Raw genomic sequence first — 72,089 nt, forward strand, 5'->3', positions numbered from 1 at the left:
GATTTTAAGCTGAAGCACAATGTGTATGAGCTTTTTTTTACATTGCTGGTTTTTTGTTTGTTTGTTTGTTTTTTTACATTGCTACACCTCCATACTGTTCCCTTCACCTGTAGAGGGTTAAACTGTGTCTAGTTATCTGTCTAATATGCACCATTGGCTTTCTCTGAGCTGGATATATCTGTAGAAAGATTTTGGTGTATACATTTCTGATGTATAATAGTGGTGAATTCATTTTGAGCCTTAATAAGTTATACCAAATATTATTATTGCCAATTATCTGTCCTGGAAAGAGAGAAGGAAGGGAGAGAAAGAGGGAAGCAAGAAGGAAAGGAATGAAGTAGGAAGGAAAGAAGGAAGGAAGGAAGAAAGGAACCATTTTATACTGAGTTTAAATCTGTTTACCTTGAGTTTTCAGACGCTTAGTACTTTTATGTCAAATAAAATAAATCATTATGAAAGCTGTGCCTATATTTAGATTGTTGTCTAGCTGATACATCCTTTCACTCTGACAAAATAAATTGATTGTCTTGCACTATATAGTTTGATTTACCATCTTTAAATGTTTGTAATTGGTCTTTTCTTGAATATTTCTAATTTCAGTGTCTTTCATGGACATTGAGAACTGGACACAAAATGCCAGAAGCAATCATGCTAATGCCAAATGCAGAGGTTATATAATGCTCCTATTTATATATCCAAAACTAGTGTGTTATCTCTTTAGCTTGCTCTCCTGTGCTGAGAAGTCATATTCTCTTGATTATTGATCACAGTCCATCCTATGGCACACTAAATAAATACGACCTATATTACCTTTATTTTAAGTGTATACCTTATGTTTGTTTATATTGAAATATGCATTATTTCTTTGGAGCAACTCAGTTGAGCTGTCAAGCTGCCAAGAATTATACTCTTCATAGTCTACTACTTATTGTACCTTCATTTCCTTTGCAGATTTTAGTGGTGATTTTTTGTTTTCTTCTAAATGGATGATAAAAATAGCATGGAGCCAAGCGCTGACATCTTCACAATGCTATAATAATATACTTCATCCTTTATGGCATGCCTCAAGGTCTGTCTGCTTTCTGAAGTGAGTTGGTGGTCAACAACAACATCTTGCGCTCTATACGATAAAACAGGTTGGCTAATCATTCATTGTGTTTTTTTGTTTTTGTTTTTGTTTTCAATATTTTGAAAAGAGTCATTGCTTTTTCCTTTTTTTCTTGGCGTATTTTAGCATTTCACTATAGCAATATGAATCTGTATTCAAAATAAGTAATCAAAAGACACTGGGGAATTTGGACTTTTTTTCCTCTCTCTCATCGTGTCTCCTGATACTTGTAGAGAATAGCAGTAGCATCTCCACTCCAAAACATCTGAGTGCATTAGTCTGCATATTAGTAAATATCAACTCAGAATTGCCTTCAGAATTGGTTAAAAAGCATGGAACAACCTCACAAGCTGTCACAGAAGAGACAGAGTAAATGACAGCCCATGTTGGATCTGGATACTAGGATATTTTTATTGAAAAATCTGTGGAATTAAGACTTTTATTCGTGCACTCACTCCCCTCCACGGCAAGATTATCACTGCTGGTCTAGGGAGGTTGAGCAGAAAGTCGTGTTGGTTCCTGCTGCGCCACACCCTGGTATGACCCATCTTGGGCACCACCACTTGAATTCCTGAAACATTGCCTGGTAATCATCTCCACACAGCTGCTTGATCTCCAGGTCTTCCCCCTCTTCCAGGATGGAAGGACCTTCCCACTAAGACCTTCATCTTCTTTCTTCAGGACTCTCAAATGCCGAGCTTTTCCAATCTCAGTAGTCTACATAAGAAGCATAGCACATAGTCAGCCTCCTACGTGGTGGTTCTCTATGTGTTTATTAAACCAAAAATCCAGGACAACAGAGACCACTTTTGTTTAATGAAGGTGTTATCAAAATTTACAGCCAGCTTGTAGTGGTTGAAGCTAGCAAAGAACAGGCATCTGCTTAAGAGTGTAGGAGTTCAGTTTCAGACATCTATCCTTACACTGAGTTATGTACTGCCTGATAGCATTCACAATTTAAGCTATTTTTTTATCCATTACACTAACAAGGGTGTTTTTGTGATTCAGAAGTATTGATGTGACTCATAGGCCCTTTTGATATAGAAGTACAGAGCTCTAAATAGCAAGACAGGAAGACAGAACAGGAAAAGTGGCTTGTTTTCTTTCAGAATCTTGTTCCCTGATAATCCACACTCTTTTACACATCAGGTGTTAAAATTCTGTGTTTTTGTAGCTTTTCTACCCGAAACAGACCATTAACAGTGGAAAAAAATCTAAACCTTTACAATAGGCAATTAGGTTTTGCAAGTGGAATGATTCTCCTTCCTCCAGATAGTCTGAATTAAAGAAACACAGCACAGGCACCTTCATGGATTTGCTGCAGGTTCTTCATCATTCAGAGGAAGAATAGTTTTATCTTATTGCCTTGGCTGTGCGAGAGAAATGGATCTCTGCAATAGCAGGGAAGTACCAATGAAAAAAATGCATTTTTTACACTGGCTGTGTCATTTGAGAAGGAGGACTCGATGCTACACTGCTTTTGATGTTTCCTTGTTCTACAGCTCCCAAGGCAGACCTTGTGTGTAGCAGAGTGATGTCCTGGCTTGAAGAAGAAGAAAGACAACCCCGTGAATTCCCATCATGTGTTCTATAACTCCCATGATATCAGGACAAATTTCTATTTCTGGTCCCAAAATGAATGCTAGAGAAAATGCGTAACTCTGCTGTTTGTTTTTTATCATCTGGTTTATTTTCAAGAGGTTTAGGTAAAACACTACCTGCTAAAAAGCTGAAGAGCCAGGCAAACATCTCGCAGCCATTCATGTACCAATTATATGCCATCCAAGGCTGATAAATGAGAAGTCCTGTAGGTACCAGGAACTTTACTGGAGGCTCTAGAAGAATTACAGGATAAATTTGGGGAAATTTTGAAAATGTAGTACAACTAGACTCCAGTATTGCAGCAATGATTCATGAAACTGAGGGCCAGCTTTAGCATGCAAAAGTGGGAAATAGTGCATGGGAAATGGCCCTCTCAGGTGGCTACTGATTAGCTAGTTGATGGTCAAGGATCAAGAATTCTGTGTTAAATCACAATTCCCAGTTTGTTCTGTACGAGTAATGAGCCAGAGGACTTGGAAGAATTTAGAAGCGCCTGGACTACTCCACAGCCAAACTTTCTGCTTGGAGAGTTTTATGAACTCTCAGTTATTCCTATATTTCAAGCAAGTGGTGGTTCTCTCCACGCTGGTTCAGTCGTAAAAAGTAAGTTGTAAAAGTATGTTTGGGCACCCTGAAGGTTGGTGAACATGACTGAACTAAAATAACAAGTAGCCACTTTGAATAGATTATTATAATACCTTCTGATTTTACCTTATCTTTGTAACCTCAAGGGTCTGTTTAACAAAATAACATCTTACAGTGAATGCTGGCCTGTCCAGGGAGTTTAACTCACATGAGATATTTCATCTCAAAAGTCAGATTTGATCTGAAAGAGCCAGGCTACACGGTCACAAAAAACTGCAAAAGGAAAGAAAATGCTGAATTTTAGTGTACTAATTTAATGATCACTATGTACATGTTAATGTTTTTAATCATAAAAAGAAACTTAAAAATGTTCCTGATAATCCTAATAACTCCTGGTACACTGTTGGCATGGATAGTAGTGTATCTAGCATAGAGATATGAGATTATATGGATGTTAAATCTACCTGCTACTATTCATAGAAAACCATTTATTTCTTCAGGAAAAAGACTCATGATGAATGTTTATGCCATGAAATGTTTGTCTATAGCGTTGCAGCTAAGCTAAAGAGCCAAATTGTATTTCACTTGCTAAGTAGGACAACTGAATTAGTTAAAGATTTGGCAAATGTAATTTTAACAATCAGTAGTGGTTAAAGAGGAGCATGGATGAGCAAGGAGCTTGTGGCAATGCTCAAGTAGAAGAAGGCAGTATACAGAATGCAGAAAAAAGGACAGGACCCCTGGGAGAAATACAGGAATGTAGTCAGGGAATGCAGAGATGTGACAAGGAAAGCTAAGGCATGGTTGGAACACAATCTGGCAAGGGATGTTAAAAATAACAAGAAAAACTTCTTCAAATATATTAACAGCAAAAGGAAGATCAGGGAAAACGTGGGTCCACTGGTGAACAGGATGGGGACCCTGGTTACGAATAACACAGAAAAAGCAGAGTTGCTGAACGCGTTCTTTGCTTCGGTGTTTACCAAGGGCAGCCATTTAGAGTCCCAGGCCCTAGAGACAAGAGAAGGAGCCTGGAGAGAGGAAGACTTGCCCTGGGTAGAGGAAGATTGGGTCAGAGAGCACCTAAGGAACCTCGATACCCACAAATCCATGGGCCCTGATGGGATGCACCCCAGAGTGCTGCGCGAGCTGGCAGAGGTCATAGCTAAGCCACTCTCCATCATCTTTGAAAGATCCTGGAGAACGGGGGAGGTGCTGGAGGACTGGAAGAAAGCCAATGTCACGCCAGTCTTCAAAAAAGGCAAGAAGGAGGACCCAGGCAACTACAGGCCAGTGAGCCTCACCTCCGTCCCCGGAAAAGTGATGAAACGGCTCATACTGGCCCTTGTCTCCAGGCACATGGAGGACAAGAAGGTGCTCAAGAGTAGTCAGCATGGATTCACCAAGGGGAAATGCTTCTTGACTAACCTGATAGCCTTCTATGATGGAATGACCAGCTGGATAGATGAGGGGAGAGAGGTGGATGTCGTCTATCTCAACTTCACCAAGGCTTTTGACATCGTCCCTCACAACATCCTCCTGGGCAAGCTCCGGAAGTGTGGGATAGATGAGTGGACAGTGAGATGGATTAGGAACTGGCTGGATGGCAGGGCCCCGAGAGTGGTGATCAGTGGTGAAGAGTCTAGCTGGAGGCCTGTAGCTAGCGGGGTCCCCCAGGGGTCAGTTCTTGGTCTAGTCCCGTTCAATTTATTCATCAATGACCTGGATGAAGGCACAGAGTGCTCCCTCAGCAAGTTTGCTGATGATACCAAACTGTGAGGAGTAGCCGATACCCCAGAGGGCTGTGCTGCCATCCAGAGGGACTTGGACAGACTGGACAACTGGGCGGTGAAAAACCTCATGCAATTCAACAAGGCCAAGTGCAAGGTCCTGCACCAGGGGAGGAATAACCCCAGACACCAGTACAGGCTGGGGACCGACCTTCTGGAGAGCAGCTCTGCAGAGAAAGACCTGGGTGTCACAGTGTCATTGTATCTCATTGAATATTCCAATTGAGTGTATTCTACGTGCTTTTTAAATTGGACAGTGCAGCTGGTTGGTCTATTAAATGTTGAAAGCAGGTTTGTTTTTTTTTTCCTATGAAGATTGAGTTTGATCCACAATGATATTTATGTTGCAAACGGCAATCCTGTGAAGAGTATAGGCCATAAATAACTGTATATTGAAAAAATACTATTACCTGCAGCACGTGAAAATCAGGCAAGTCATGTTTTGGAAAGAGATGCAATACTTCTTTTTAGACCAAATTAGATATGCTGATGATACAAAAATCTTCATTTTGGACTGGGTGGTAGGAAGCTTTATGAAGTTCAACAAGGCCAAGTGCCAGGTCCTGCACCTGGGAAGGAATAACCCGAGACACCAGCACAGGCTGGGGACCGACCTTCTGGAGAGCAGCTCTGCAGAGAGGGACCTGGGTGTCATGGTGGATGATAAGTTGACCATGAGGCAGCAGTGTGCTCTTGTGGCCAAGAAGGCCAATGGGATCCTGGGGTGCATTAAGAAGAGCGTCTCCAGCAGGTCGAGGGAGGTGATCCTGCCCCTCTACTCAGCCCTGGTGAGGCCACATCTGGAGTATTGTGTCCAGTTCTGGGCTCCACAGTACAAGAGGGATGTGGAGCTGCTGGAGAGAGTCCAGCGCAGGGCCACAAGGATGATCAGGGGCCTGGAACATCTGCCCTATGAGGAGAGGCTGAGAGAGCTGGGCCTGTTCAGCCTGGAGAAGAGAAGGCTGAGAGGGGATCTAATCAGTGTCTATAAGTACCTCAAGGGAGGCAGTGAGGAGGATGGTGCTGGCCTCTTTTCACTGGTGGCCACCGATAGGACAAGACAAAAAGGCCACAAACTGAAACACCAAAATTTCCACAAGAACTTAAGGAAAAATTTCTTGACAGTGAGGGTGACAGAGCACTGGAACAGGCTGCCCAGAGAGGTTGTGGAGTCTCCTTCTCTGGAGATCTTCCAAACCCACTTGGACGCAGTCCTGTGCCACGTGCTCTAGGTGACCCTGCGTGTGCAGGGGGATTGGACTAGATGACCTCTAGAGGTCCCTTCCAACATTAAGCGTTCTATGATTCTATGATCAAGAAACTCAGCAGCTGAGTATTGTATTAACAGTGAAGACAATCTCAGTTCACCTGCATTAACAAACAAGAACTAAACACACAAGTATGTTTTCCTCCAAATACTTTCAATCACTTCCCACATGTAGCCACCCACTTAGTTCACAACTTCCTTTAAGTCACACTCAGATGCATCAACTTAAATACAGTCTTGAGTTCTTTCAAAGAGTCATAATGCATTATACTTTTACAGTGGAAGTTTGTCTGCTAGTGAAATATCTAATTTCACAGAAGGTGTTGCAAAACTTGTAAATTCAAGCTTAATTAGTAATTTCAGAGATCCCTTTTCTTTTTTTTTTCTCTTTTTTTTTTCCTCTCTCTTTTTTTTTTTTTTTTGCAGTTTGAACTCCTAAACTTAGATGTTACACTTAGCAACAGTGTACTGGGTAATTTCTTTCACCCCTTCTAAAAAAAAAAAGAAAGAGAGAAAGAGAAAGAAGTAGTTTAAATAGCTCTTTTTAATAGCTCTGATTCCCAACAGAGGTATAAGTGGTTAATCTACAGAAAGATATTTTGGTGTGAATGTTGGAAAATAGTTTTAGTACTATCAGTGTGACTTCTGCCTCTGCAGTATTTTTTAAAGGATTTATGAGTTTTTTGCTCATGAATTTGAAAGTCCAGCTTTACCTCAGCAAGAAAGTTTACGGACTATGAAGGGTGACGAATCTGAGGTCACTCTATCCTTTCAAAATGAGCAGCCTTCCAAATTAGTTGTTCTTTCCACTAAGGATAATCACTATGTTCCCTTGGACTCAAAAGTGACAGTAATTTCTGCCATGTGAAGATCTGGCTTCAGATATGTGTGTTTCCAAGTCATTGTTCATTACAAGATCATAATTACAACAGTCTGGAGTTCGAAGAACATATATTAAGCTCCTGTGCTCTGTATATGTATATATACACATCATATATCTACAGTCTTAGCAATAAGAATCATTTGCTTAAGACTATATTTAAAGCATTTGCGAAAAGTACAGTGCCCTCAAACAAATGAAAAGAAAGCTATATATATTCATGCATTTCTCTTCTTTCTGTCCTGGAATGATTCATGATAAGGCTTGTTTTTTTTTTCTTTCCCATCTGTCATCTATACAGACACAGATACTTGAGCAACTTGAGCAATTTTTATTTGAAATCTAGTGCTTGAAATTTTAATGCTTGCTTTCTGCGATATGGAATCTCCTACAGCTGTTGACTATATAATACTTTTTTTCTATAACATCCTTGTATTTCATTGTGACTTAAATTTTAGTTGTGTGTTATTTATCTAGGCATTTGGGAAGAGTGATTAAATTGTGATTTCAGTTTTTAATAATGGAGAAGGTTAATCCTTCTCTTATGAATTATAAATATGAATATGAATTATGAATAAATATGAATTATTATTTATTATTATCTATAAAAAGGGATCATCTCAATTTCCCATTAAGAGACTGTCAGAATTGCATTTAACACTTAGTGTTGCATATATACTACACTGACATTCAAATGCTGCCTTAGATTTCACATTGGTACTTAAAGGATCTGAGCCGACTAACTACCATTTGAGCACTAGCCCTTTTTTTTCAATCATTCATCTCAAAGATTCCCTGGATGCTGAAGAACACATATATATTCAAGAATCTGAAATACCATTACGTTTCTTTCCTTTTGGATCTTTGTCTTGCATAACAAACTAATGCGTTTTATTGATTCATGAGTTCTCAGCTCTTATTCATTATGAAGAAAGAATGCAAAAGCTCTTTGCTTCTTGCTGTCTGTAACTATATGGAAATGAGAATGGTTAGTCTTCCTGGGATGGTACATATTGACTATTCCATAGAATGATCATTCATTGTATCCAGGGAAACTTGTGTAGAAAGTAGGAAAGGACACATTCTGCATAACATGCACCCTAAGCATTCAGAGATTATGCAAGTATTTCAGCAGCCCACACAGCACAGCCTCCATACAAAAGAATAAAAAGCAGCAAATGTGAAAGAATACTTCCATTGAATAAGAAGTGAGTCAGGTAATCTTCCATCTAGTTTTCAGAGTTACAGAAAAATTGGCATTGGCTTCTGCTTTCCATCTATCCATTAAAAAGTGGTTCAAAGTATATGTAAATGTTATATATCTCAATAGACATTTACTTCAGTAGAGTCCCTTATCTATTTATGCACAAGATAAATTAAGATAAATTCCTTGAATTAAGGGTTTCATTGAGGTGCCTTTTCCTCCAGCAACAAGTATAAGGTGAGTTATAAGTCACTAAAAGTGTTTAAGGCTGGCATCAAAATATCTCAAGGGAGTGTTTACCTGTGCTCACATATTGGCATCTCAATAGAGCCATGCCTAGCTAATACAAACAGTTTACTCTTCTTTCCCTTCTTAATAACACAGCTTTTTTTTGAATCAAAGAACACACTTGCTCCATATTTTTTTTTCCCTTTAGTGACTCCAGAAACTTGGAGGAGAAGAAGGCAGAAAGAAGGCAGATCATTGACACTTCACCAAATGAACGGCATTTCTTGTACCAGAGCCCATAGCAACTAGCCTATTCTATGGCACTGTTTTGACCTATTCACTCCTTTATAAGGTAGAGCTAAGCTCTGCTGTGTGTGCAAGGCTTAGACATGCCTTGATAATTCTTTAGGCCAGAAGGACTTGAATTGTGAAAGTTATCATCCCGTTTAAGTCAATATTGCCATCAAGACACATTTCAATTGTTGCTATACATTTGAAATAGCACAGTTCTTGTCATTATTAATGAACAGAGAGTGATTTATTCATAAAGTAAATGTGTAAATGTTGTCATAGTACAGAGTAGAAGAAACCTTAGACAGATATTAAAGAAGAGTACTTGCCATGGTTTGTTACATCAAACAGTAAGCTTATTCCTAATTTATCTACAGATAATATTATCCCAGATTGAGTTCTTTAATTGTGTGAAGAGTGATTGTCTTTAGGTAACACATGTGAAGGAACGACAGCCTTGGTCGTTGAGATGAGATAGCTAATACCAGTTAATAAAGTCCCGTAAATCTATGCAATATCAATTTCCATCTTAAAGCTAGCTGTGCTTTCTGTCCTATCTCCTGGGAAGTGGCAGCTGTTCCAGAGTCTCATTTCACTCATTTACAGACATCTCATGGATTGAATGAGTAAGGTATCTTAACTTACAGCTGAAGATATAGACATTCTTCAAATTCACTAGTAGGTTTGAAAACCAACTGATTTCTGTTAGCAGTTACTTATAAATGAGTTTATTGATTTTTTTTACAGTACTTAAATTTTAAATAGGTGTCTCTGCTTGCTTTTTATTGGTTTCCAGATTATAAACTCACTTTTGTTTTTTGCTTCAATTGTTATAAAGGAAGGATTAACAGAAGTCTAAAAGCTTCCTAAACATGATGCCAAGATACAGAGTCTATACAATTCAGTATAAGTTTCTTAATAGCCTTTATGACTCCCTGAAAGAAACCGTGTGGTGTGGGAAGAGAATTTTTGGCCTCAGTCCTTCATAATTGTAGCTGCTGTCTATTGTCAACACTTGAGAGTCTAAAGTAAAGGACAGAGCAGGGGAGCTCTCATTGCTACTACTCCTATGGTCAGCAAATATTAGGAGATTTGTGAAATAGTAGTGGCAGCTCAACATTGCCTACATACATGATGTATTAAATCATCTTAGTTTTCATTCATAGGACATGCATATTTTCTTAAAATGCAATTTTCCCTCACAATAATTTTCTGTGAAACAAACAACTAAATTTCTTGTTATTATCTTAGCTAAATTTGTCTAGAAAATAAATCTGTGCTTCACAGTTTCTTGGGAGTTTTACATGATATAGCAGTTAGATAATACTAATTTACTAGAATGGAATAAAAGATATGTTGAACATAGATAATTCACCAACTTGACATTTCTGACATTATCCTCCTTCATTCTGTTTTTAGCACAAAAGAGGGCTGCATTTTCCATTTTAATTCTGAATATTTAAATCTAAAACATAATGTTTGATCCACTTGGCTATTTTCATTTGTTTATTTGAGTGTGCATTACAGGAGTTGTCCTATCACATGGAGCTCACTAGCCCTGTAAGAGTGGAAAGAAAAAGACATATGAAAAGGGGTATTTTGCTGAAATGTGTCTGACTAGATGACTTAAGAAATAAAGGCGAACCTCCATGACTCATGAGAGACAACATCAGAACATGATTTCAGCCTTTTACATTTTGGCGGCGGGGGCGGGGGGGGAAGTGAAAATTATCCCAAATTAAGACATTTTCATTTTTGCTCTACAAGGCTGAGCTATAGGTGTATTATTATTTAGAATAAGCTACGGTTTACTGAGGTCAACAGCATAAGATTTTATTAACTTGCTCAGGATGCTTAGAGTGGTTATGAGCACTTTTGATATCAGTATTTTAGCAAACCATTTGCAAGGTTAAATTGTAATAATGATGTAACAATGGCAATAATGATAATGCTAATGTGTATATTCTGTTGATTCTGTAAAAGCTGTGAAGATTAGTGTGCTAAACTGAAAATAAATATACAGAGTACATAGATAAACTGCAAAGGACTTTGTTTGCAGGAGGAAGGTTTATTCCTCAGATCTTTCCCTGAAGAGATGTTTATCTCAGCTCCCTAAGGTATCACAGCTTAAAGAGGGTTGTATGGACATATAGAGCAGCCTGAAAGAGTGGCTCGTCAGCTGTTGTGTAATTTATATTTTGGTGGTGTTGCAACTGTTACTGTTAGGTGCCTGAGGACTGCTGTAGTGTCAATATTCTGGGAAACTGCCATGGAGTCAAACGTCAGCACTTCTAATGTATATATTATATACACATATAAGTAATATATAATACATATATGTAATACATATGTATCATGTATATGTGTGTATACATGTATATGTGTATATAAATACATATATGTATATCTATATGTATAACATATATAATGTAATATATAAATATATATTATAATGTAATGTAATACAATATAGTGCTGTATGTTCAGCTAATAGGCAATCTGTTAGCAAGTAGAAATCAAATGTTAATCAGATATATTCATGAGAGCCTGAATATAGCATAACACATATCTGTTGTTCTTTTTCTGGCTTTGGTGCCCTCAATTTTCAATGGCACTCTGGGGTCAGCATGGCTAGACTCAAGATCTCTTTGATGAAAAAATGGAAACAAAGTCGGCCAGTTTCTTCTTTCTGTAAAACAAAACCATTCCATTTTTGCTCCTTCAAATACATTTGTTATTGGTTAGTTCAGAATTATGTTCCCTAATAAATGGCAATTACCTGATTCCTTCTAATAGTTGTAGACTAAGGTATTATTATCTATCTTAGCTGTACTATTTTTATGCAGCTCCACCAAACCAACAAACATTGCAAAATCTATCACTTTTTATCCTGTATCAATTGCCTTTGAGGTATGTCTGGCCGCAAGGCAAGCAGAACACAACCAAAGGAAAGTCTTGATGCTACAGTGTGAGGGTAATGTTTGAATTTCTTTAAGAAGGCACATTAAACCATGGATGCTAAACTAAATCTGTGAGTTAAAAGAATTTCAAAACTATTTTGGAAATATTAAAGTTCTATCTATTTCGAAACTTATTTGATGGTCAAGATATTTCACAAAAAGTAAAAGAAAGGGATCCTTGGTCTCCCCCACTCCTCCTCTCTCAAAACTTCTCAAGGACTAAATTTAGAAGACTCTGATTAAACATTGAGTGTAATAAAAATGTAAATAGTGTGTTCAGAATCTAACACATATTTTCTTTGTTCCCATTTTTTTTCTCTTACTCATCCTTTTAAGCCTCTTTTCCTTAAACAGCCATACACGTTCATTTGAGAATAAAATAGCCTCACTAATTCAAAGACAAGTTTAAATTTTTGGGGATATCAATTTTTTCTCTTTGTAGCTCATGGAGTATGATGAAAACTAAAGTTTCAACTTCTTAGAAAAGGTATTATTCCACTTCTCAAAAACAAATTCAAAAAGACTCGAGACAAACATGTATTTCTTTTCTGCCTTAAAGGACTAGAACACCAACTGAAGATTTTATTAATGTTAAAGGCTAAAGCATTTAAATCTACTAACAGCTAAAGGATTTAAAATGTTAAGTACTTTAACATCTTTTTAAATTATGGGAAATGTCTTGGATGTCTCTTGAAGATGCTACAGAAGTGCTAAATGACATGTAGTTATTTGTTACCGTGCATTTGAGAAATGCCAGGAATAAAACTTTGCCATCCCTAAAACAGTCCTTGCATTAACAAACTAAACAAAGTTTCCAAACATGTGACCTTCTCGACTGGCATTTGCTAGTTTGTTAACACTCAACACAAGTGCTTTAGAGGAGGACATCAAGAAACAAACCCGCATCAGCGGGTTTTGGGGGGAGGCTACAGGCAGGTGGGGTTTGTCACACACCTAGAGGAATGAGGACTGAAATTTTATCTGACCTCATCAGATATCTTCAGTTAAACCCAGCAGAGGGGAGGAGATTTTGTGACCCAGGGAGAGCAGGCCCTGCAGCTGGCTTCTATGCTTGTCCCCACTTTGCCAGCACTACATTTGCAGGGGAGCAGCAAGAAGCCCTAACCCTAAGAGCCTCCCTGTGCCCCCAAAACCACATCGACCTCCCCAATGCCTTCTTCCATTGCTTCTTGCACTGTTGACCCATTGACCAACAATGAATGAAAGGTAATTTTCAAGAGAAGACAACTTATTGTGTCCGTTTTACTAGGAATGGCAAAGTGGAATTTTACTGACAATGCTGAGAATCTCTGCAACTTTGCAAGTGTTACACGTGGCTCTTCCAGAAAAACCTACACGGGTCTTATAGCAGGTAGCATTTCTCCTCGGTGCCACTGGACTGCTGAGCCAGTAGCATGGCACTCTGTCCAGCTGTGATGCTAATCCCCATCACAATCTTGCACTGATAGTGTTTCAGGGCTTGTAATAAATCTGTATTACAATAACAGGAAGCCTTGATTTCCATTTTTCCATAAATACCTTAAAGGAGGGAGTGAGGAGGATGAGGCCAGCCTCTTTTCAGTGGTGGCCAGTGATAGGACAAGAGGAAATGGCCACAAACTGAAACACCAAAAGTCCCACAGGAACTTAAGGAAAAGTTTCTTAACAGTGAGGGTGACAGAGCACTGGAACAGACCGCCCAGAGAGGTTGTGGAGTCTCCTTCTCTGGAGATCTTCCAAACCCGCTTGGATGCAGTCCTGTGCCACGTGCTCTAGGTGACCCTGCGTGTGCAGGGGGGTTGGACTAGATGACCTCTAGAGGTCCCTTCCAACCTTAACCATTCTATGATTTTGCACTCACAGTTCAGTAAATATTTAAAATGCAAGGTTCCCTCTTATCTGAGATTTTGGTCAATTAAGTTTAGCACAGAGTGATTTTTTTTCTCTTTCTTTGAAAAGGGTGTACAGAAATTACTTCAGAAAAGGTATTACATACCAAAATTTGGGGACTTTTTCCTGTTCCAAGACTTTTTGTCTTTCAGAAATATAGCCTAGCTCAGGTTACCAAAGACCTTGGAGGTTTCTTTAAAAAAAAAAGAAAAAGATTTTGGAAAATGATGGGATCATGGCTGTTCTGTTTCCTCCTCCTGACAAAACATTTTAAGGCCAGAGAAATTTCGAGATTAGTCAACTGAACAAAAAAGAACAAAAACAGAAATAAAGAGAGACAATATTTTGGATGTTAAATATAAAAGCAGCTTATCCAATTTTAAGTCATTCTTCACATTTCCAAGAATTATAGAAGCAATGAGAAAAAAAAAAGAGAAGATATTTTCCCATCAGTGTATTTCAGTCATCACAGTGATGTTAGACCAGCTAACTAGATAAATCAATTGTTGCACAAATTTTACAGTACTGAGCCACATAATTGAATATATCTGGGTGTGCATTCTGTAATCAGAGCCATTAGTAGAGCCATTAGTAGCCCTCTCATTATTGCAAGGACTATTTATGGTGATTTGCATTAGAAGCTAAAAAGGTATTCCAGATATAAGATATCCCACTCTTTATATGCTTGCTTAGAGACAAAAATATAAAGATACATCCAGGACCTTTTAAGGAGTGTATATTCACAGTTCATGTAAGTTGTGGGCAGAAAGGTTATGTGATATGATAATCTAAGTATAGGAAGCACCTGAAAAATGCATTTTGTCATTAATCATCAGTGCTAGGACTAGCTGTGATTCCTCACTGGACTGGAAATATCCGGATGTGTGTCCAAATAATGTGAGCAGATGTCCCTCTTGGGGACGAGGTTGCTGAGTGCCTTGGGAGAGAGGCTCCTGGCAGCTCTCCTGCTGCACTACCACTCAATGGAGAAGATCTGACTCAGAGCGGGATGGGCTCCAGCCCCATGGGAACATCCCTTGGAGCCCCTTTCCCTTTTCTTGAATGGGCCTTGCCATGCTTTGTTGTCACTCCAAACACTCTTCATTTCAGGTGCAGACCCGCTGGACACCACTACCTCCCAGGTGCAGGGTGCACTGGCCAGTTTTGAAGAGTATATCAACAAGGCTTCATATGCTGAGTATCCATATCACCCTGGAGAAGAAGCATGAGCTCCATCATCATACACATACTTTGGAAAATCTTACCTTGCCTTTTCACTTGTTTGGTCAGCTTTTATTCCAGTTAGCCAGCAGAATTACCTAGTGGACAGAAGATTACAGGCAATCTGTAGCACAATGCAATAACTGCAGTTAAAAGTGAGGATAAATTGTAATAAGATCTTCTATTAGCATCACATTATGAAGCAGTCAGCATTATTTTGGCAAGATAATTCTTTTGGGGCTAAAGAAAGGAGTAAGTCTGTGAGAGATGACAATCCTGGAGTCTGTATAGAAGTTAAGCATTCACAGGCACCATGGCTACTTATTTCTACGTGTGAAATAGGAAGGGAATGTATCTTCCATCTTTTGTAATAGGTCTGTCCCACGAACACTATATTACTTTTGGTCTTGACCCCGCTTGGGTCAGCTCTTGAAATACACGGGCGTGTTTTAGATATGAAAAAAAACCACAGAAATTAGTTAGCATGTTCGTGCATTTGCAAACAGAAATAATAGAAAAAGGTACCGATAACAAGAACAAAAGAAAGTAAACTAACCAAGACTTTTTTTTCTTTTTCCCCTAAATGGCACAAAAGTAGATTTTTTTTTCAGAAGGTGAAATTCAGTTCCAATAGATTTCCTGAACAAGGACAAGAGGGCTACAGAAGTTTTTAATGTAAGTGCTGCATAAAGTGCTTTCAGTCCTTCTGAATTGATTAAACTCTCCTCCTATAGGGGCATTCTGTAGTAGACAAAAAGTTGCAAGTAAAGAAGTTGATGATGATTAAGAGAGTATTCAGGAAATGAGTATTTATCCAGCAGCCCAATAAAGGACTTTATTTCTCTGCTCTCTCCATTTGTTTAAATTCTTACTGATTCACACTTCAACAGAAAGGAGAAGTGGTAAATCTAGGAAAGAAGCTTCTTAATAGGCTTGAACTTTGGAAATTCTTCGATAACTGCTTAACTGACTGGGAAATACCTATTTAAAATTGCTTCTACACAAAAAGTTTCATCCAACACCTGACAGCAGCAATAATTCTATATTGCACTTCCACCATCTGCCTACCTACATGTCATTTTGACAACCTCTCTTTGTAAAAGTCCAACAGTTCTTAGTGCTAAACAACATTATCATCTTGCTATGTATTTTCTTACTTAATCAAGAGATAATTTAAAGATGATGAAACATTTTTTTCCATTACTTCCTATCTGAAGCCATGTCAGACAACTTATTTGCTGTTAGAGCACAACAGCAATATGCATTATCTGGCTTCACAAAGTAATGCAGGACTGAAGATATGAGTCTATGTCACTAGATATATGCATATTATCTTTTATTAGATAAAAAGGAACATTTGGAAATTGAATATTACAAGAGTCTGCCATTGGATAAGCAAAAGTAGTTCTTCTGTTATATGTTATTTTATCTAAACCGGGAAGAATTTGCAGAAGGAAAATATTTTCTGATGCTGAAGAATTAGAGAACACTGGATGATTAAGATTGTAAGGGACCTTTCGACATCATCTAATCCAACCCTCCTGCACAAGCAAGGTCACTCAGAGCACGTGGCACAAGGTAACATCCAGGTGACATTTGAACATCCCCAGAGAGGGAGACTCCACTACTTCTCCGGGCAGCCTGTTCCAGTGCTCTGTCACTCTTATGGGCAAGAGGTTTTTTCTCAAATTCAGGTGTAACTTCCAGTGCCTCAGTTTGTGACCCTAGCCTCTTGTCTGCTGCTGACCACCACTGAAAATAGCCTGGTCCCATCCTCTTACACACCCTCCCTTAAGGTATTTATATGCGTTGATAAGATCTCTTCTCACCCTTCTCTCCTTTACGGTGAACAGGCCCAGCTCTCTCAGTATCTCCCCACAGGAGAGACGCTACAGGCCTCCGATCATCTCTGTAGCTCTACACTGGAATCTCCAGTAGCTCCATGTCCCTCTTGTACTGCGGAGCCCAGGACTGGACTCCACTCCAGATGTACCTCACAAGGCCTGGGTAGAGGGAGAGGATCACCTCTCTTGACCTGCTGGGAATGCTCTTCCTAATGCACACTGGCCTTCCTAGGAGACCATTGGCCTTCTTGGTCACAAGGGCATATTCCTGGCTCATGACAGGAACTTTCCTTAAGTTCCTGTGGAACTTTTGGTGTTTCAGTTTCCAGTCGTTTACTCTTGTCCTATTGGTGGCCACCACTGAAAAGAGGCCAGCACCATCCTCCTCACTCCCTCCCTTGAGGTACTTATATACACTGATCAGATCCCCTCTCAGCCTTCTCTTCTCCAGGCTGAACAGGCCCAGCTCCCTCAGCCTCTCCTCATAGGGCAGATGTTCCAGGCCCCTGATCATCCTTGTAGCCCTGTGCTGGGCTCTCTCCAGCAGCTCCACATTCCTCTTGTACTGTGGAGCCCAGAACTGGACACAATACTCCAGATGCGGCCTCACCAGGGCTGAGTAGAGGGGCAGGATCACCTCCCCTGACCTGCTGGAGACGCTCTTCTTAATGCAGCCCAGGATCCCATTGGCCTTCTTGGTCACAAGGGCACACTGCTGCCTCATGGTCAACTTATCATCCACCATGACACCCAGGTCCCTCTCTGCAGAGCTGCTCTCCAGAAGGTCAGTCCCCAGCCTGTACTGGTGTCTTGGGTTATTCCTTCCCAGGTGCAGGACCTGGCACTTGGCCTTGTTGAACTTCATAAGGCTTCCTACCACCCAGTCCAAAATGAAGATTTTTGTATCATCAGCATATCTAATTTGGTCTAAAAAGAAGTATTGCATCTCTTTCCAAAACATGACTTGCCTGATTTTCATGTGCTGCAGGTAATAGTATTTTTTCAATATACAGTTATTTATGGCCTATACTCTTCACAGGAGTGCCGATTGCAACATAAATATCATTGTGGATCAAACTCAATCTTCATAGGAAAAAAAAAAACAAACCTGCTTTCAACATTTAATAGACCAATCAGCTGCACTGTCCAATTTAAAAAGCACTTAGAATACACTCAATTAGAATATCCAATGAGATACAACTGGATTTATGATGTGTTAGCAAATATCTATTTTACTTCATTTTAATACTGAGAATTTTATTTGTATATCTGTTATTCTTTTAGGACCTAAAACATAACTGTGTTCTAAAAGCTGTAGTTTCATATGCATTTTCATTTCATGCTTTTGATTTGTACTTTAATTATTGATGTTGGCTTGCATTATAATTCATGACACAAACATAGCGACATCATGAGGTATGACTGGACCAGACATTTGCTTTTGACACTGTTGTGCTTTCCGTTTTGTCAAGGAAGAGTTCTCGACAGCTGAATCATTGCTAGTGCAGCTAATCCAGTCACCACATTTACTGCAATCATGGCAAGTGATTCATGAGCTAAACTGTGAACAAAATGAACTTTTTGTCTGCTCTATCTTCCATGCCAAATAATAAAAAAGTACCATTTTTAGAGCAACTCTCTTAGACATTATCTATAATGGTTCATTTGCAAACACCTTTTAACAGAGCAATGTGATGCCCAGCCCCCAGTGCAATGTTACAAATATAGAAACACCATTCTTGTGTTACCATAGAAATGGTTCAGGATCACAACAACAACTTACCGGGGTATTTAGGGAAGATCTAACTGATGCCATTAACCTTCAGCTGTTTTCGTTCAGTGCATGAAATACAGTCAATGACAAACTGGAGTGCATTAAAACTGCCCGAACTAGGGAAATGGAGGTCGACCTGACACGGAAAGGTTGTGACAACTGTGGGTGCTGGGTAGCCTGAGGGAGCTACATCCACCTGCTCCACAACCTCTCTTTGGGGCTGCCACCTGCCAAGGAAGGTCTGGAAGTCCAGACACGTGGCTTGTAGCCATCTCATCATCTCTGCCCGCTTGCATTGTGCCGGCAGAAAATGTACCTTCTAGCTCAAACAACTCAGATTTGGCTCTGAGGAGCTACTTCAGGAGTATATTGACTCCTGCTGTATCAGTTTCATGGGAGGGAAAGAATTTTGCCCCCCAAAAATGTATTGATCAAGAGCTGACACCTCCTCTGCAACAACAGCAACAACAACAAAAAACACAAGAAAACTGCACATCTAATTTATTATTTACCTTCTCTGGAATATGTACCAGTGTAAGAGTCTTTCAAAGCAATTTCTGTACGGGCATTTTGCACAAACCAGGCTGTTCCTGGCTCTGAGGAAATACCATTGTGAATTACAACATTTCGGTGAGACTCCACATGCCCATTAGAGCTTCTCAGTGGAAGCAACATTTGCTCTAAACATGTACAAATATACAAGGTTTCATAATAAAAAATAATAACACATTTTACATTTAAATTGTCAGTTCCAAAGCCCATTAGATTTAGTAGAAAACTCCCATCGATTTTTATACAGCGTGGACTTGGCACAAGATAAATGTACAAATCTGTAATTCTCAGAAAACCCTTTGGCACTTCCCAGAACAAAAAGCCTGTGCTGTGCTACTCTGTACTCAGACCTTTAGACAATAGTTAGAAAAACACACCAATGTGAATCTGAACAGTAGTATGTATATGGCAAAATGTCAGAGATCACAGATCAGAGTATAACAGGAACAAATTATCTTAGTTTTTCAGGAGTGGCCTGTAAATCATTTCCAGATTTCTGTTCCCAAACACTTGTGATTGCAGCTTCTCCTGCTTGTGTAGAAATGACTACCTTCATATTCAGTTTTACCCAGAACATACACATCAGAAATTACTGAAAGATAAAACCTGAGCCAGCCCACCCCAACTCAAACATTATCATTTTTGACTCCAAATGTTTAAATTTAATAACCAGGCACATTATAGATATATTTTACACTACTAAGTCTTCACATACTTAACTAATGAAGAAGACTTTTTTTTTAATATAGGTATTTTTGTTTATTATGCATTTTTCCTAGCAATGAACAGCATAACTGACTCAGTGAGGGACAACCACTTCATTTGATTGATGCATGTGGATCCCTATGTGTTTGCTCACAAATTTTCTTATGAACTTGCTCAGTGTGTGCCCAGAAAGATCCCTACTGACAGTGTTATGATAACTTCTATGCCTGACACTCAAAAACAAGCATTAAGACAGTTTGGAAAGCAAAGATGGTGCTAAATAATTGGATGTCTATTAAGATTAGATTCTGCATGACAAATAGAACTTGTTCACCTGCTGATCAGTTCTTGTCAAACTGATGAGAAAGGTTCGAACTGTGTTGGGTCTACAGCAAAAATTTACCTATTTTTCACTGTCCTTAATAGTTCATCTGCTCACGCTTAGATGGCCACAGAGTTGCTCCACAGAAGCTGTTGGTGAAAAGCTATTTCTGGTAAAAGGTCATTTGGCGGCAACATTTTTCATTTTCTGCGCTCTTCCTCTCTCTCAGTCTTTCTATCCCAGTTTTCTCAGGCTAATGAGGAAAATCATGAGCTGAGGTATATAATCCTTATTAGTGTCATTTGTACGTGGGCTTTCTCTTTTCAGAATTTTTTAATTAAAATGGCAGAAGACCAGAGTACAGAATAAACATGAACCACGTGCTTCTAAAAATTCACTGCTTGAATATGCCCAATATTCTGCTGCAGGGTGCAGGCCTTTTTAGCCTTTCCTGCAGCCATCCTCCAAATCAAAAGCTGAACTCCCAGCTCAGGTGTCTGCAGTTGACTCCAGCTCCTCCCCTGGGCCCTGTATCGACTCACTGCACATGCAGAAAATCAGGAGCAGAGAGAGCGATATCTGAAACAAATTCCAAACAAAAGACACCCCCGCCATTTGATAACAAAGCCTGAGCCCTGAGGTGACAAGGGATTTCAAAAGCCATTTTCTAAACCGTTTTTTTTTTTTTTCTAAACCATTCTAGGCCCACTTTTTCACTTTGTTATAGTGACACCTGGTGTTGTAAGGGAGTTTCTTGGAAACAGAAAAGTTCCCTCGTTCAGCAATTTACCACACAGTACTGTTGATCAAATATGAACACATGTGGAGGTCTGAATGCAAAATCTTTTGCATTTTCTTTGTTCTGTATTTATTAAGGAGGAAAAAAGAAGAATTAACTTCCTTTTTTTTTTTTTTAGATTCTTGGACTATACAATTTTCTACTTAAAAGATGTGTATAGAAATAACATGAAAGACAGCAAAATCAAAGGGACAGTTTTGGTTTCTATTTGCTGGTCTCTTGCTTAGTTTTCTCATGTGACACCTCGTAGCTCAAGTGACCCTTCATGCACCTGCCCTAACTCACCGGAGCAGCAATTGCCAAACAGAACTGAGGAACTTCTCTTAAATGGAGCATCAAAACACTCTGAAATTCAACAGACAGACAGGAAGAAAGAGAAAGAAAGGGAGAAGGAGAAAAAGAGAGAAGAAAGAGAAAAAGTTGGAATAAATTAAATGTGAAGACTGGTAGACCAGTTCGATGTTAGGACTATTAGGAAAGATATATTTAACCACCAATATAGGTGCTCAAGACCAATAAATCAAACACTCTTGTAACACAAGTTACCTTTGGGAAGAGGCAAAGTTCCAGTGGTAGAATAACATGACTCAGTAGTTTTGTCCTTAAAGTAGCAGCTTTTTACGGACAAGAACTTTGCTCTTATTGACGTAACCAATGTTAAACTTAGCTTTATAATATGAAGAAGAAAAAAAACAGCAACAACATTCAAGCTACAGAAAGAAAGCAGTGATAACACTAAATCTAGACTTTGGGAGAGACCTGATTTTATTTCCAAAAATTGAGCTCTTAATCTGAATTATCATTTTTGGTTCATTGCCACTTTTGCCCAAGAGAATAAATACATTACAGAATAGTTATGACTCATTACAAAATTCTGTTTCAGTTGCTAGTTTTCCCTTAAAATGAAGAGTGCTTCAGCATCAGCGGTGTATTTCATTTCTTGGAGTCTGCTTGCAAATCTCATTAAACATGCTAGGGGGCAATAAACACTAACTTGTTGTCAGGCCAATTATGGTAAAGCAGCAGATTTATTATTAGGATTAATTACCATGCACATTGCAGTGACAGCTGGGCCTGTGAAGATGAAGGGAGGTGGTTGCAGGCTGTGTGAACCTCTATATTTCTTTACTCACAAGTACGGCACTATGTTTATTCCAGTGAGAAGCTTTTTCTTCTTTCCTGGCGTCTAACTGGTGTTTTGGACAGACCTGGCGTGGGCAGCCTGCCTGACACCCTCAGCCGTTTGGCAGAGGCCCTTCTCTCCATTTAAAAACAAGAGGCATTTACATTATCCCTCCTGTCATGCCACACACTGCATCCTCATTAATGGCAAGTGGGACTTTTCTGCGCGGCGGCTCAACAATACGCGCTTTTAAGGGTAATTTCTATAGCAGAGAGCGGCCTGTCACAGACTGAGGGTGGCCAGAAACAAAATGCCCAACAGGACACATTTCTGATGTGCTCTGGGTGAACACTGCAGGCCGTTTTGCCCCAGGCAGCCAGCTGCTAATGTGATTTTTAGAAGTAACCTCCGCGGACAGCCATCATCCTCATTTGGCTTCCTCGGGCCTCTGAGAAAAGTTGAAGGGTGATGATGTGAATGGAGCAGCCAGCTGCGCACAGTGATCCAAAATATAATGCTCTCTTGATGCAGGGAGATCACAGTGCCAGTGCTATTTATACGTAAATGCAACCCAAGCTCTTATACAAACTGGGGAGCGTAGAAAGCTCCGCACTGACACACTGTGAAAGAAACAGACCTGAAGTTCCAATCACTGCATACTTTGTAGATGGCTTAATCCTCAATGTTATACTTTCCTAAAACATGAAAATTCTAGACATCAAAAGTTTCTAGACATTTATGCCATTGGCATCAATCTTTTCAGCTTGCAAAAAATAGATTTGTAACATAACCAGCACACCACACTCTGTTCTGTTTTTTTTGTTGTTTTTTTTTTTGTTCTCCAAATAGTGCAGGGACAAGTTCATTTCATTTGAAATCACTGATTTCAAATGGTCAGTCACAGGTCTTGTAACTAATTTATAGTGAGAAAGACAGCTATTACCAAGCAGTTACTATACTTACAGCAGGAGATGTTAGCCATGCTTAGAGAAAGATGTTTTGTAAACTTTGTAATGTCATGTAAGAAATTGCAAGAAGAATAGGTTTAGTCTTATTTTATGGATTCTGTTTTCTATGGAGTTGGAAGTTTTGGGGTTTCTTCACACTACACAACCAACAAAAAAACATTTAGAGGCCTTTTTTTTTTACTTTCCTGTTGACCTGCAGCCTCATTTTATTTCACACATATATCACAAGTATCACTGCTTCAGAGCAAGCAATTTTCTTTATGGTTCTGGTGGCAAGTCTGATGCTGTTACTGGGAATAACCCAGAGTAATCTCTTGGTGCTGTCAGTCAGAGGTGGCATCAGCTTTCATTCAAGGCAGCAACCTCCACAGTGTAGAACCAGACCCTGGGACAAAGATAGAAAAATGAAAGATCAAAATACCAAGGAGATAGACAAAGGTTTAGAAGAAAAAAAATCCCAGACTGTCACAGATGTAGCTTGCAATTCTTTATGCAATAAATGTTACAAGTTTTGCTCACATAAGATTTAGGAAATAGCAACTCAAGTGCTAGGCACAGGTTTGTGACAATCTTGAGACTCAGAAATTCAAGCTGTCCTAAAAAGAGTTTTCAAGTGAGTGCTACCATTCAGGAACACATAAAATCCATATATTTTTGTACAAAAGCATAATCTCACATGCTATAGCTACAAGAAAAACACAGAAACGTATTTTATCAAATATGCAATCAAATCACATTGTTATGTGATTTTGCCAGACCATTCTAATATGAGTTTCTCATCTGTATCAAATGAAATAAAGATGGGACATATGTCTGAAAATTAGGCTCCTTAATGTGAAGGTCATAGCCTGCAGCTTTTTAGGTCTTCACATTCAAGCCGTTTTCTAACACTAAATTATGGATCCTCTCGCTATTACTATTAAAACTCCAAAGAATGTTTTCTCATGGACTTCAGTAAGAAAGAAAACAACTTCCTCTGTGATTTGATCTAAACTTTTTTACAACAAGAAATTCTGCTACCTGAAATAATATATTAAGTATGTCATTTCTAATCTATGTCAAATCTCATTTGTCCAAGGAATTTTACCTATCTCTACACAGAATTACTTTGCTTCAAATACTAGTTTATGCAACCATCCTGAGGCCAGGAACCCATCTTTTCATATTAGCTATGTACGATAAGTCATGAAACTTTATTTTATGTATATACCTCTTTAATCCTTTTAATGGCTATCAGATAAAAGGTGGGCAGAAGAACGAAGCAAAACAGATGAGAGTGTGAGACCAGCCCATTAAGCACCTGGATATTAAGAATGTCTCTCCATGCTACATATGAACCTTTCCTCATTTACTCATTTTCCTCGTTAATGGATTGATTTGCATCTCAGCATCCAAGCACATGCCCAGTATACAGAGAAAACAAATCATCCTTTTCTAATTAACCAGTAACCCTACAAATCTTCAGAGGCTTCTGTTGCATTAGTAGTTTAGAAGAGTTAATCAGGAATCAGGACAAAAATAGAGGAGCTCAGGCCCATGCAAAGCTACAAGTAAATCAACTAGCAATGCTTTTTCTATGGCCTGATATTTCAGAAACATTTGATGATAGGCTGATAGCGCTGTGAAATTTTAATGAAGAAAGTCATTATGCTAGGACTCAGCACTGTATCCATATCTGACTCTACTCATGCTGCGGTGAATCTGGGCTCTCTTAGGAAAACCTCTTGTGAGAATTTGTTTTGCAGAAATGTTAATTTGCTCAAGTTAGCAATGACAAGTTCTGACAGCACAAGACTATGATAAGCATTTCCCCCATGAAGTGTGAATGATATTTCCACCTGCTGACGGTCGGTCCATTATCTAATTAATTATTGTCAGTGCTGAGTCACACTAAATGAGAACTGATAGCACTGGAAGCACAATCAGTTAACAGGAATCCAACTGTGTCAGCAGCATCACGGCATCTCCTTTATCCTTCATATGACTAATTATTATCATCTATCATTCTCTTCTCCAGGAATATATTAGGTAACGAGTAATACAGTTCAGTTCAATTCCCGACTCTCTGAAACACCCCCAAGCAGTCATCCCAGGTAGAGCACTTAAGCTTTCAGTCTCCTGCAGCCATAGTGATATTGCTCTTTGTCCTCTCTTAAGACTTACAAATTCATTATTCTCTGTGAAAGAAGAAAAATTAAAGACCTTACAAAATCTCTCTCTCAAAAAAGGGGAAAAATAAAAGATGATTCCTGTTATGTAACTACCCTTAAAAAAATTCTAAGAAATCGCCTTCCAAGAAGGAGTCCTAAGAGACTTTTAATCTCCTTCCTTCTTTTGATTTTCTCCTCTAAATAAGATTGTACCTAACACCAGCGTTTAAAGCGGTTCTGTCCCAGATAATCCTCTGTTCAGCAGGTTGTTCACAATGAACTTGAAATTTGGAACACTTAATTAAAAGCCTTACAAAAATGAAATCTTACAGACATTCTAAATATGTTTTAACTTTTGCTTACAAATTAAAAAATAAAATTGCAACTCTCCTTTTTCTTTCCCTGTTAGAATGATCTCATTTTCTCTATAATAGCAAATGTACCCTAACCCTTCTAAATTAGCAGTTTTGAGAGCTCTAGCATGTGGCTTTAGTTGCAGCAGTCATTTCCAATAGCATTTCTTGCGCACAGAGGGATCAAACACAGGGGAAATTGTCTGAATCACATCTTGTCTTCACAGAGGCTAATGCCAGCCAGGTGCCACTATAGCTGTCCATCATGTCAGCAGTTTCACCATCTGCAGTACCAACAGCCCAAGCAAGTTCTGAACAGAGGATTCGGCATATGGTGAGGGGATTTTTCCTGCTTTTCGAGCTTTGTTGTTACATGTTGCTTTTCTGCATGCCATTGCTCTTCCCTAGTATTGACAGACTGTCACCAGAGAGCCCTTTCCCTTATTTTCACACTATGTAGCTATTGTCAGTTCCATGACACATTTTCCTATCATTTCAGGATTTCCTCTCACCTTTGGGCAAAAGGCTACACCATGTCCACATTTTTCCGCTCAAGAGAATGTTTGCTTTACGTTTATCACTTCCAAAAGTCAAGTCCACTTCATATGAAACTCATCGCTCCCTATTCACGAGCCCCTTTCTGAGACCACTACAAATTACCTCTTAACTTGCCACCCCGGCTCATCACGTGCAGGGGGGTTATCCTGTTGACTCAATGTCATGACTGACGTCAACCGGCAGGACAACAGGCGATGTCACACGAAGGCAGGCGTCACCGTTGTCCTGCTGGGAGGACTCCTCTGTCAGCACAACATAACCTTCCACCCGAAAACAGAGGTGTTTCCAAACACCTCTGACAGGGCCACACAGCAGTGGCAAAGTCAACGTCATCCTCTGCCACCAAGCACTATTGGCACTCCACAGCTTTCCTATCTGACTTGGCCAAGACAAACCACTACCCTTCCACAGATTTTTAAACTAGGCATTTCTTGTTTTTCATCAGGTGAGGTTAAATAACCTAGGCGCTTGAATACCAAAGTGGTTGTTCAGCTTATAAACAACATACCTAGAGACTGGGCGGGGAGAGCAGATGGGCTGTTAGGGTCATCAGCACTAGTTCTTTACGACCAACCGCAGATGCAATAAGCAATGCTAGAAAGAGAGACAGGGAAAACTCCCCAGACACTCAGAAAACTTCAGACTTTGTCTCAGGGAAGAGCCACAGAAATCATGATGCCCCACAGCAACAATGAACAAAATGCTTATCAACAGTCTACTGCTACACGTTACCGCAAAACACTTGGCAAAATCCACCTACCCATGGATAGATCTACCCATGAGAGAAAAAAAATAAAATAATCTCTGAGGTATCATGTTGAAAGGCAGCAAGGAAAAGGAACAAGAAGAAACTGCAATTATTGTTTCTCAGAAATCATTACAAAAGCAATTTTACAAATTACTTAGAAAAGGCAAATAAAGTGTTTTATTGCAGCACTACCTTATATAAAAATGAAAAGGGAACTTAAATAAATAAAAATAATAAAAGAAAAAGCCTGTTCTTAGGGCTTGATCTGTAATGACAATCATTGAGGCAGTTAGGAAAATCCAACGAGCTCATTGTTCCATGACTGATAATTTTGCTGTTGCTTTTGGCCATTAGTCTCATTAAATGCTTAATAGATAGATTTAAGTTGTCTTTTAAGTTCCAGTAGTTTCTGTTCTATTGACTGTTGAATGTCTTAGTGTTCCTTACCTTGATAACCAAGGGCTTTTTTTTGTAGTTAAGGACAACTACAGTAGGCATGCGGCGGCAGAAGTTCTATCTGCATTGAAAAGAAACTAAAACTTCAGTATTTCCTTAATTTAAGAGAAAAACAAAATCACAATAGCTGAAATTCATCTGAAGAAACCAGTTTGAGAATCAAGTCTTTGCTGGGCGTGCTACAGTGAAGCGGGCACAACACCCATGATGACTGTGGCTTTTATATTGTTATCTTTTCACAGATTAAGTCCAAATAAAATGGTTCAGTAGTTCTTCTGCTTTATTTATTGTAGTAGATTATATACAAGAAACCAGAGCATTCTGAATTACAGCAAGAGATAGCTACTGCAAACTTAGCTGAGCTCTTTCTCTATCTCAATCTACACTGAAATAACCTGTAGAAAGATTTGAGTTAGTAACTATACATTCTAACTATACATTCTGCACTGCAGTGCATATCTGTATCTAAAAATAAATGCAGATCCATATGAACATCTGCGCATGATACACAAATACGTATCAGGAAAAATAAAATCAGATCTGCATTCAAACGAAAAATGTGGAAAAAATTCTGAGATTTTTTATTTTTTTTTTCATTTTCAAGACATTGCTAGTAATAATCGCAAACTTTAAATCTGTACTTATATACAATTAAAAAAAAAAACATTAATTGCTTGTGAACTACAGCAGTGATGGCATTCAAGCCCTTTCTGCATGCAAAAAACAGTAGGCAAAAGGGTGATGAGCACTTGACTTCTCAGCTCTGTTTGGAAGCTCGCTGACATAGTCTCGAGTTTTTCCTTCAGAAAAACTGCCACAGTTGGTTTAGCTTTTCCTTTTTTTATGACAGGGCCCTTTATATGTATGCTACATATTTTCCACATAGCTTTCCAAGTGGCTGTACAGCAGTCACATAATATTGAATTTAGAACAATTCCACAAAGAGGCTTTATTCCAGAGAAACAGGAAGTTGTCACACATATCCAAAAAACATCTATGCTTAAAGAGACACAGGCTCTGAATCTTTCCACAAGAATTCCAGCTTTAATATATAGGCAGTCATACATTTTTATTAATGCTCTTCCCCTTCCCCCAAAACAAGCATCAATAGACAAAAGTGGCAACTTGTATTTGCAAGAACTGTATATATCAAACCAGGCTTTCTGAACAGAAATTCAAGGCAAACGTCAGTTTACTACATTTTATTTTATTCAGTCTCTCAAATAGAAACTTTTAGACACCTGTCCTTTCAAAACTCATGCTTTTGAATCTTTCTTCAAGCACATCAGAATCTTCATCATTGTCTGTACTACTGAAGTTTGCTTCAAAATCCAGTTCATCCTTCAATTCACCTCTCTCCTGGCCATTTTCAAGAGCCTTACTCTCAGTTCTTTCTTGTCCTTTGTCAATCCTACAAAAAGCAAATTGAAGGTATCATCAGGCTACTTTTGGAGTTCATCTATCTTTTAAACAAGGAAGGAATGAGAAGCAGAATGTTACTTGGGACTGGAGCGACAACTTAAAAATTACTTTCATGTTATATTGAAGAGACAGTAAGGAAAAAAAGTCTTTGAAGAAAAGGAAAATTATGTGAATAGATTGACCAAATAAACAACTGCTGGCAAGTTGACAAGCACTAGTAAATGAATTCAGGATGCTCAATAAAGACAGAACTTCAGGAGAAGGGTAATAAAAACAAAATCACATTAAATATATTGTAGCTACTTTGCTCAACATCGGCCCTTATTTAGTTTACTTCTGCTCACTAGTAACTAAATCATAAAATGACAGACTAAATGCAAACAGTAAACTGGCCTATGCATATTTTATGGTGCTCTATCCATTTTAAAGTGCTTTGTTCCTAAGGAGGGGATGCAATTTACCCTTTGATATTACAATAAAGTGTTTTATCCAAGTAAGAATTCTTTAGACTACTCACACTAACATCCACAAGCTTTCCACTCTGGCTTCAGCAGAAGAAACTGAAGCTAATGACTCAATACAATAATTGCTGTCATAATTATTCAGAATATGGCATAAGGTACATGAGCTCCAGGGCAGTTTCCAAACATACTTTATTAGCACAGGAAAACAAAAGTACAGTACTGAAGGTGCATAATCCAAGAGCTACTTACGGAATTACAATTTCTTCTTCTTTTCCACATTTTGCACAAATTCCTAGCTTACAAGCACAGGGTCGGCAAATAATATGGTAAGGATCTTTTACAGCTTTCTCGAGGCACTTGACACTGAAGAGAAAGAAGACAGCATTAAAATATTATTTGCAGGCATTTATTAAGCATTCTATGTTCAAAGACAGTACAGACAAAACTACTGTATTCTTCTGAAGATGCACTGTTACAGCCAGTTTCATATGAATCAATTGTTTTTGATGCTTGCTAAAACATAAAGAGCATTGCCAGTTTTCCCTCTCTTTTAAGTTTCTCAGAAATAACTTTTAAAATTAGAACTGAAAACGAAACATATAAAGTAGGCATTTTTATATTCACAGTAGCAAAACACTAACCTTTCCTTTCACGTCAATAGTTTACTTTGCTTTAAAAACTGCACAACTTTTTCCTCTCTCTGAACAAAAAAAGAAAATCAGAATACAGTAAAATGCACTTTACAAATAAAAGCTTTCAATTTGAAAAATCCCATGTCTTCCTCTTGAACTTCTCAGAAAATAAAGTCAGTGCTGGCTTTCTAGCAACCTAAGTCTCTGTCTCTGGGGATATTAGGAAGAGCACTGCCAGCAAGGCAATGGGTCAGGGGAGGTGGTTCTGCCCCCTCCTCAGCTCTGGTGAGGCCACAACCGGAGCGGCTGCCCAGCACAAGAGAGACCTGGAGCATGTCCAGCAAATGCTTATTAAAATGGGGAAAGGACTAAAGTGTATCTCATATGAGGACAGAGTGAGAGTTGAGCCTGAAAAAGGTTATCGGGGATTTGCACTAAACAATTTCCAGAGGTCCCTTCCCATTTCAGCTGTTCTGTGATTCCGTAAGTGACAAAATCATACTCTGATTTCCCTAATATTTCTAGGTCTTATCTCTCTTCCTTTAGGAAACTACAGTGTCACCTCACTGACAACATCCACTTAGTATTCTCCTCCCCCATTCAGTTGCAAAGACCCAGGAGTATATTACCCAACAGTGGCATTATCAATGCAAAATAGACAGACTTTTTCCTTTTAATAGTTCATTTTTTTAATGTTCAAATATAGGAAATACGTGTGAATTAGACTTTGGGGTATTTGTAGTAAAATTTATGAATTCACCCATTGAAATTCTTCACAACCTTATCCTTCCTCTCAACCACTATATTGCTATACATAGGGCTAAAAACCACTGCCTGTAGATTTAGAATGGCACACAATCTAAGTTATCTGTTCACAGAAAATATTTTTTGCTATAGGCAGTTGTTTTCCCACAATGATCCTTTTCCTATTTCTAGGAATTCTTTCCTATGCTTCTATGAATTACTCCTTGGTTGCCATCTTTAAATTTTATATTATGAGGTAGGCAGAGATGAGGCAAAAGAACCAAATCCAAAAAAAAAAAAAAAAGAGGAAAGGGAAGAATATCAACAAAATTAGCCTAACACATTCCTCTCTGAATATAAACAATGATGAAAATTTCATATTCAGGATTGTAGCTTCCTGTAAGAAAAGAACATGCTAGAAAACACTGAAATGCATGTATTACAAATATATTGTAGAAGTAGAGATTCTTTAAATTATAGAATCATAGAACGCTTAATGTTGGAAGGGACCTCTAGAGATCATCTAGTCCAAGCCCCCTGCACACGCAGGGTCACCTAGAGCACGTGGCACAGAGTGGCATCCAAGCAGGGTTTGAACATCTCCAGAGAAGGAGACAACCAAATGCTGAAAACAATGTTGCTGATGACTTTTGATAATATCAACTGCGAAAATCAGATACGTGGTTTCCTCTAATACTGACCTCCTATAAAGTCTTAAAAACTTAATTATATCTGGTTTAAATTTCTCTTTTTGTTCAAGATGCACTGACATGCTCACAGGTCCACAGTAAGTATCAAAATGTTCAGGCATTTTAACAGAAAGTAGGGAGAATCAACTGCTTTTCCAGCACGTTTCTTTTTCAAAACTTTATTTTTTGAAATTAATGAAGTAGATATAACGTAGTAATGAAGTACAAAATAAACATTCCATTTATATCATCACTTCAGACTACAAATTAGAAGAATGTCGTATATTAACAACTAATACTTTGTAGTTTTCCAAATCAGAATATTCTCCAAAAAGTTTAGAAATTATATTGTCAGTGATTAACACAAAGTATCTTAACTCACCATTTCTTGGGTTGGGATAGTAGTTTATACTTGCTGAATTTTACCCGCCACTCCAAGATACCTTTACAATGCTGACATACTCCATCATGAAGCTTGGCATTTATTTTCTGAAAAGAAAGATAGAAAAAATGAAGAAATATGTTTCTGTGATTCATACAGTATTTAGAAAGATGTTGACTGATACTAAAGTAAGTATTTCATACATATTTGCTAGTGGTAAATTTACTCAGCAGGGACAACAGCAAGGTATCTTCTTGAGCTATTAGTAATTAAACTAAATGTGTTTTTAAAAAAATTACAATTTTTTTCTTTTTTAATTGTGAGGTAACTTCCATCCCTAGAGATTTTACAAAACAGATGTCTTTGCTAGGAATGGATTCCAAAATACACCAGTTTTATTCAAAGACTACAGGTTGCAGAACTTAATATTTAACTTGTTACTGCACAGGCTATTGTTACAGTACATAAAGCAAATTGCCTCAGGATTTTTTCTCAGGGCACAATAAAATAGAATTGACACATTATTTGCTGTCCAATCATTCAACATTTTTTCATCATAACCCTTCCTTACTACAAAGTAATATGTTTATTATATATTATGCTCTCCAGTGTCGAAGAAAAAAAATCCATGAAATAGTAATTTAAACCACAGTATACCTTCAAGACAATTGAAGATTGAAGACAATTTAAAATTTACTGTAGGATCTTCTGCAGTGTTTTGAGTTTAGTCTCCTTGAGACTATAAAAGGTCAACTGGCCTCCACTGTTTGCACAGGAGAAGTTATTCTGAGAACAGGAAACCATACAGTTGTCTTAAAGAACATGCGACATATACCAATTCAATCTGAATCTTTTCTTTTTCTTCTTGCTCCAAAAATGCCAACAGCAATTTAAACAGCAGTAACTTTTAACAGTAATTGTATGCCTAGAATTTCCATTGTGCCTATTTTAATAGTCTAAAAAACAGCTATTGTACCAAAATTATGCGTTACAGTCTAAAAACACATATAATGGTTAGAACATGTAGGGATTCTTTGGTACAAATTCTGCATAATCTTAAAATTTAGATTATTCTTTTACAGACACATCAGAAAGTTTACTAATGCATACAGTAGCTTCTCAAGTAATCACCTACTTTTAGGTCTTGAAGTAAGATCTTCTTACTACTCCACAAAATGCTACCTCAGTACAGTAAAAATATACTCTCTATACTTTAAAAATATACTCTCTATTTCCAAAATAGTATGTGAGAGAGGAAACACTGCTTAAGAGTGAGATTATACTATAGAGCTTGCTTTCATTTTTTTCTGTTTTTACTAAACTTAAACCATGCAGTATGAATTTTCCCATGCTTTATTTACCTGAAACTGTGGTGTTTTTTGACTGTTACAGTTAAAAGAGCTGTTTTTCTTTCAAGTGACTGACAGAGTTAGCATGTTAAAATAAGATAAAAAAAAAAAAAAAAAACATTTTGCAAAAGGCTTAAAGAGGTGGGGTAGCTACAAACATGCAACTAACTTAGAATCTTTCTGAGGGAAGAAAATCATTGCCATGTTCTCACATATATTTGTTAAAAGGCTGGCAGTTCAAACTTCTGTCAGCACCAACCTTGCTTTATTCTTTCAAAATTCTCACAATTTGAAGATAAGCCTTCTTTTCAGTGCTTAAATAGCTCCAAGTGGTATAACCTGAATAAATAACTAATAACCTGCAAATTAGCCTGAACTCCCCCATTTCTCCCTCAGCTCTACTGATTTGCATTAATTAGTAATGCAGGAGAGGAGCAAAATAGAAACGCTGTAATTTGTATTTGCAGAAGCACTTTAACTGTATTTTTAAGGAGAAGCCCAATAAATTTCAAAAGACTGTGATGGTTTGAGATGAACACTGCTAGTTGCTGCTAAGTGGTTACCTTTAAAAAGAGAACTGGCCCCTTACTGACAACTAGCTAGTTTCCAACAGTACACAGTGGTATGGCAACTGGAGGTGAAGGGCTGTAACTACATGATACTGTGTAACACCGATGGGCTCACCGTGACACATACTTGGGTTGCAAGAGGTCATGCTCAGAAGAGCTGCATATGACACAAGCAATACAGAAGAATGAATTTCCTTTGTATGAGAGAGTAGTTCCCATTTAAAGACTGTCAAACAGGTAGCTGATTAAAAACTCTTCTTAAAAAGAACTGAATATTACTTATGAAGCATGGAAATGAGAATAATCCTTATCAGTAGATATTTATAATGCCTTTTCCCCCCAACGCTTATCAGTTGGGTGCTGAAGAGAAACAGCAATGGATATTTTAAATCACAAAAAAATAAAATGCAGGCCATTCCAAATTCTAGGAGGCCTTTTCGTATTACTCATAGTATAGGTCTTCTCTTTACCAGCATTCACTTTACCAGCATTCACTTTACTGGAAAGCCAAGAGGCTACAAGGTGACGTAAAAGCAGTGTCAATTGGGCTTTTCCACATTTATTTTTATAGAATGTGTACATTTAATAACAAAGCTCAAGCTCTCATGCAGCGTCCTCAACCCAGCGATCAGTGTTCTCTCTATATACTTTAGCACATTGTTTAACCACAAAAACAAAGCTTTAAGATGAATAACACATACGAAGCTATAGAAAAAAGTAAAATAATGTAATTTAACTTCAACAACAGTTCCACAAGCTACTTAAAGTCAGTCAATCTCAATCAAAGCTTGCCTATGTATTCAGATTATTTAGACACAGTCCTTTTAAGCTGACACAAGCACACTGCCATTTTCTTGGTATGACCACAGCTAACTCAAATATGCAGTAAAAAGCTGAAGAGTAAGAACGCCATCTAAGAAAAGCTAACAGCTATCAGCTTATACACTAAAATCACGAAGAAAAAGGAATCTAGTGTTATCTCAAACTTTTACATCACTTTGAGTCCCTAAGAAACATTATCATATTCTGAAGAGCTACATAATACCACTTTTAGATCAAGCTAATCAAGTTAATGGCTTTTATGTCAAGCTATATCAAGTTAATGGCTTTATTAAGCCATTAACTTCAGAGAGAGAGAGAGTGCAATGAAGGTGAAGATTCCCTACAGGAACTGCAGAAAAATTCAACTTAACTAGAGGACAACACTGTAAGAGTGAAGTTCGCTTGTACTCAGATGTATTTTTTGAATAATATTGAAGTGATGACTAAATTTAGAAAGATTGGAGAGCTAAGAGGACTATTTTATCCTATGGACAGAGACAGAAGAGCTTGCTAGGCGTAGAGCAACACAGTCTCAAGAAGTATACAATGATGCTCCTACGTCTTCGTTCTCCTCCAAAGTTACATGCACCACCCTTTTGCACAGCACTTACACAAATTCAAAACAGAATTTAGTAAGTAGAAGAGTTAGACTGGGAATAAAGAGGGAAAAACATAACTCAAAATTCAGTTAGAATAATTCGCAAAATGACTAACAAAAAGAGGAGCAATTTCTAACCTCTCCTACCCATTGATCTTGTGAGTTCTAGTTAAAAAAAAAAAAAAAAAAAAAAAGGCATCATTTCAAAAGTCCATTGTGCCAATAGTCCTCCTGTTAAGATACATAGCAGATAAAAAGAGACACCTTTATTAAGGTTTAAAATAAGTAATAAATATAGAAATCATCCTCAAATATCTAGACACACAGAATCACAGGGTCAAGACTGCAGAGCAATAAAAGCAAACTCTCCTAAGCATTAAACAGAGTGATTGAGTATACAAAAACTAGTAATTACAGTTATTTAAATTATTCTTCAGGAAGAAAACATTTTTTTGGAAGGTAGTCTCAAGGAGATGTAATAAACTGTCATGCTAAATCACAAACATATATTTGAAATAGAAGCACATGATTCCTAAGAGAAAGGATGCTGTAATATTATGGTACTACTAATACAGGATCAGGACAACAAATCAGACTGTATCTATTATAACAATCACACTGATGTATGACTAAGATCCTCATCTGAGAATAGGCTCCTGGACTACACACAATCAACTGTAGGACAACACGCCCTACTTAGAAACTCAAAGAAACCACATATGATATCTGCTCAGAAGATAGCAATATAAAGAAAAACTAGAACTTCTAAATTCTCTCTCTTCTTTCCCCTCAGTAATTTTCTTTACTTTTTACGTGGTGGGGGCACTTTAAGCATGCAGTGATGTACTTAAGTACTGACACAATTGAATGCAAGAGAAAATATGAATATTAGCATTCTTTTGCTGGTTGTTGCTTTCGAAAGTCAACAGAGAAGGATGGACTGATGTGAAGTGAGCAGGCAGAAATTATTAGCCGATTCTAACCCTAATATGCACATCTTCTAAGTTTATTTTGCTCAGAAAAACATACAATTGTTAAATGTTACTATTACTGAAACAGGTTGATTTGTAATTTCCTATGATTTTTATAATAAATTCCACTTTTTTTCTTGGACAAAAAGTACCAAATCATTTTTAAAAGCAAAGCAGGTTCAAAAAAAGCAAAGTCATCCACAATTAAGGATTTGAATCAACTGACTTTTCAAAGTTTTAGAATTCAAAATAGCACATATAAGAATAAGCTCTCCTAATACAAAAGATAAGAAACTTTCCTGTTTTCTCAGTTTCCACTCAGACCAATAAAGTTATTTGTTAAAGCAAAAAAACTCCCTAATACTCACTTTTCCTGCAAATACTCTTTTCTAATTTATATATTTTGTAATTTTTCATATATTCCCCTTTTATTTTTCAAGAGTTCTTTTTTCTTTCAAGAAGTTTCTTTTAACAGTTAAAAAAAGGAGAAAAAGAAAGCTAGACACCAGACCTGAACAAGGCTTGTCTATTTTTTTTTCTATTAAAACTTTTTTACCTTGGTAACTAGCTCTCATACACGAAGATGTGTTACAATTTGTGGTCTGTAATTGATTTATTGGCATACGAACTACCTTAACGGATTAGAATCGCTGTTTATCACACAAGTTTCTTCATGGCTTTTACTCCTATTTCCCTGTTGCATGCAATAGTTCTTTCCTCTTTCCCCACTGCTGTACTTCCTCCAAGGACCAGGACAACTGATCCAATCATTATCTCATATTACCCCCTATATATTCTCTACAGAAATGGAAATATGCCATACAGACATACACAGATTTGAAGAACACAGTCACAAAATAATCCATGTATGTATTACATATACACTGTCAGGTGTATGTAGACAAAATATATAAAACACTAAGAAAATATCTTCTTCTCTATACGAGGTTAGCCAATATTAAGTCATTTAACAACTTGTCAGCAGCAGTTCAGAATGTATTAAAATAAACACACACACCTACACCTACTAACCTGGCACACGAAATAATCCCTAGCTTAACTAGCATTAAATCAATCAAAAGCAAGATGTAATGATGGAGTTTCAAAGAAGCTTCAGTGTCTGTTTAGAAATTTCTAGTTATTTGTACACATACATGTATTTTAATTGATTGTATTAAATTGAATTGATTGTGTTAAAAACAGAACTCTAGCATCAAGGACTTATCAGTGGTCTGTTCTGGTGCAAATAATCACGATGCCAGAGTCATCCACAAACTTCTTTCACAGAAGCACATGTGAAAGGTTTTGGTCACCATGGCTCAATGCAGACTTTCTGAACAATCATGTTTCTCAAAAAGCAAAACTTCACTCGTGAACACCGGAGTGTGATTACTAAGCAGAGATGGCAGAGCAGTACAACATGGCAGATACTAAACCCTGTAATAAAAGCAGCAGCTTTGGGTTGGGGTGGAGGCGGGAAAGGAGACAGGTCAGTTCTAACAAACAATTCAGTAAGTCGTCTAAAGAAGTTCATTTGCTCACATATTGTGCCAGTGTTATTTTAAATTCAATTTTCTGTGTGGGTACTTTCTCGTATTTTTTCTACAGAGAAATGTGTTTAGCAAGGTAACCCAAGTTTGGGTACAGATAGCTATAAATCTAGTTAAGGCACTTCTGTGCTTTACTCCTAGGGACTCTTTACACCTGTAAAACCAAAATCTTTTTTTAAGCCCAATTCGAAAAGCTCACCTTGGAGATCAAGACATTTAGCTTTGTCCAATCCAGTCAAGAACTTTATAGCACCTTCATTCTCCCACAGCAATCATGGATCTCAAAACATACATAAGCACCCAGCAAGTGAAGGTAGTGAACACTTGGAAGAAGGACTGACAATCACCTCCTATCCTCTTTCCCCCACAAACAACTGAAAATAGATATTCACTGCAGCGTTACATTAGAGTCAAAATCTGATGCTCTTTTTGCTCCCAATCTTCATACAGGAAAGGTAGTAGCAATTCACTTTAAACAGAGCGTAACGGGGATGGATAGAGAACAGACTTTATCCTACTGACCTCCCTTAGTGTGCAGTAAGAGTGCAAGCTAACCAATAGCCCCAGCACTGTTATCTGACAATGCCCAACGATTACCAGTTTATCTATATCTTACTTTCTAAAGCTTTAAGTCACACTCACTGAGTCAACGTTTAAGTCCAATATTCACCTGTTCCACTCTTACTGGCTCTCTAGTGTCTTCACTAAAAGAAATTACTCATCCATACAGCCAGATGAAGTAGCTGACACCAACATTATCGTAAAGCTCAGAGCTAATAAGCTCTGAAATTGAGGGAAATGTAGATTACCTGGGATGTATATCTGGAGTATAGTTAATGAGAGGAAAGAAATGGAGGAACAGATTAGTCATTTGGGTGTAAATATGAATCACTTTGTGGTTTACCATCTTATTACAATGGAGTTCTAAAAGTTCTTCTTGAATGCTATTTGCTTTCATCTCTAGAACTGCCTTCATTTGCAGTTTCCATGTTGACATACACAACATAGTTTATATAAAATGTATATTTATGTTCCTCATTTCAGTGCCACAAGCAGATGTTCTGAGTTATACTATGTAAAGCAAGCATCCATAAACAAATTCACAGATTCAGTAACAATGCACAAGGTGTCATACCCAGCCAGGCTCTTCCTACTTCAATTCAACATAGCACACAAGCTTTCCATGCACTGTTGTAGGGTGCACCCAAATACAGTACAGATGCAGCATACTGTGGTGAGAGGGTATTTCACCTCAGCTTTCCCAACCCAGAATAATGCTGTAGTAAAGAAAGACAGATGGATCTGTCAGCATGCTCTGCAAGTAATCACATCTGTGATCTTAGATGTTAATCTTAGATTAGAAAAAGGACGGCAAGGTCACCGTCAGAGACAGTATAAAAGCACAAATAAATAAAATGATGGCCAGCAGGGAAAAGTCAGAAGACTATTAGATCAATTTCTTCCGCAGCTATTCCTCCACTGAGAGAAGCAGCAAAAGCACGGCAAATAACTACCTGAATGTCACTCACAGAGCAACCTGAAGGTAATGTACTTTATTCAACACTGCTAATGGAGTGCATGAAGGCAGCATAACATAAATCTTAAACTAATAAGTGTTCTACAGTCTTTCCAGATAGTTTTGAGATGTACAGTGTTTAACAGTAGTCAGAAACAGGCCACAAACCTTCAATGATTTTTTAAGCAATGATTTGCAGATCAATCCTCTTTCAGTAGCTCTAAGCATTCTTTCAACCACAAGGAGGTAGGAGAGAAGTGTGTCCGCCAGTACTCATGATCAAACTGATAGTATTACTTCCTTCTCCTCATCATGGCCTGAATGTCCTTGGTACATCATTCAGGTCTACATGTGCATCAAGGAGAGACAAGAAAGAAATGCAAAGCTCAATGTTCTGTATCGAAACTATATTGTTAAATGCCATTTAATTTTCATTAGTCTAATTTATTTTCAAATTTTCTAAATAACTGAATAAAGCCTAGTTATCCTTTATAGGCAGACTCCCCATTGTGCTAAAAGCTTCCCCTCCCTGCCTCAAAAAAAGTGATTATATGCCAAATGAAAATACATCCTTCCCCTCATTTACTTCCTGTTATTTCACCCTGTATTAAAAAGCAGCTTCTTCAAAACCCTACATTCAGCCAGCTTCAAGAACTGCAGGTACAGAGAGGAAGAAATCATTTGCTTGAAAGAGAAAGAAGAAAGCCTCAGGCCCACATCTTAGTTACTACTCACAGCAAGTCTTAGCTACTTTTTTGTTGTTACTGTTAAATACATGGTCCTGTGCAGCCAGTTCTATATAACGTGAAATACTTAAAATATCCTTGTGGCTATTAAAGGAGTACCTAAGCTACAAAACTGATACCAGGCTCTGTATTTCTTAAAATGCCTTTTTGACAGACTATCTCTCTAGGATATTGTGTGTGTGTGTGTGTGCACACGCTGGGTAGACAGGAAAATATTTCTATTGAATATCATTCACATAGTGACACACAGTAAATAATACCCAGCACTGCTTGGAGCCCTAGGAAAGCAGCCTGCTCAACCTGTGAAACCAGTCTCTAACAAAAACCTTCCCTCTTTTGAGACATTACTTTGATTTATTACTTTCTTCCCCTCCCCCAGGTATTTCTTTTTGACAACCCAAGCAAGTTCGCTTAAAGGAATACTGACATAACTGCCATAGGAATAGATTGAGATAAAACTTTGTCAGAAGGACCATCTTCTGTTCTAGATTTCACTTTGGCCATGAATAGGGAACATCCTCTTTTATTCACTGTTACTGCTTGGGCACACTCTTGCTCTTCATCCTCTCCCACACTGCTATTACGGTACCACAACTACAAGCACATTAAGCAGGTTCCAAAAATATATTGTAAATTACTTCCTTTTCCTTGCCTGAAAACAATGAAGACACAACAAGGGTGCTTTACAGCAATAATGTGAAACTAGGGGGTGTGTGTAGCAAAAATACTAATAAAACAATTATGGACAACTCTGTATTTTTTTTTTCTACCCAGAAAAACTCCCGAATGTTTTTCTTTAAGTCCTACAGGAAACACCAAGTCCCTTTTAAGTTACATCAAAAACATGCAAGATGGAAATCGCTGTTCGTAAAGAAAATGAGATAAAATGTGCAGAACAAATTCTCAAGACAGGAGATGCGCCAAGCAGAGCTGCGCCAAACCGGAGCGCCCCTCCCCCCACCAGCGGCTCGCGCTGCCGGTCGCCCAACGGCTCGTGGCGGGGAGGGGGCGGGGAGCGGGCGGGCAGGGCCTACCTTCTGCCGGGCGCTCGTGTCGTACTTGTCGTTGCGGAAGCCGTGCGCGTTCTGGTGGCGCTGCGGCCGCCGGCGCGACACGTTGCCGCGCTGCGAGCTCATTGTCCTCCCTCTCCCCTCCCGCCGCCGGCCCGGCCAGGCCCGGCCAGGCCCAGCCCGGAACCGGTCTCGGAACAGGCCTCGGAACCGCCGCCACCAGCGCCGCCGCGCTCCCGCCCCACGTGCCCATTGGCCACCGTCGGCGCCCGCAGCATCACGCCGCGCGCGCCGATTGGCCAGCCCGCCGCCCTCCCCGCCCCAGGCGGCTGCTGAGTGGCGGACGGCACATTGCGGGCTGCTCTCCCATTGGCGGTCGCGCGGCTGGCGGCGCGCGCGGTTCCGCCCCTCGGCGCCGCCCCGCCCCTCGGCGCCGCGGCAGCTGCTCCGTGGGCTCCGGTGCCGCCGCGGGGCGAGACGGGGTCCGTCGGTGCCGGTCGGTGCCGCGACGGGAGGAGGCGGCGGGCACCGCTGCCGAGGCCGGGCGGCAGGGACGGCCCCAGCGCGGGCCGTTACTCAGCGCAACCGCCGCGGCCTTCGAACGGCGGCCGTTGGAGAGCGCGGGGCCGCCGGCGCAGCTGGCGCCGGGCGGAGGTAACGCGGCGCGGGCGGAGCGGGGCCTGTGCGGGGAAGCGGCCCTCGGCGCGCGCTGAGGGCGCCGGGCGTTGCGCGCCGCGCGGGGCCCTGCGCGGAGCCGGCGCGTTACGTAACGCGCGTGGCCCCCCGCGCGTGTCGCGCCTGGCCCGGGGGCTGCGGGAGCCGGGAAGCGGCGTCTCCGCCGCGCTTCGCATCGGCCGCTCCGGGGAACGCCGCTTCGCGCCGGCCGGGCTTCCCGGTCTTTTCCGTAGGTCGTTGTGCTCCGTGAGGAGCGCGCGGAGGGTTCACGAGGTGCGTGGAGGTATTGCTGGGTATGGGCTTTTCGCTGCCGAATACACTTCCTGCTCCCCTCCGGCCCTGCCATTAGCTCCGGCCATTAGTTTAATGCATCTGTATGATTCTTAGTTAGGTACTAGTTAGGCACTATTAGTTTTTTTTGTTGTTGTTGTTGTTTGTTTGTTTTTTTGTTTGTTTACATTTGTTTTTTCTGCAACTGTACATGTTCACGTTTCACTTCTTTAACTATTAAACAAGTTGGACGCATTCAAGGTCTTCTGCTCCGTGATAACATAAGGCAGATTTTGAAGTAAATATTAGCATTTCAATAGTGGCTTGAACTCGAGCGTCCGTTTCCTTTCCTTGAAAAGCTATGATTTAGAAGGACTTGTTGTTCTATCTCCTCCTGTGCTATCTTGCCTGTTGCTCAGTTAGAACAACATTGAATTTAATTTACAAACCGGCAGCTCTGTTTACAAGGGTGACATTGTTCTTATGACTGCTTCTTCTCAAAAAGGCAATTTAAATACAGGATTAGAATATATTTAAGGTAAGTATAAGATCACGTCTAGATAAGTGCTTGCTAGGATTGGGCTTTTCAGACTAAGCTACTAATATGGAGTGAAATACGCTGAGACATAAATAGTGGGAGCCATTCTCCTGTTATGGTTTGCACAGGAGGAAGACAGGAATAATTGCTTATATGAAAGAAATACATCTGTGTAATCTTAGGAGTCCCAAGGTAAACATTTAAGGTGTTTCTCTGATTAGACTTTTTTTTTTTCCTCTCTCCTCTGCCAACCTTAATGAAAAGGTTAATTACTAAAGAATGGATTAAAACTACTGCCTCTAGGCAGTTTTAATTTTGTTATTTTGTGCATTAGTTTTTATTCATGAAACTTTGAGATATATTTGATAAAGTGATCTTTTTCCCTCTTAAGATCTACCCTGCTAATGGTGGCTATGGTTGATGCTACTTAGCTCTGTTTTATTTCTTAGCCTATCTAGATGAAATAGTAAAAGTTTATGCATTTTGTTTTTACGTGTAGTTTTTTTTCTCTCCTTCCTAATAAAAATGAAACATTTTGGATTTTAATATATAGATTTCTCTTAGCATACTTTTTTTTCTTCCCTCCATGAGCGAAATTACCAGCATCAGGAACAGTCTTTGCAGAACAGCACTGTTTTCTTAATTAGGACTGAACTGAGAAGCAGAAGTAGTGAAATAGTTTTGTTGTTGTGGTTTGTACATTTGAATCTGTATCTGAAGATGCTGCTGTAATAAGGGCAGAAATTTGTTTACATCAAGCTTGCTAAAGAGATGTTAGATGATAACAATGTTTTTCTAACATATGTTTTGAATAGACGAGTTAAAATCATTCACTTGTATTCATGGAACTGTGTGCTTCAAGGAATCTGTGATGGGTGTTGTTATTTTTCCCCGTAGTTTTAGTAAAAGAGTTCAGATAAAGCAAGCCAGTTTGATTAGAGTGATGTTAATAAAGTTCGCTCATTCTGCTTTCTTAATGTTCCACGAATTTTGTTTTAGACTTAACACAATTATGTGTCTTTTAAGATTGTTGTATTTTGTACTGCTGTTGCCAATGATGGGTAATGCTAAATGAAGATTTTCTTGTTACCTTTTTTTTTAATCCCCTTCTTAATTCTTGTCTAGGTGGAGCATTAGGAGATCATATTTAAGTGCTTTTTGTGCATTAAAAACACTTTTATTTATTTTTAACACTAAATTTAATCCCTTCCATGAAGTATCTCACCTGTATACCTTTTGAGGAAAGATAATGACTGTTTTAATTGAGGTCAGATGATGACATCTCGTGGATAACTACTAGGTTGAAATGCTGATTCAGTTGTACTTTTAAACACTGATATCAGAATTACTCTATACACCCTGGGGACTCTCTCACATCCTGGTTTCGTTCCAGATCCGGAGGTTAAGAACACACTCATGTGAATACAATGAGTGACAAACCAGTTCCAGTATAATGAAAACATTGTGTGCCTTCAGTTGAAGGTATCCTCCTGAGGGTGTTCAGTAGGTGTTGTGTACCAGATTTGTTCTGTTTAGGTAAAGAAAATAGCAATTTTTATTATAACTATTTTTTACTCTGTTACTAGCTATGGTTTAAATGGAGAACAACACCAGAATCAGAATCTTTAGACAAAAGAGAGTTACCATTGGATTAAGAGAAGCATTACCTTAAATCTGTTTTACAGTCTAATATGGGATGGCTGTGGTTATATTTGTCGGCATAGATTGTAACTTGCTGTCTGTGGCAAAGACGCAATATGGGTTGAAATTGTTACTGCTGTACTGCCATGTGTGTGAATTTCACAGGCCGATTTTCAGTCTTCTGAAGTGACTGTGACAAACAAATATTTTATGAATGAAATCATATTTGTAGTTTATTATGTTGTTTCTAGTTATACATCACGTAAGCTGTTGTTTTAATTCTTTCTGACAAGTGAATTGAGGAGAAAGTGAGAAATTCTACAATCATAGTTCTATTGTGGGATAGAAAGCAATTTGTTAGTTTTGGCCCTAGCAGGCTGTTTTGGAGATGCAACTAGATTTCTTTCACATAAAATATAAATAAGTATTTCACATAAAACAGTCTGATCAGTCTTTAGGCTTCAGTTTTTATTACAAAGTGGAGAAAAAAAATCACTCAGAACAGCCAGTGTAATTTTTCCTCTGGTGGAAATAGAAGAGTGGTTGAATTCTGGGTTACAGGCTCTTCTTCAAAAAGAACCTACTGAGGCATAGTTTCTCTAGCATAGTTACAGCCTAGTTTCTCTAAGCTGTAATCATGAACATTCTGGGTAGACCTGAGAAAAGGGACTCCTATGGTCCTCACAGCTCCAAGAAAAGAAAGGAAAAATACTGAGCTTTTTTCTATGCAAAAGATAGTTTAAGACTTTTGCAAATCCATGGTCCTCCAGTAGAACTCGTCTTGACTTGCGAATTAAAATTAAACTTAATATGCAGGTGATCATGCCTGGCGGAACAGATGAGCCATTGCAAGTTTTGGTGACTACTTGTGCTGATTATGGAAGTGAGGTTATTGTTTCTTTAGCTACCAGAAATATGGTAATTTTGTTTTTCCAATGACAGAAACTGAATAAATCTGATTCTTCTTGGAGGTGAGTAGTATACCCTTTCTGACACCTCCTTTAGGTTTGTAATGTTGGCTACCCATGATATATAAGAATCTGTTTCCACTGTTTCAGAGAAAACTGAAGGTCTAAAATGGAAGCACTCAACTGTAGTAGTCTTGGAAAAACACTACAAAGAGCAGTAGTATTCAAGAATGCTCACGTTCATCACACTGTCTTGTGAGGCTTGTTTACTACTATGCAAGTATGCCTGCTTTATGAGGCATTACATGCAGTATACATTCATACCCTATCATCTCACAAATTTAAAGTAAGGATAGTTGTGTTGTGATCTGTCTTCAACAGTTCCTGAGGCAGTATGCTGTGAAGCTTTTCCAAGGAGTTGGCAGTGTGTACAGCAATGAGAACTACGCTTGTATACAAGTTAGAGGACTAGTTTTGGAATCTGTTTACAATATTGCAAAGTATTATGCTTGTAAGTGAGATTTTTTCCTGTTGTCATTGGATTGCACAGGTGCTTCTGAAGCAGCATGCAGCTGTGAATGTTGGTAGTAGGCTTGATTTGTTCCTGATCATAAACTTAGATCTGACTGTTGAAGGTGGCATGTCAAGCTGTAAGAGCACTTTCATTTGCATAATCCAGTGGGAACTGGAGACCTGTGGATGGAATTGGGATGGGAAAGCAGTTTAAGCTGAGATGAAATGTCAGACACCTTAACAACAAGAAAGAAAGAAGAATGATTATCCTCACTGTGCTCTGTGGCCAGAATGGTTCTTGGTAGATTTTGTCATCACACTTTCCTCTGAGAAAGTATTATCGACAAAGAGTTTTTCCTTTCCTACTCCTTAACAGGGAAAAACATCACTTTACCAGGGTAGCTGTATCTTTATCAAACTTCCTTAGGGTATATTAACTTTTTCTTATTATTTTTCTACCTTGAATTAGTAATGTGAGTTGTATTGTTTTGCCAAATATTTTATGAAATAATGTTTAGATGTGGGATGTTTCTTTTAAAGCAAAGAGTAAAAATAGACTTATCATTAAAATGGATAATATCAGTATGACCCCAATTTCTACTTGCAAGGCAGGAAAACCTTGTCTAATAATAGTCTCTGTCAAGGGTTCAGAAGCGCTGTTACCAGACAGTGTGGGGAGCAGATGAGAGTTGATAGCTAGATTTTTAGGGTTCTAAAGGTCACTAGTGCTCTGAAAGTCAGTAGAAATGTCCTTTCTTTTTGCCTCCTGAAAGTCTTGACCTTTGTGCACCTCTCATACTGCTGATACAGCTTGCAGCAGCCCATTATTCATATTTTCTCTATGTCTGGGAAGCACTGTAGTGATCTATAGAGAATGTCATTACCATAGTATCCTGCAAATGTGACAGCATGTTTTAACGGTTCTCTATCAGATATATATTTGTCAATGAGGTGAGCAATTCTGTTATTTTTTTTAGAGGAGGAATTTCATCTCCACAAAACAAACTCCACAATTTGTGCTTGTTCTTTCCTTGGGTGGTGTTTTTTTTTTTTTTTTTTTTTTTTGTGTGTGTGTGTGTGTGTTTGTGTGTGTTAAGTCTAGATAGGCTCTAGAGAGACCATTATTTCTTTAGGAACATGCTTATTTTAAAACAGTTAAGAAAATCAAATAAACTATTGTGCAGAAATTTGTTTATAGAACAAAATCTGTTTTGTTAAATGCTTCTGCTAAAATTGCTTATTTATTGGAGAGATAAAGTTTTTATATTCCATGAGTCTTTCTTTGTTCTTTTTATATGGAATTGTAACTGGAAACTGATATGTCTCTTTCTTCCGATTTCAGACTAGAAGATGAATAATCTTTCCTTTAGTGAACTATGTTGCCTGTTCTGTTGTCCACCATGCCCAGGGAAAATTGCTTCCAAACTCGCATTTTTGCCTCCAGACCCCACATACACACTGATGTGTGATGAGAGTGGTAGTCGCTGGACTTTGCATCTCTCAGAGCGAGCAGACTGGCAGTATTCTTCCAGAGAAAAAGATGCCATTGAGTGCTTCATGACTAGAACAAGTAAAGGTAACAGGATTGCCTGTATGTTTGTGCGCTGCTCACCTAACGCCAAGTATACTTTGCTCTTCTCGCATGGAAATGCTGTTGACCTAGGTCAGATGAGCAGCTTTTACATAGGACTGGGTTCACGGATTAATTGCAACATATTCTCATATGATTATTCTGGATATGGTGCAAGTTCTGGGAAGCCAACAGAGAAGAATCTGTATGCTGACATTGATGCTGCTTGGGTGGCTCTTAGGACAAGGTAAGATATTATTTGCAATTTTTATTTCCCAGCATGCTTTCTGAATGGTTATCCTCTATCATTCATTAGAATGGAAATATAGAATAGAATATGCTGTAGTTTAGGATTAAATTGCAAATATTGAAGAGAATGAGCATGTAGTGTTGATGTGCTAGAGCAGTTGAAATGGGATGAAATTTAATAGTATATATTTCAGACTTGATTGAATGATTAGAAGATCGTTCTTGTAATCATAGTTTGGGGTCTCTTCCTTTGGAGATACAGGAGAGTAAATAAATAAATACATGATTCTCCAATAATTGAGCCACCAGGGTGATGTGGGGAAGAGAAGATAAAAAGTTGTTCTTTGGGTACAAACATTGTGTACTTCTTTGTGTGGGTAGTGGAAAGGCTGTTACAAGGCCCTTGTCTGGTTTTCTCTTTAGTGTTCTTGTCACCTTTGTTTCAGAATGGAGACTATCAGCTCTAGCCTTTTCAAAACAGCCTTCCTTACAAAGTTAAAACAGCCTTTAACCAAGTGAAATGCGATGTAGTGTTATGGTCGGTGTGCATAAACACATTATGATGGAAACAACAGGAATCTGAGTCAGTACCGTTAATTCAGATTGATTAGAACAGAACAAGGAAAAAAAATCCAGACTCGAAGGCTGTTTCTAGGTGTCTGTGTTTTAGCTTTGGTTTTGGAGATATTAAATTATAAGTTAAAAGGTTGTGTAGGCATTCTCTGCTACAGGTGGGAAATCCAGGCACTATATACACGGCACTGAATGCCCACTTCTTTGCTGTTGTTTCTTCCATTTGAAGAGAAAGCTCACTTCATCCCATGAGTACTAAACTACAGGAAGGTTCTTTTTGAGAATTGCCGTGGTATTGTAGTATTATGCAGCTCATTATGCTTAGAGTATTGCAATTGCAATTATGCTTAGAGTATTAATACTGTAATATCAGGGATGTGTCTTAGCATAGGGGTGTACACAGACATTCTATAAATCCTGGGCCTAGAAGTTAGTAATTAAGAACTTGATGCATGTAATTCTAACTCTTTCCGTATTCCTTGGGGGGATATTCTTTTTCAGTGTTTTAAATACATCTATTGTCGTTCATTTTTCTTATGTTACAAGGGTGTTCTTTTGAGAGAATATATACTCATATATTAAAACTGGGGAAATGATTATATTTGTAAACCTTGTAAAAGCAGAGGTGGCCAGTATATAGCATTTGTACTCTGCAGCTGGTTTGGAGAGTTGCAGAGTGGTTTGGGACATTTTTATTGATGTAGTGGAAAGCAGCTGTAACTAAGCATCCGCTTTGTCAGCTGCGATCTAGAACAGGTACATTGGTGACTGCGGCCTTTGCTTGGCAGGTGATCTGGAAGATAGCCACTTGGCAAAGTACAGGGTAACATTGACCAAAACCGTGTGGTTTGTGGCCAACGCGGAAAACTGTCTGAATTGTTTAACATACTAGCAAAACAGAAGCAAACTAGATAATGAAACTTAATCACTAGCTCATGTCAATTTGTAGGCCCTGTTATATGAACTAATTGGTATTTCCTTTCTTCCCCTCCCCTGTTCCTCCCTCTTCAAATAATTTTCTGACTGAGAACCTGAAAGGTAACATGGCTGTAAATTGCATCCTTTCCTCTACACCTGAACAACCTTAGGGTAACTTCCCCAATCAAGTAAGCTTTTTGAGCTCAAAAATATGCTGTCTCAATATGTCCTTAATATATCCAATTTAAGTACCCTCTTTAAAGGACCATTGAGGAGGGATACTAAATATGTTTTCTGTCTATTTGGTTTTCCCTCCTCAATTCAAAATGACCTCAAACACATTTGTTGCCTGCGTTTATTTTGGGTGGTCAAAATCTCTTTTACAAGTACACTATTCTGTATTGTAGGTAGCACAGGATTGGTCTGCTCAATTGCTTGATTCTTAAACCTAAAACTTTTTTTTTTCGTTGAATGAAAATTGTTTGTTGTTGCTAGTTTCCACTGTGCTACTCTCAACTCCCCACTAGCAGAGTATTTTGGTTGTTTGTTTGTCTTTGTTTTTGTTTGTCTGTTCTGTAGCCGAATGGAGAGGGGACAAGTTGAGCACATTGTCGACTTTGGAAGTACTGGTTCATGAGTCTGCATCATAGTTCAGTTTACCTGTCCATAGTGTTCTGTGGATCTCTGTGACAGTGCTCAGCTCTCTTTAACTACTTGATGAATATCATGACCAGAATTTAGCCTTTGAGTGTTTGCTGCAACATTGATTCACTTTCCTAGCATAGCCTGTTCTGGTAGCGTTACTCTGGCACTTATAATATCAGTGTTCTGCAAAAACAAATTAATTCTATGGGTTGTTTTAGGATAGATGTTAAGTATAGCTGTAATTTGAAATTTGTGTTGATGGCAGGAGAGAAGAGAGGGCTCCTAAGCTTTCAAACTGTTCCTTCTGGAGTGCATGATGGGACAAAGAATGGAGCAGATAAATTGCCTCTGTGGGAGGTTGATCACAGCCACCCACAGCTCACTTCATTCCCCGTTGTGAGAAATGGGATCCTAGGGCCCAACATCAGAATATGTGTCTGAGACAACTGAAATCATCAACACAGCTGCTTGGGGTGGAGACATATTAAGTGTTGTAAGTGGTACTTTGGAAGGATGATCTCAATAGCCTTCTGTAAATTTTCCGGTGGGGACTAGAGACCCAAAACGGAACAGTCTCTGAACTAAGAATAATGTTCAGGGTGATAGTGATAGTCTGCGGTAACCTCACTATCACCCTAATTTCTATCTTGAGTATTATTCTTAGTTCTGTTTTTTCACTGGTGATAAGAACCTGTTTTCTTAAAGATGGTTGAATTAAGGTATGTGAATACTGTGATACATATGCATGTGTATAGAAAAATGATTTGGCAGCCAAATGATTCCTGAATCCAGAATGTACAGAGACAATATATTAGATATTAGTATATATCTCTTCATAACCTTGAGTGTAAGTGTGTGTTTTTACATCCCTCCCACCTTCCCCCTGCCGTAGAACTGAATGAAAGCTGCAAGTGAGAACATTTTTTTTCTGGCAGTCATAGCTACACAGTGTTGAAATGCAAGTAGTCATTTGGGGATACGCCTGTCTTCTGCTGTCCTGTTTTATGAAGGCCTTTGATGACACCTCAGCAGGATGGAGAGATTCCACCAGCCTCAGGCAAATCCATGGTGAGAGGTGCTAATTCAGAAACCTGAAAGCTTCCTCTAGTTGCCTTATGACCAGATTTAACTCTAGGAAGCCAAGCAGCCTTGTCATTGCTGCTTACTTTGGAGTGTATGATACTGGCAAAATTAGAGGGTAAATCTTGCCATCAGATTGATCTGTTCAAGTGGACAGAATATACATAATATAAACAGAGAAATATAACAATAACACAGCTATTTTGTTGTTGGCTGAAAGTGTTCTTTTGAGATTTATGGATTACTTTAAATTGAGAAAAAAAAAGTAGCTTTTTTTTTGATAGAGACAGATAGAACTTGTGCTTTTATTAAAAGATGTGAGGAAAAGTGGAGTCAATTTTTCATAACACGTGCTTTGCCCGGAAGGTGAAGGTACCAGTAGCACTAAAGTTTAGAAAAGGCCAAATCATTGAGGAAAGTGAAGGAGGTAGTTTGTTGTGTGCATGGTCTGTGGTTTGCCTCTCCTAAAACATGAGTTTCCTTTTCTTTCTAGCAATGTTATATGTGCAGCAGGGAAATACACATCTGTGTTTAGGAAGAGGAGTATGTTCACATTTTATTCATGGAGTGGCATGTTGATAGTTAAATGTGCAGAACATGTTTGTGCCCTTTATGTCTTGCAGTTTGCTGCTGTAATTTACCCTGAGCGTGATGTCAAAAGGTCCTGAAAGGTGCATCCTTCCTCCCTGTGTTCCAGGTGCCCCAAGCCTTGCTGTCACTTGCCTGTTTTTCTGTTGCAAGAGCTTTACGAGCAATAGCCTCTCTAGAATGTCTCTTTAGTGGTGGAGCCATCCATCTCTTTAGTGGTTGGAGCCTGAGGCATGCTGTTGAAAATGCACCTTTTTAAGGAGACTACTGATATTTTATTTTTGTGATGGAAGAAGGTCTTCTAGATTTATGGAAGTAGTTCAGAGAAGGGTGGGGAAAAATGCAACTTCACCTGTTATCTCCTTGTTATAAGGACATAGGTTATATATAGGTTAAAAGTGTATATATAGGTTAAAATCTAGAAAACACTTCTTAAAGCTAGGCATACATTTGTAGGTTGTGTGTCAGTTATAGGAATACGAAATATAAGAATAAATCGGGGAAAAAAAGAGGACTGTCAATGTATTCAGGAAAGCACAGAAAGGATCTCTATGGCAGAAATAAAAAGAAACAAAAAAGGAGTTTCTGCTAGAAGCTTTTGTCCACAAAACAAAAAGGAATATTTTGTGCAATTGAACAATTTCCCCTCCGTTCACCTCCCCAGATTTGAAAAGAGCAGGCGGCGTCATTAGGGGTTGGCTTCACTACAAGAGTCTTATCTACACGTGGGTTACCTTCATTAAAATCATCTGTAGCTGGTCAACATATATCTGCTCACAGTAAAAGAATGTTATTGCAAGAGCAAAATTTCATTCCTACTGTCTTTATCCTACTGGCCTGTGAGCTTGTGTGCTCATCCTAGAGACGGGTTGGTTACCACTGTAACGCTGGTACAGTTACGAGGGTGTATTGCCTTCCTCCTTCCTTTACTTCACCAGCTGCGTGTCTCTTCTTGTGAGAGGACAAGCAAAAGACCCTGAAGACAGCCAGGTGTCAGAGATAAAAGAGAAAAATCATTGTTGCCCTGCTTCCAGAAGGGATTAGTTGAGTTTCTGGACTAGCTGACAAGCCCTAATGAAGAGGAACATTGGCAGAACGGTGCAAATAGGAAAGTGGTTCTATTCTGTGTACCAACGTTAGTACAAACATTAACCTGCTCCTTTAGTGTGCTGGTATGGAAGAAGTGGGTGAGCTCTCAAATGCTTACTGGGATCACTAAGCAAATTTGTGTCAACAGAGCTGTGTAAATATTGCTCATAGGTTCCTCATGCTTTCTATGCAGGTAGTCCTTAGGTGCATAAGCATAAATGATTAATTGGGTGTTCAAAGGAGTTGAAATCTCAGTTACTGTAAGAAAGAGAAAAATCATGAGTCCACCTTTAAACTGAGAAAAATTCTGTCCAACTTTTGTATCAGAATCAGTCCAGAATAACTTACTCCATAAGAAGATTGCTTGTACTGTGCACAGCTGTTCTGAGGTTAAAGGAGGGAAAAAAAAAATAGCTTGTCTGTCGTGACACAAATTGTCTAAGATTCCTTGAATGGACAATAATGTTTACATTACTGCTGCGATCAACTTTCAGAGATATTGTTGTCAAGTGTACCAATGCCAATGAGGAGTTGGGCACCGCCTCCATGAAGCAACTGGGCTGATGGAGCCTGTGCCACGTAGGAACAGCTGAAAGGAGCAGGGTGACAGCAGTGGGTGACTCCCTGCTGCAGGGACAGAGGCACCTCTCAGGTTGACCTGCTGCCTGGGAAGCTTTGCTGCCTGATGGGGCCTTGGATCTGAGATGTCAGGGAAAGAATTCCAGACCTTGTCCACCCCTCTCACTATCACCCTCTGCTTCCTGGGCACCACAGTATTGCCAAGAGCAACTTAACAGTATCAAATGGGATCGCAGAGCTCGGGAGATGCTGGTCAGGGGGTGGGGGCTCTGATCGTGTCTTCTCAGTCCCTGCAAGTGAGGGGAAAGGTGGAAGTAGGGGGAGATAGCTGTGTCAAGTAAACAGCTGCTGGTGTCAGTAACAGTGTTTTGGTTTCTGTGATCACAGTTACTTGTTTGAAGGTTGACAACTGTTCGGGAGAGTTGGGATCCAGCCATTAAATGGGATACACATATGTCTTGGCCGGCCAATTCTGGTAGTGAGGGCATTAGACTAGGGAAGGTGGAGAAAGGGAAGAGCTATGGGGACCATGCAATCAGCAAAACAGGGCTCGAGTGGGAATACCTCTGGGAATTGCGTGCAGCTAAGGAAATACCTATAAGGCAACGTGATGGGGAAAGCTCTTGCACTCCTGGGAAATCAGTATGCTTAGATAGGTTCTCTGAAGTGTCTGCACACAGTTTGGGAATAAACAGGAGGAAATCTGTGTGCAGTCACAGGGTTATGATCTCATTCTGATTACTGAGACATGGTGGGATAGCTCACATCTTTGGAATGCTGCCATCGATGGCTGCAAATCCTTTAGGAAGGAATGCCAGGAAGATGAGGAAGAGTAATCCTTTATTTGAAAGAGCAGCTGTAATGTACAGAGCTCTGGCTTGGGTTGATAAGTGGATCTAGAGCTTATAGGTAAGGAGTAATGGGTGGACTCATGTGGGTGACACTGTTGCAGGCTACAGACCACCTGGTCAGGAAGCGGGAGTAGATGAAGCCTTCTATGGACAGGTAGAATTAGCTGCACAGTCATGGGCTCTGTTTTTTATGGTGGGCTTTAGCCAACCTAGTATCTGCTGGAGGAGGAGCATAGCAAGAATCAAATAATCTAAGAGGTTCCTGGAGAGCACTGACATTGGTGGAACCAATGGGAAATGATGTGCTGTTGGACATTGTACTGAATAACATGGAAAAGCTGGTTTGAGATGTGAAGTTTGGTTTGCAGTGACTATGAAATGATGAAGTTTTGAGGATCTTGCGAGGAAGCTTCAGGGCAAATAAAGCTCCTGAAGAGTGCATCCCAATGAGCAAGAAATCCTGCAAAGGAGTCAGGAGACCTGCATAGATGATCAAGGTTCTCCTGGCAAACACCAAAACATAAGCAGGTAGTAGACAGACAGCAGGTGAAAGTGGGGACTGGCCACTTAAGAGAGATGTAGAGATTTTATATGCAGAGATAGTACTAGGAATGCCAGGGCTCATTTGGAGTCTAATCTGGCAAGGGATGACAAGGACAACAAGAGGGATTTATTTGGAATTATCATCAGAAGGAAGACCAGGGAAAATGTGGTCCCACTGCTAAATGGGGTAAAGGCCTCAGTGACAAAAGGTGCAGAGAAGGCAGACACTGGAACAGAGTGCTACTAAGATGTTAAAGAAACTGAAGCATCTGTCTTATGTAGGAAAGCTGAGAAAGCCTTGGAGTGTAAAGCCCAGAGAAGAAAAGATTGTGGAGGGTTCCTTGACCGATGTGAAAGGTATATGTGAAGGTATAAAGAAGATGGGGCCAAATTCTTTTCAGCAATAGGATTAGAGGTAGTGGGCACAAACTGAAACACAGAAAGGTCCATCGGAGTGTGAGGGAAATGGCTTTACTGTGAGAGTTACCGAGTACTCAAACAGGTGCCCGGAGAGGTCGTGTAATTTCCCTGAAGATATTCAAAAGTCATCTAATGTGGACCTGGGCAATGTGCTCTAGGTGATCCTGCGTGAGCCGGGTGGCTGGACTAGATCACCTCCAGAGGTCCCTCCCAGCATCAACTGTTCTGTGATTTTGTGCGTGGGTTTTATAACATATCTTTGAGCTCTTGTCATCTGAATTGCTATTTAGAGCATATCGTGCTCGAACTGGCACTTCCCCTTTCTTCAGGAGGGCCTGAAGTCCCAAGACCCAGTCAAAGAGAACAGAGCTACTGCCATTTTCCTTTTGATTTGGTAGGTCTGTAACCTTTTTCTACTTGTATTTTTTCTACTGAAGTTCTTGGAGTTTGCCTGTTATAGGACTGCCAAAAGGAGGAAAATATAAATTTTTGGATTAAAGAAATTACTCATAGCTGTTTCTTCAAGAATTCTTCAATTTTAGCTTGAAAAACAAAAGATATTTTTCAAAAGCAGGAACTGAGACACACTTTGACTTCTCTTTTCTCTTCCACTTCTCAAAAAGTCTGTTCAAGAGAAGTATGGAGAGAGACATATCAGATGTTGCTGCCTGGATGCCAAGGTGGTGGTGGTACTTTTTTCTCTCCTAAGTCAGAATACTCAAAAATGTGACTGCTTTGAACCACTACTAGTAGTGATTGACTTCACTATTTTAGTTTCCAAACTGTGAAACAAGCTTCTGGCAGATGCCTTGAAGGCAGTCTGTTTGGCTGTGTTGGAGAAAGGATTACTTTAAACCAAAAATAGTAAGTGTAATTTCTTGCTTACTTTTTTTCCAGCTGTTATTTGGATCCACATCCTCAGCCAAAGGACAGCTCAAATATAAGCAGAATAGTAAAGAAAAAGGAGAGGATGTGTGCTCCAAAATGTACTTCTGGATTTTGCTTTAGATTTCTTTGCAAAGGTCTACATCTTATAAACTTAATACCCAATGAAATGTGGAAATGGAAGTGTAAAATCTGAGGAAAAAAAAGTTTCATTTGAGATTGCATCTTAATTTGCTGTGCAAACTCAGTGTTATGTTAGTGATACAATGTGTGACATATTTAATGTGAGGCTTGTTTGAATAACTTAAAAGGAAAATTTTATTCTCAGAACGCACAAATGTGGTTTAAATTGTTTTACTTTGAGATTAAATAATAGAAATGAAAATAAATTGGAAAGTTGTTCAGAAGAGATAATGAAGTACTGTGAAGACCTTACATAAGTTTAGGCTACAAAGTATTAATTTGTTTTTTTTTGTATGTGAATGAATCTATTTTTTCTTTCTCTTAGGTGTAGGTTTTAATTGTAGTTCAAAAATTATGAGAGAGTCCTATCATTTAAGAACTTTTAATTTGATTATAATCCTAGAAGCTCTTTATAGAAATAATGTTAGTAATTATGAGTAGTCGTTGTATAAAATGGGTGTGTATGTCAACTGTAAGCAGTGAGGTTTAGTCCCAGTTCATTTTCAGAGGTGCCTGAATAATGATTTTTATATTTTAGTAATGCTTAAGTGTAATTTTTTTTCGAAATCATTCTGGCTTTTTTATTGTCTGTTTATGCTGATATACACAGAACTTTTTTGTCTTATGAAAAGTGCTTGTGGATTTTTGGTTTTGCTTTGCATATGTTGGTATGTCAGAAACATTTTTTCGAATATTCTGGATTTTGAGGTTTTTAGGCTTCATTAATAAATTCTACTGTTCTGTGCACTGTCCAGTCATACAGATACTTAGTCATGTTTACAAAATACTGGACAATTTCTCTTTACCTCTGTTGCTGTGACTTTACTGGAGCACTCCAGTTTTGTACTGGAGTGTGAAAATACGACATATAGGTAAACTGAGACAATTTGAAATTCTCTGGTATGTCTTTTTATCGTCTAATTCTGGTGTCCTGTCTTTTGCAGAAAGGATGTGTGCATCCTTTGTGGCAGAGAGCTTTCCCCACCACCCAACCTTCTTTCATTTCCTCTGAAAATAATTGTTAGTCTGTCCTTTCAGGAACATAGCCCCTTGGGTAGTTGTTCAACGTATCTTCTTGCTATTCCACACTGGTTTTAGACCACTCTGCTCTAGGCTCAAGCTCCTAGCAGTACAATAGAACAATTTTTGGCTTTTTTTTTTTTTTCTTGAATGCAGTGAATTGTTCCTGATTAAGCTGCTCCAAATAAATGAAGGTGTACCTTCACCTAGAAGGTGAAGGTCTGAGCCTGTAAGAGTACCTTGCCCATATAGATTGATGCCTTATGAGTAGTTCATTTCTGCTGTGGCCGCTGTGCTTGCAAGCATAACTACCTACTTGCTTACAGGTTTTTCCAGGAGTCTTGTGTTGCTTGGGAACCAGACCCTCTTTGTATCCACATTAGTGTGGGAAAAATATTTTAGATCTGGCATGTGTGTTACTATGAAACTGATGTTGACAGCTCTATTGTCTATCTCAATTCATCAGAGGAAAAACTGGAAGTGATTTCATTTAACTATCAAGGACTTTTGCTCCAATTCTGTGGTGCTTTCTGGGCAGTCTCAATTGTGAGTTAGGTTAGATATTCCTCTGTCTAGTGTTCGTGTCAAAGCAACTATAATAAGAATGAAGCATTTCAGCCATTACATAGAAATCATAATATTCTGGCCACTGTCTTTGTGTGCCATGTTTAGGTCTCCATAGCTACTGAATAGTATTACAAGCTTGCCAAGTATCTGAAAAGTAAAACTAATATCTTGTGAGTTTACCTATGTTGTGTTTGCTGGAACCATAAAGTTAGTAAAGCTCTAAACAGTTTTCTGCTGCAGGTCTTTTAGTTATCTGTGCAAGTATACAATCATTCTTAAGGTCACCACATTATATATTAAAACATATATATGTAAAACATTCGTCTGATATGATTAGCATTTGTTAAATCTAATACCTTAGATGCTGTGGTTCTTTTACAATTGTATTCCAGAATTGTCATCGGCTCTGCAGCTGCATGCACAAATGTGTATTTAAAATATATGTGTATATATATGTACACACACACACATTCCAGTATCATTTGGGGCAGAAGTGTTATTTAATTTTCCTTTTTTCATGTTTAAAAGTAGTATGAATACAGAGTAAATAGCAGTCCTTACTTAAATTAAAGGAAGATTATAAAATATTCTTTCTTGTTCTTCTACCAGCTGCTGTTTTTGTTGTTCTTTATAATGCACTATGCAGATCCTTTGCAGGAAGTTTTGATGTACAGAGAGCCTGTTTTTTTTTTATGTATAGTGATAAACTGATCTGTTTCCTTCTACATGCCCTTTTTATTAACATATTTAATTTTCTAGGTATGGAATCCGCCCTGAAAATGTGATTATATATGGCCAAAGTATAGGAACTGTACCGTCTGTAGATCTTGCTGCTAGGTATGAAAGTGCTGCTGTAATTCTTCATTCTCCACTGACCTCAGGCATGCGAGTAGCTTTTCCTGATACAAAGAAGACCTACTGCTTTGATGCATTCCCAAAGTAAGTTGTGGGATTTTTTTTGTGCATGCTTTTCTTTCCCCTCCCCTATTATTGAATTTTAAAAAAATAATGAGAGCATAATCAGAACAAATTATAAGTAAGGAATATTTTATTTAAAAGAGTTTACAAAACTTTATAAGCCTTCTAGGTTTTAATAATTTCAATGAATATGTGTTTAAAAGTGATTAGCTTTGCTATGTGTAACCACTGAACTCTGATGAGCAGTTCTTCCACTGAGCTGTTAGTTTGAGTAACTATAAATAGTCTTTTGCACATATTTATTTCAGTAGCAGAGACTGGAAAAAAATAAGCAGACTTTAATTGAAGGAAGCGGATTGTTTCATGTATAATTTCAGAACTTTGCCACTAATTGGCCACTGCAGGCTGGTATACTTGGCTAGAAGAATTGCTTATGTTTAAAGCTCTTCAAAGAGTTCTTTCACACAGAAGATCAAAAGTTAAGAGTCAGAATTCTTCCAGTTCTGACAAGCATTTTTTTCTACTGAAGAAAACTCTCAAGCCATATTTTCATCAGTGCAATGACTTTGATTTTTAAGCAAACATGGTGAACGTGTACATCTTTTAAATTGATGGCTTTGTTATGCAATCCTAGTAGTTTCCACCAGTGTTCTTCCTTTCTGTGTAGTCTTACATATGCCTTCAAAATGGCTTCCAGAATCTTGATAAGATCCACATTTTTAATAATTTAAACAACTTTAAAGCTAAATGGTTAAAATTAAAATGCATAATTAAAAAGTGAAATTAAGAGTGTCTTGTCCTTTAAGAGAGCTTAGTAAGGCTGTATTCTCAAATTAATCTTTTTCTTACAGCATTGACAAAATCTCTAAAATAACTTCTCCTGTGTTAATAATCCATGGGACTGAAGATGAAGTAATTGACTTTTCACATGGCCTAGCATTATTTGAGCGTTGCCAGAGACCTGTAGAACCATTGTGGGTAGAAGGAGCAGGCCACAATGACGTGGAACTTTATGGACAGTACCTTGAGAGATTAAAACAGTTTGTGTCACAGGAACTAGTGAATTTGTAATTTTCTTTGTTTATTTACATGCTTTTTCATTTCATTGCAGAACTGTACACCTTGATAAATGCATAACATAAAACCTGAAGGTTGTGTTTTCAAATCATGTTGGTTGCCTTCATTAAATGTACAGGTAATGATTTGTCAACATAATTAATGAAGGTTTTAGTGCCAGTATTATAAACTGGAATTACATGATCATGCAGCCAAGCTTGGCAATTCCAATTACTTTGTGTGAGTTTTCTTTCTTAGATGTACAAAAAAATCACAAGGAGTACTGTATGAAATTTTCATTCTGTAAAATCAGATGCTGTAAAAGTGTTGCCAAATGCTTTAGCATATCAGAAGCAGGTTTATAAATAATTTTTAAACATCTCAAAATGTACTGTGACTCTCTGTTGCACAGGTGTAAATTAAAAACTTTCAAGCAGTTGTCCTGTAACAATGCAATAGCCATGAAATTTGAACAAATGCTCATGTATGCAATGAGAATAGACATGTCACTGGAAATGACCCATGCCCTGTTATAGAGGGAGGAGGTCAAAAAAAATGTTTTTCCATATTTTTCATGTCTTTTGTGCTTAGTTTTGCGTTTGTTAGTTGTTTTTGGTGTGTTTAACCTGAAAGGTAAGGATCAAATTTACCCTCGCATCTCCTCAGCTGTCCTGGTCCTGTCAAAATCATGTCACATTACCATTGTTATACATATGATTGCTAACTGAGGCCACCAAGTACTTTGAAATCAGTAAGACTTTCAGAGCTTGGAAAAACTTTATGGACAACATAGATTTAAACATCAGTCATGCAGAGATGTATTTCAATAGAGAGAACCTGCAAGTTTATCCAACTTTGTACTAACAAATTTGCAAGTTTGCAGTTGTCCTTTCAGACTTACTTCTGGGTGCTTAGTGTAAAAGCATATTATTTTCAAGTATTGTATGGAAAATTTACTAATCAATCCTGGACCGTGGGGGGAGGGGCAAAATAAGGTTGTTGACACTTTTCTATTAACTCAGAGTAAAACCAACTTTGTAAGATGCCTTTCCCTTAGATGCATTTTGCTTGAATAAAACTATGAAAGATAAACTTAATTATACGTAGCCTAATTTGTAAACAAAATAATATTCTGACAATACACACTGTGCTTCTAATTTTAAGGCCTTATATAGTTCAATTGTTCTGCTTGTTTTTGTGATTGTTTGAGACTATTGTATAATTAAATGTGTAACTGAGTATTGTGAAGACTTCGGTTCAGATGTGTTGATTAACAGTAAACAATATTGCACACACTTGCTGTTTGTTCTTTTTTTTTTTCCCTGAAAAGAAATAGCAACACTTAATTGTAGTATCAAAATGAGAAGTATTACCTCACTAAATGTAGGAAATCTAAGAACCAATGCAGAAATCCACATTAATAGTTTTTGGCAAATTTCTGTTTCTCTCCCATGTCTCAATTTGTGTGTGTGTGTATTTCTGCAGTCAGCCACATAACATACAGGTTTTCTGCAGCAGAGCAGCATTCTTCTTTGACAAATCCAAATTTAGCTTTCATTGAAATCATCAGTGACATTATTTGAATATAATGGAAATTTGTATTCGTTTGTACTTGTTGATGTAGTATGGATTAGTGTGTTCTAAACTTCAGATAACAGATCATTTGTTCAGATAGAAGGTTTTCATTTTAATTCAAGATTTTGTAATTAGAAATGAACTCCAAGAGATATCTAACTCAGCTTTATTGCGTCACATTTGTATGCAGTTTGATTTCAGTTTCTTACTGTGTTTCAGATACTGTGTCTGATTTAGATAGAAAGTCCAACCCTTAGGAATTTAAGGGTAAAAATAAATCTTGTTTGTATGTTTTTATTATGAAACATCTCAAGTTTCAGAGCCCACTTTGGAAATTTTGCAAATAAAAAGTGTTGAACTGCAGTGAGTAGTGATACAAATTGAGTGGTGGTACTGCAGACAAATGATCCAGTGTCATCACGAGAACTGCCTGGTTTCTGAGTTTCAAGCTGGGCAGTACTGTGAAGCCCTGTGATTGAAAAGACCTAAAAGATTCCATAGCCATTTTGCTGCTCTTGTTTCTGTGTTTTGCTGAGGCGAAACAGAAAACCTGACTAACAGTGTGTTGCCTTCAGTCGCTGCAGGTGCTGAATTAGAGTGGTAAGTAAGGACTTACTTTTTGTCTCTTTCAGACCACTTATGCATGCTTAATTATTGCCAATATATTATGGTTTGTATTTTACACTTAGATTTTTCTCATAAACATTGTTTACCAAAGGAATGAAAATAATGGGGTTTTGTTATGTTGTGTTTTTTCCACAGTGTAGCTCAAATTGTAGCCTATTATGTCAGTAAACCTACTATTGACAAAGCAACTCTGAGCTATTGGCACTAGAAGGAAAACATTGTCGTTGTCTTGCCTTTAAACTATCATTTTAATGATACTGACAATGAGCTATTGTTTTATGTTATAGATACAATTGTCCTCTGATAAATAACAGTTGATTCATCATTCATTAAAAACACAATGTGTGTAGTTTTGTGAACCACATGGTCTTGCTTTTTTTTTTTTTTTTTTTTTTTTTTTTTCTTTGAAACCCAGATATTTGACAATATACTTTCTCTTCAGTTTTGGATTGCTGACAAATCAACTTTAAAAAAACAATTTCATATATGTAAAATATGAGATCACTTGCCATACCTGTGATCTTTTGGGGGCATATTTGGGTCCTGTGCCCTTAGTCACAGCAATCATCTCCACTACATTTAAAATCTGTCTGGGTGAGCAAAGTGATCTAGTATATGTCTAGTTAGCTACTCATACTGATTTCAAATCTTTTTTTTTATTATTATTATCTTCAGGCTTTTCAGTGAAAGTTTTGCATGCCATTTGTTTTTTTTAACTGAATATCATTGTGCAGTGATGCTCTTCAGTGTTTCCTGTGATTTAAAAAAAAAAAAAATACACCCCACAAGAAGGAGAAAAAAAAAGTCTTCACTTTAGGTAGTCTCTGCTAGTTGAATATACAGTTTGGTCAGCCAAAAAGACAAATATAAGAAAACTTCGAAGAGAGGAGGAAGCACCCTGAATAAGTATGATACATCTTTATTTAAATGGTTTGCAGTGGATGTATTTGTCCATGATCGATGTTCACCAGCCTAAAAGCGGAGGGAAGTGCTAAACATAATCTTTGCTGAGTGCTTTCTTATGCATGTGTCATCTTTCAGAAGGGAATAAAGAAAAAAGACTATTCTAGAAAAAGCCCACATCTGGCTCTGTTAATCCTGACACCATCCAAGCTTGATGTGCTGTTGATGTGACTGACTACAATGCCAAAATTTATACCACAAACAGCATCATCAGATCTCACATTGGTGTCCTACAACAAAAGGAATATTGAGAAGCTGAGTGGAACATGGGCACATTATCCTAAAAGAGAAAAAAAGTGCTTGAAAGGCCTTTTGAAGCTTTCCAGTGGTTGGATATGCTATGGGCCTTTGTGCTTGGCAAGCAATTGACGAGTCTGAATGCAGAGAGGTTTTTTTATTATTTATTTTTTAATAAAATCAGTCTACTTGACTTGAATAGTGCCTCTGAAACAAAAATGCAAGATTGTTTATGTTCTTATGGAGGTGGTTTTATAAGTTATTAACAATGTGTCATGGGCTTGTTCACCTTCATTTAGACAGATGAGGTAACAAAGTATGACTCATTTTATTCATTAAAAAACTAATATAAAAGACCTTTGAGCCTAAGTAACCCTAGATTAAAATTTCAGCATAAAATGACTTTAGAACTCCTGACAAATACGGAATTTCTTGACAAATTTGCATTGAGAAAATACTAAAACAGATGCAGAAAGAAATGAATCTTCCCTGTGAGGAGACTGTATACTATGATGGTGACAAAAATTCCATACCAAACCTTCCTTAAATACAGTGCGGCTTTTTGCATTTCTGAGGTAAGAAATGCAAACCTTGCCTACCTTCCTCTGAAAGCAAGGAAAATTCTAGCAAATTTCTGAGAAAATACCAAGTAAAACCTTTTTTTTTTCTTTTTTTTTCCTTAAAAAAAAAAAAGTTCTTAACTGATTTTTATGCTGGAGAGAAAGGAAGGAATACAGTGTTTTCATTTAGTAAGGCTGAGATGGATTTTAGGTAAGATATTGCTCACAAGTAACAAAATCTCACTATAGTTGGCCATGACTCTGTGAGCTTTATGGTTCCTTTCTACAGAAACTTGCACAAATAGGTTTGTTTGAGGCATAGTTGCTCTAGGGGATTAATGAACATTCAGATGTTCATGTGTGAACATCTTCTTCATTTTTGTAAGTGTGTGAGGATTAACCCACCCATAAGAATGTGTTTCATAATGATTTGTTGTTCTTCTATTTAAACTTTTATCTATTTAATCCTGCTTGGAAACATGATCAATACTGTATTGGTTTGAACAATTAGGTTTTATAAATAACGAATCATAGGATATAGTTGGTATACAAACTACAAGGTGAAATGTGCTTAAATAAGCACTTGATTAATATTTTGAAATAAATACCTTCTCATATATCAGTATCAGTTCACAAAAGACTCGGCTAACTGGCCAGCTGTGGAGATAGAGAGATATTGGAGTTTTGTTGGAGTTGGGTTATCATTTAGGACAGCAGAAAATTTGATCCTTGTTCATAGCTGCCTGCGTTATACTTTCCTGTGGTTTGTATTCCTTTGACCTGTCCCTATTACGTGTAACTGAAGCTTTAGTCACGACAGGAGGTCATCAACACTGTTAGACTAACGTGACAATACGCACAGGTCTGTATGCACATCTTATTGTTGTCCACATAGCAGTTTTCTTACTTGTGAAGTGCTCTGTGTCCTTAATCATTTTAGTTGTCATCTTCTGTATTTGCTATCCTGTTTGAGAAAGACTGATTAGGACTGCGTGAAGAACTGCAGCATACGTGCACACTGAAGGAGCAGAGTCTTGTTTTCAAATAATCTGATAAAAAAGAAGACCCAAAATATAGAATTTAGCACATCGTGTATGATGAGTCAGTACTCTCAAAACGTTTTACTAATGTTTGTAGAAGTTTAGTAGCATGAAAAAGGGGGTGGCAGTTATGGAAGATTGATATCAGTAAAGTTTTTATAGTCAAATCATTAAGGAAAATCACTGTTAGAAGGAAATATGCTAAAAAAGAAACCATCATCTCAAAAGCAGAGTTTATTTGTTTATTTAAACGTTTAAAGCAGTAATACAATGGTTCAGCATGTATTTAAAAGCAGTGAGGAATATCCATCTTTAATTTGTTACTGAAGTTTGCATATGTATAATACTTTGAAGATCTCTAGAGGTCCCTTCCAACTTCAACTCTTCTGTGGTTCTGTGATGTGGGCCTGCATAGTTCATTACTGTAGTGGTCTGTTCCTTTAGTAATTTTTCTAAAAGGTATACAAAGTGCCGTAGTACCTAATGGCTTACCTTTCACTGTAACTGGTAATTTTTTATGCCACTGTGTATATTGAAACAACCAGAACAGTGACTTTAAAATTACAGAAGTGAAGTAGCTTTTGACTTTTGACCAGAATCACGTGTTGCCAGAGTGCTTGCTGTAATAATTGGTATTGTAACAATACTGTCTGTAACAATACTGAAATAATGTGCTCTGACATGTAATTGGATGTCATTACTCCACCTGCAAATATTCAAAGTCTATGTTGCCTTAACACACCATTTGTCCTTGCGTTTTCTTGCCTCCCTGTGGCACCTTTGCAGACTGTCCCTCTGCTAGACTCCGTGCCCATAAGCAACCTTATCCACGCAGAAATCTCTCAGTCTGCTGCCAGAAGTGGCTAAGGCTTCGCCAGCCGCGTGCTGTGTTCTGCATTTCGGTAGTGTGGAGGACCTCAGACAGGGAGCAACTTTTGCAGCTAATGGTCAGCTCTTCCCGCTTCCACAAGTGAGGGCTGTTGCCACGAGAAAAGGCAGCGGGAAGGCTAGAGGAAACTCAAAGGCAGGTCTCTACTTCCAGGCATTTCTCTCATCTTATATGGAAAGAGAAAACGGGAAAGAGAGGATGTCTAAAATATCAAGGTCCCATGGGGGAAAAGGAAAAAGGTGATGGAGGGGAATAGAAAATTGAAAAGTCCCAGGATGGATCTGAAAATATGAAAAGAGGACTTGTGGTTAGATAAAAGGAGGCCAAAGAAGAAAGTAGAATTAGATGGGAACAGGAGATGCTGGCAAACTGAAAACATTATGACAGAACTAGACAAAATGCAAGAAAAGAAGAAAAGAAGAGGAAAAAGACAAATGAAGCAAGGAATTTTCGGCTGTATAAAATAAAATATTTTTGAAGAAAAGGGACATTAATCCAAGTAGGAGTGGAGAAAGCATTTGGAGACAGAAGTGCTAAAGATTAAAAACAGAATGAGAAAAAGGAAAATGAAAGAATAGAGGGAAATGGAAAGACCAGGGGGGAAAGTTCTACAAGTACCCTACTTTTTCTTGCAATATCTATATTTTGTCATATGCTCTTGGGAAAATGGTTGGTCTGATAGAACAGGATAAATATAATGATGATGTATTAAAATGTTTTTATTGGAAGAGACGTTTCTATTTTTATTTATTGATACCAGTATTATACTAGTGCTAGACCATGATGCAATGTCTGAAGTTAAGCAATGAGCTCTCTCCAAAGCTATAGCTGCCATTTCTGTTGGCCTTGGCTTATATTACAAGGTACAAAGCTGTCTCTGCTCGTTGTGACAGAGGAATCTGAGTGTTCCCAGCACCTCACAGAAACAGATCTTAGGGTATATAGTTAGTAGAGTGCGGGGGCTGGGAGGGGGGGCAAGTAATTCAATCTGATCACATTTGAATTTTCTAGGTTCTTGTTTTTTTTGGCTTTGTTTGTTTGTTTTTAAACCAGCCGAAAGGATTTGTGGATTTCTAAAAATATCTTCAAGTCCTGAAAGTATTGGCCATGGAAGTTTCTAGTTCTGCTGGGGGAAAGAGGACAGAAAAAAGTACATTTGTTAGAGGCACTGAGGGTTTGATTCTCCTTAGACACTTATATTTTCTTCTCATTCTACTCCGAGTAAGATCTTCAGATGAAGGTGTGCTCTCTGAAGTAGGCCTTTCTTCAAACCTGCTTTCAGTCGCATGGCTGAAATTAGACTAACCACTTCTAGCTTTGTATATGCCCTCTGCTGACATGTGCCTGAATTGCCAGAAATAAATACTTTAAGCATTTTAGGTTGGAGAACATTGCAAATGGAATTTGATACAGTTCAAAGGAAAGGCTTTGAATGTGAGTGCTGTGAGAATATGTATACATTAAAGTCAGCAGGATAATATGAAATCTCAGTATCTTAAGGTGATTTTTGCTTAGGTACTTGCATTTCAGGTGGTGTTTGGGTTTTGTGCATTGATATTGATAGTCCTTATGCAGAACTGGCAGAACTCTGACCTGAAAATATATATATTTTTTAAACCTTCCTTTCTGTTGAGTATGTGAACCAAGACAGTAACTGTTACAAAAGAGTTATTTGTTCACATAGTATTAGACTGAGAAAACTGCTTGTCTTCTGTATACTTCTGTATGGCGACATCAGGCAATTCCCTCCCATTTTGTTTTCAACTCTCTTTATAAACATGAATCCATCATTCTTTTCAATTGTCGGAGCAGCAGCTGAAGATGCCTTTGAGATAAAGAAGGCTGTATCCTGTTAGCTCTTTCTTAGCCTTTAAATAGTATTTAATGTCTGTAGTGTTTGTGAAAGGAATACAAGTCAAATGGTAGCAAGACAATACTACATTGTGAAATAAAAGATATTATCAAAGAGATAGTAATAATATAAAAAGCTTCCACAGAGTTGAGTGTAGATAGTATGTCTGGAATTTAGTTCCAAATATTCTGTAAAGTTTTATAATAGGCCTGTTTCCCTGAGGATGTTTATCAGTCTTTTAAATGAGGAAGAGTGAATGAACTCAAGCCCAGCCCAATCCGGTATATTAAAAACATATGTTGGGCCACAAAAAAAAAATCTCCCTCAAGATAAACTAAACCTTATTTACCTCTTCAGTTTTAAACTTTCCAAAGACAGTCAAACTACGCTGCTACTAGCTGTACCACAGAAACTAAAAAAAAACTTTTTTAAGGGGCCTTGCAAGTGTTGCTACTGTATTGCAAGGGCAAGGACTTCATGGCAAACACTGAATTAAGCTTCAAGCTGTAGAAAACGTCATGAGAATTGACAACATCAAATGGTAAATACATTTAAATCTATGATTATCCTTATGTGCTCCTGCTTGCAGGAGATTTACATCTAGAGATTGTGCATAAAGGAGATTTAGTGACCAAGCACAGGTGCCTGAGTAAGTGGTGGGTGTGCTGATTATGAGACAGGAAAGATCACAGCATTGGCCTCTCTGCTTTTCTGACCTTCCAGGGTTTTGGACATCTACAGTCCAGAGAAGGAGATTTCAGTGCTACACAGGTTCCTGAGAGTCAAACAGATAGTAAATGCAGCACTACCATGCTGACCATATTATCTTTGCTGGCTTTGTACCGAGATGAGGCATTTCCGTTGTTAAAATTTTCTAAAGGTATAGAAGAGCTCTAGGCCGTGAAGAGCTTTCTCCAATCTGTTCCCTCTGACTCCTGGGAAAGCAATGTATTTTCCATGTTGCTTGGCCCTATTCAAGTTCAAGGGAAACAAAAAGGGCCTTCACCTGGCAGAGCAGTTCAGACCCTAATTAATTCTCTAACTTAGAAGTATTCTTGAATTTGAACTTAAGAAAACAAAAAGGCCTCCTGTGAAGTTTCAGCTATTCTCAACTGCATCTAAAAAAAGCTAAGTTAAAACCAGAACTGGACTCCCAAGCCCAATACAAGGACAGAAAGCAGTCTGTAAAGTCTGCATCCCCAGTCAGGAAAGGAGATGCTTTTAGGTCTTGATTCTGAAGTGCAAAGATCCTGAGAACGTTGGCACTAAAACTGATGAAAGCCTACTTAAACCAAATCTTCCCGTTGTGGCCTGAAAGGCTCTAGTAAGATAAATGTTTTGTTGACAAAGTAAGAAAAAGCTTGTAGCTAATGTCCAACTTTCTTATTGAGGAAGGCTTTGAGGATATGTCAAGTGAAAGGGAGGCTTTTGTCTCCATCTTTTATGCCAGTATAGAAATGAAAGTCTTCTAAAGAGGAGAGGCAGCCTCCAGCAGTTGGTCCACATAAGTAATTTTATGTTCCACTGCAGGTCTGAAGTGGAATATGGCAGTATCTAATCAGCCACAATAGGAGATATCAGCCATAGTAACCTTTCTTTTTCCCTCCACTGAAACTAATCAGGAGCATACTAATTACTAGAATGTGTTTTAAAATGTGCTTAGTAAGCTTCAAGATTAGCACTGATGAGACATATAGGAGCCATTCACATCTCCTGACTTTTGTTTTACCAGTTGGCAATCTGTCATTACAGCCCATATTTTGAAACTTAATTGTAGAGCTGCAAGCTTTCAAAGGCAGATATTAAGACTGCCTAAATATATTTGTATAGCACCTCATCAAGAAACTTAAAGACACTAGGTGGTAAATACATCAAATAGAACAGATGCCTTTTAGATGACCAGGGAGGAGAGTGGAAGTGGTAAGAACAGGCTTACATTTAGGAGCCCAAATAAAGGCATGAATTAAAATAAATAAATGATTCTACTGGACAATCCTTAAGATTTGTACCTAGCAACATGTTACTCAACATGTTTACTATGCAGTGTAGCTGTATGGTAAATTATGCTTAAATTTTAATGATACCCTAGGAAAAGGGATGTGAAGTTAAAAAAAAAAAAAAGTATGCTTGAGTAAGTAAAACATCTGGGCCCATTATCATATGTTAATTCATTATCTCTATTTTGAGACAATGTTTTGATAGGTGGGGGATGTTTGTAAAGTAAAAGTAAATCCTATATTTCTCCTGGAAAAGCTGACAACTCATGTCTTAGACAGATGTACTCTTCACTCGGTGGAGAACTGGCTGGATAGCCAAGCTCAGAAAGTGGTGGTGAATGGAGTTAAATGCAGCTGGTGTCCAGTCAGGAGCAGTTGGTGTTTCCTCAGCATCAGTGCTGGGGCTGGTCCTCTTTAGTATCTTTATCAGTAATCTGCATGAGGAGTTGAACGCACCCTCAGCAAATTTTGTAGATGACACCAGGCTGGGAGGAAGAGTAGATCTGCTTGAGGGTAGGATGGCTCTGCAGAGGGATCTAAACAGGTTAGGTCGATGGGCTGAGTCCAATCATATGAGGTTCAACAAGGCCACGGGCCGGGTACTGCACGTTGTCACAACAACCTCATGCAGCACCACAGGCTTGGGACAGAGTAACTGGAGAGCTGCGCGGCAGAGAAGAACCTGGGGGTGCTGGTTGACAGCCGTCTGAACACGAGCCAGCAGTGGCCCAGGTGGACAAGGCAGCCAACAGCCTCCTGGCTGGTATCAGGAACTGCGTAGCCCACAGGACCAGGGAAGGGATCGTCCCCCTGTGCTCGGCGCTGGTGAGGCCGCGCCTTAAACACTGTATTCAGTTTTGGGCCCCTCACTACAAGAAGAACATGGAGGTGCTGGAGCGAGTCCAAAGAAGGGCAATGAAGCTGGTGAAGGGGCTGGAGCACAGACCTTAACGAGGATCAACTGAGGGAACTGGGGTTACTTAGTGTGGAGAAGAGGAGGCTCAGGGGAGACCTTATTGCTCTCTACAACTACCTGAAAGGAGGTTGTAGTGAGGTAGGGGTCCATCTCTTTCCCAGAAGAATTGCAGATAGGAAAAGAGGAAATCATAGGATCATTAAGGTTGGAAGGGACCTTCAGAGATCATCTAGTTCAACCCCTCTGCACACTCAGGGTCACCTAGAGCACGTTACACAGGATTACATCCCAGTGGATTTTGAAGATCTCCAGAGAAGGAGGCTCCACCATCTCCCTTGGCAGCCTGTTCCAGTGCTCTGTCACACTCACTGTCAAGAAATTTTTCTTTAAGTTCTTATGGAACTTCCTGTGCTTCAGTTTGTGGCTGTTTCTTCTTGTCCTCTTGCTGGCCACCACTGAAAAGAGGCTGGCCCCATCCTCCTCATTTCCTTCCTTAAGGTATGCTGATCAGATCTCCCTCTTGGGGTGGATCCTCCTTTGTTCAGCCTCTCTTGTTCTGGCTGAACAGGCCCAGCTCTCTCGGCCTTTCCTTATTCTACTTGGAAAGAGTTGTGAAGCATTGGAAGAGGCTGCCCTGGAAAGTGGTGGAGTCACCATCCCTGGTAGTGTTCAAGAAATGTGTAGATGAGGCCCTTACCATGCCTGCTAAACCATGTCCCTGTTGAAGACTTTACAGTTGGACTCAATATTCTTGAAGGTCTTTTCCAACCATAATGATTCTATGATTCTATTCTATGATTGTGTATGGCCTTTAACTAATTTATGACTTAGCATCATATTTTGCTGTTTCTGAAAATATGTATTTTTTGTCTGGTAATTTGTGGCAGACCAGATAAGGTATGAGGTTGACCAGAGGCAAGCCTCCTACTCTAAATTATTCCAGTTAAAATGATCTTAAGGAATACTTATAACAGTAATAGCTTTTTAGAAAAGTAAATAAGTATTTACCTACTCTTAAAAATCTAAACTTGATTATTTCTCATGTTCTTTTGTTTCATATAATTTTGTATGCATTCTGGTAGACCATAAAGATAAAAGGCACTAAGTAATTTTATCTAGATGACTTGTTTTTATGTCCCTGAAAGTTGTAGGTTAAAATAGGATATCTATGCAACCATTTGATACTAGCTACTCACAGCTGATCCTTGTCCAAAAGGACCCTTTCTGCAAGTAGAAATAGCTCTCATCGTACAAATTTAAGTCTTTGTTTACTAGGTTCATACGTTGACTCTTTGTTTTGCAATCCCTAGAATTACAGTGCACCCTGGTTCAGATTCAGGTGGAAGTTTTGTCGCAAACCTGCATGAAATAGAGCCCAGACTGGTCTTTTAGACAGCCTTTTAGCCATCCGCTCAGATTCTCCAGTGGTTGCTTGTGTTTCTTTTCTCTGTTTTAGACTCCAACTACAGCAGCTTTTTCATACGATTTGGCTTGAATTACATTTCTCATCTCCATAGACCTTTCATTTTCTCTAATTCAGAAATAGAGAATATTTGACAGATATAACCTATCATTACCCTGTGTGGATGCTCAGCTCCAAGTTTTAACTGAGAATTTATTGCCTAGAAAGCTTTTGTTGCCTGGGTTTCAGATGAATTAGCCATAAACATGCAGGATGTTCCCAGCTGTAGGCATTTTCTCTTGCTGCACACTACTTGCTCCATGGAGTTTTGTGGAGGTAGGACTTAAGTGCAAAATGTTGAGTTTAATCCAATATGTACATCTGGCTTGCTCGGTTAACGTCTTTCTACAACCATAAAACAATAGGCGATGGGGGAAGGGATTGAAACCAAAAAGCAGCAGACAAATGACTGATTAGTAGTAAGACATTTTGAAGGAAAATTAAGGGGTCGGCAAAACTGAATTTTGTTGACTTAGTATCATTTAGCCTTGTGTGCATAAAGAATGCCAAGGCTGCACACAGACCAATGTCCTGCCTTCTGTGTATGTTGTATGCCATGTATTTTACTATATATTTTTCCTGAGTCTCCCTGGCCCTCCTCATTGTTTATCTTAAAATTTAGGTGCTGATGCTTTGAGAAGACAATAGTAAAATCATGTTCTGTTTTTCTGAAGGAGCTGATGTATTGTGAAGTTGTCGTTTTTTCATTGCTCCTTTAAACGGAGCTTTGCAAGAATGGATGAATCTCAGTTGTGTGTTGTTTTCAGCGCTTCTTAGCAAGTTTAAATGTGCTTCCTTTTCAGTGCTCAGAAAATATTATTATTATTTAATGTACATGAATCTGCTAAAT

At 38.6% G+C, this 72,089-nt stretch overlaps 2 protein-coding genes across 3 annotated transcripts; one reads left to right on the forward strand and one right to left on the reverse strand.

Annotated features, from left to right (window-relative positions):
• Positions 1-28,566: 28,566 nt before the first annotated feature.
• On the reverse strand, positions 28,567-41,007 carry CUNH9orf85 (chromosome unknown C9orf85 homolog). Its single transcript, XM_010220164.2, has 4 exons — positions 40,867-41,007; positions 31,712-31,818; positions 29,514-29,627; positions 28,567-28,789 (listed from the first exon to the last, which is right to left on the reverse strand). The coding sequence occupies exons 1-4, from the start codon at positions 40,966-40,968 to the stop codon at positions 28,612-28,614; spliced, it is 501 nt and encodes a 166-aa protein (XP_010218466.2). The 5' UTR covers positions 40,969-41,007; the 3' UTR covers positions 28,567-28,611.
• Positions 41,008-41,382: 375 nt separating this feature from the next.
• Positions 41,383-59,694, forward strand: ABHD17B (abhydrolase domain containing 17B, depalmitoylase). 2 transcript variants are annotated; one of them, XM_088537475.1, is made up of 4 exons: positions 41,383-41,496; positions 46,730-47,204; positions 57,907-58,086; positions 58,917-59,694. In XM_088537475.1, exons 2-4 carry the CDS (start codon positions 46,738-46,740, stop codon positions 59,134-59,136), a joined length of 867 nt encoding a protein of 288 aa, XP_088393601.1. In that variant the 5' UTR covers positions 41,383-41,496; positions 46,730-46,737; the 3' UTR covers positions 59,137-59,694. The 2 variants fall into 2 exon arrangements, with proteins under 2 accessions (XP_088393601.1, XP_088393602.1); XM_088537476.1 differs by lacking the exon at positions 41,383-41,496 and adding an exon at positions 46,317-46,338.
• Positions 59,695-72,089: the final 12,395 nt, after the last annotated feature.

Source organism: Tinamus guttatus, unplaced genomic scaffold (genome assembly GCF_059628265.1).
Source record: "Tinamus guttatus ecotype Peru unplaced genomic scaffold, ASM5962826v1 Tinamus_guttatus_pri_ptg000782l, whole genome shotgun sequence".
Classification (NCBI taxonomy): Eukaryota; Metazoa; Chordata; class Aves; order Tinamiformes; family Tinamidae; genus Tinamus; species Tinamus guttatus.

What these genes read in the sequence shown, in the direction of transcription:
- CUNH9orf85 (XM_010220164.2), bottom strand. Translation starts at nt 40,968, where the DNA reads ATGAGCTCGCAGCGCGGCAACGTGTCGCGCCGGCGGCCGCAGCGCCAC. An exon ending in ACACGAGCGCCCGGCAGAAG is followed by an intron (nt 31,819 to 40,866) that starts GTAGGCCCTGCC and finishes CTTTCTTTTCAG; the next exon opens with AAAATAAATGCCAAGCTTCA. An exon ending in GAAGAAGAAATTGTAATTCC is followed by an intron (nt 28,790 to 29,513) that starts GTAAGTAGCTCT and finishes TGCTTTTTGTAG; the next exon opens with GATTGACAAAGGACAAGAAA.
- ABHD17B (XM_088537475.1), top strand. Translation starts at nt 46,738, where the DNA reads ATGAATAATCTTTCCTTTAGTGAACTATGTTGCCTGTTCTGTTGTCCA. An exon ending in TGGGTGGCTCTTAGGACAAG is followed by an intron (nt 47,205 to 57,906) that starts GTAAGATATTAT and finishes TTAATTTTCTAG; the next exon opens with GTATGGAATCCGCCCTGAAA. An exon ending in TGCTTTGATGCATTCCCAAA is followed by an intron (nt 58,087 to 58,916) that starts GTAAGTTGTGGG and finishes TTTTTCTTACAG; the next exon opens with CATTGACAAAATCTCTAAAA.